This window comes from Staurois parvus, unplaced genomic scaffold (assembly GCF_062004578.1).
Source record: "Staurois parvus isolate SC_StPar_1 unplaced genomic scaffold, SC_StPar_1.0 ptg000405l, whole genome shotgun sequence".
Taxonomy (NCBI): Eukaryota; Metazoa; Chordata; class Amphibia; order Anura; family Ranidae; genus Staurois; species Staurois parvus.
This window is the reverse complement of record NW_028318201.1, coordinates 405,879-477,967: the sequence shown is the minus strand read 5'-3', so window position 1 is coordinate 477,967 and position 72,089 is coordinate 405,879.

The window sequence follows — 72,089 nt, the reverse complement described above, 5'->3', positions numbered from 1 at the left end:
CGGGTTGTTGACATTAATAGGGATGTTAAAATCTCCCCGAGAATGATAGTGGGTAGTTCAGAGGAGAGAGAGTAGGGTAGCCAGGCAGAGAAATCATCAAGAAAGTGGGACACCAGTCCTGGAGGCCGATAGATCACTGCAATCCTCAGAGAAATGGGAGAAAACAGACGGATGCAGTGAGTCTCAAAAGAAGAGAAGGATAGAGAGGGAGGGTTAGGGAGGACTTGATAGGTGCTCAGTGGGGATAGAAGCAAACCAACTCCACCACCTTTTCGACCACTGGGTCTGGGTGAGTGGGTGCAGAGGAGGCCTCCATAGGAAAGTGCTGCGGGAGAAGCAGAATCTGCTGCTTGAAGCCAGGTTTCTGTAATAGAAAAAAAAATTAAAAAAAATAATAAATGTCGCCTTCCCACATCTGTGTTAATTATACAATAACTGTGTACCAACTCTAATTTAAATAATATCAATTAATGCATAATTAATGTGAATCATTTAAAACAAAAATCCAAAAATTGCCACACTCTAAATAATTTAAATAATGATAATATCTCCTGTTTATTGATAATCAAACAGTGATCTCATAATAAATTAATTATGCTAAATATCAAAATTAATTATAATCCAATGCATATAATCAACATAACAAACAGATTAATCTTCTGTGTTGTATACCATAAATAAAATTGTGAAAAAAAATTCATAAAGTGCTAATATGTCTAATATGAGCAATACACAAAAAAAACTGTGTGAATAAATATAAAAGTGATAGTCCCAAAAAAATGTGATATTGTGCTCCAAAAAATATATTGTGCTCCAAAAAGTAAATGGTGAATTTCTGTGACTCATTAAGATTTTTCTATAATTTTATGGTATTAGTTATTTTTTAGGCAAATATTATTTTAATTGGGATTATGTGCGACCGTTCGGCGTCGTGGCCGGCGTGAAGGGGTTAAGGATACCAAGCATGTCATAAACTTAACGCAAGTTCTTAAAGTAAATGGTAATACAAAACTAAGTACAGCAGATGTTTCATCGCTGTATATAATTATAGATCATGAGGGAGCCTTAGAAGCGGTAAACTGGGCCTTAAAGAAATACTCTACTCTTCCCAATATACAATAAAAGTACTTACTTAACCACTAGCCTACAGGGCACTTATACCCCCTTCCTGCCCAGGCCAATTTCCAGCTTTCAGCGCTGTCACACTTTGAATGACAATTGCGCAGTCATGCAACACTGTGCCCATATTAAAATTTTTATACCTTTTTTTGAGACAGATAGAGCTTTCTTTTGGTGGTATTTAATCACCTCTGGGATTTTTATTTTTTCTTAAACAAACCAAAAACCACTGAAAATTTTGAAAAAAAAAATTTTTTTCTTAGTTTTTATTATACAATTTTGTAAATAAGTGATTTTTCTCCTTCACTGATGTGCTCTAATGAGGTTGCAGTGATGGGCACTGATAGGCTGCACTGATGGACAGTGATGAGGAGGCACTGGTAGGTTGCACTGATGGGCATTGACAGGCATCACTGATGGGCACTGAAAGACAGCACTGATACATGGCACTGATAGGCGGCACTGATAGGCAGCACTGACGCACTGATAGGCGGCACTGACTGGCACGGATAGGCGGCACTGATGTGCACTGATAGGCGACACTGACTGGCACTGATAGGTGGCACTGATTGGCATTGATAGGTGGCACTGACCGGCACTGATGGGTGACATTGAAAGGCAGCTCAGATGGGCACTGATATGTGGCATTGATGTGCACTAGTATGCACTGGCACGTGGCACTGATGAGCACTGACTGCAGGCACTGATGGACACTGACAGGTGGCACTTCTAGGGCCACACTGATCATCAGGGCACACTGATCATCAGTGCCCTGATGATCAGTGTACATGTCCCCTCCGCGGAAAGCCGATTACCGGCTCTCCTCTCCTCTTGAGCTGTCAGCCTGACAGCTCGAGAGGAGAGAAATGCCGATAACCGGCATTTCCGTGTTTACATGTGATCAGCTGGGATTGGACACAGCTGATCACATGACCGAGCCGACATCTTTCCGTGATCCGCTGTGTCCAAGGGACACAGCGCACCGGCGATCGCCGCGCTGCACGCTCCCTGAGCCGCGCATGTGCGGTGAGAATGGAAGGGCGTCATATGACGTCCTATCAGAACGAGAGAACCACCTTGCACCCGTCATTGTACTATATGGCGGGCGGAAGGTGGTTAACCACTTGCACTCCTGAGGATTTACCCCCCTTAATGACCAGGCCTCTTTTTGCTACTCGGTGCTGCACTAATTCAACTGATAATTGCGCGGTCATGCAATGCTGCACCCAAACGAAATTTACGTCCTTTTTTTCACACAAATAGAGCTTTCTTTCGGTGGTATTTGATCACCTGTGCGCTTTTTATTTTTCACGCTATAAACAAAAAAAGACCGCAAATTTTGAAGAAAAACAATATTTTTTACTTTCAGCTATAAAAAAATATATAGTAAACTCAAAGTTAGTTATCAATTTAGGCCAAAATGTATTCTTCTACATGTTTTTGGTAAAAATAATCCCAATAAGTGTATATTGATTGCTTTGTGTGAAAGTTATAGCGTCTAAAAACTATGGTATAGATACTGCAATTTACGCCATTTTTTTTCTATACAGCGCTGTGCTAGTTTAACGGACAATTGCGTGGTCATGTAATGAAATTTAATAATTTATGTCCTTTTTTCACACAAATAGAGCTTTATTTTGGTGGTATTTGATCACCTGTGCACTTTTTATTTTTGGCGCTATAAACAAAAACATTTTTGAAGAAAAAAAATTTTTGGAAAAAAACAATATTTTCTCATTTCGGTCATAAAAAATATCCAAAAAAACTAAAATTTCGTCATAAATTTAGGCCAAAATGTATTCTGCTACATGTTTTTGGTTAAAAAAATCCCAGTAAGTGTATATTTAGTGCTTTGTGTGAAAGTTATAGCATCTACAAACTATGGTATAGATAATGAAATTTACACAGCTTTTACTTTCTGACTGCTCATCACATTTCTTGAGGTGGTAAAATACCAGGATAGTACAAACACCCTCAAATGACCCCTTTTTGGAAGGTAGACACCCGAAGCTATCTGCTGAGAGGCATATTGAGTCTATGTAAGATTTATTTTTTTCCACAAGTTTCTGGAAAATGACAAAAACATTATTTATTTATTTTTTTCTACACAAAGTTGTCATTTAAATGATTTATTTCTCGCACAATCCATGAGTATATGTGGAATTACACCCCAAAATACATTCTGCTACTTCTACCGAGTATGGGGATACCACATGTGTGAGACTTTTTGGGAGCCTAGCCACATACAGGAGCCTGAAATCCAATGACCACTTTGAAAGCCTGAAGGTCCGGAACTTCCTCATTTCACTTCCTCAATACCTATCACAGTTTTGAAGGCCCTGACATGCCAGGATAGCACCAAACCCCCCCAAACGACCCCTTTCTGGAAAGTAGACACCCCAAGGAATTTAAAAAGAGGCATGGTGAGTATTTTGCAGATCTCATTTTTTCTCACAAGGTTTTGAAATATAAAAAAAAATATGTTTTTGCTTTTTTTCTTCATTTTCAAAAAACTTGTGGCAACAAATGAGATCTGCAAAATACTTACCATGCTTCTTATCAAATTCTTTGGGGTGTCTACTTTCCACAAAGGGGTCATTTGGGGGGGGGGGGGTTAGGTGCTATCCTGGCATTTCAGGGCCTCCAAAACTGTGATATGTAGTCTGGAAGTGTAATGAGGAAATAAAGCCCTTTAAAAGCCTGAAGGTGCTTATTGGATTTTGAGGTCCTGTACTTGGCTAGACTGCCAAAACATCTCTCACATATGGTACCCTCATACTCGGGAGAAGTGGCAGAATGCATTTTGGGGAGTAATTCCACATATACCAATGGCATGTGTGAGCAGTAAATAATTTATGTGACAATTTTGTGTAAAAAAAAAATTAAATTTTTGTCATTTTCCAAAAACGTGTGGAAAAAATAAATGCTTCTACTGTATTGATTCAACATGCCTCTCAGCAAATAGTTTGGGATGTCTACTTTCCAAAAAGGGGTCGTTTTGGGGGGTGGGGGCAGTTTATGCCCAGCATTAGCATTAGAATTTTATGCCACACATCAGTCACTCTTCTAACCACCTTTTCTGACACTTTTTGTTCACATGAAAGAAATCAGTATTTTTTGCTAGGAAATTAATTTAAACCCCAAAACATTATATATTTTTTAAAGCAGACACCCTAGTAAATAAAATGGTGGGAACTACAATTTTTTACGGCACATGTACTTGCGCAGCGATTTTTCAACAGCAATTTTTTTAAAAAAAATACACTTTTTTTACTTTTAACCACTTGCCGCCCTGCCACTGTAGAAATACGGCGGCAGGGCGGCACGGGCAGGCAAAACCACGTTTTAAAACGTGTGTCTTGTAAACAGGTAGGGGGCGCATGCGAGGCGCGCCGCCGCCCTGCCTGTCCCGCCGATCACAGTCGCGGATGTCAGTCGCCGGGTCACAGCCGGTCCTTATCGGCTATCTCCCGGCGATCGGCGGCAATCAGTGACAGAGAGCACAGCTGCAATAGCTGTGCTTTCTGTCACTTCCCAGACAGCTCGAGGACAAGCTGATCGGGACAGAAGAGTTTCACTCTCCCGATCAGCCGTGTCCCCTGCAGTACACACCCCCACCCCCTAGTGAAACACTCCCCCTCACACAGATAACCCTTCCCTGCAAAATAAACTTAACCCCTTCCTCCCCAGTGCCATTAGTACAGTGTCAGTGTTTTTTTTTTTTGCACTGATCACTGTATTGGTGTCACTGGGGATGTCAGTGACCCCAAGTCAGTACCCCCCCAAGTGTCAGAATGTCCGCCGCAGTCCCGCCATAAGTCGCTGATCGCCGTCATAAGTCCCTGATTGCCGCCATAAGTCGCTGATCGCCGCCATTATTAGTATAAAAAAAAAAATCCTAATATCTTTCCCGCCATTTGTAAACGCTATAACTTTCACGTAAACCAATTAATTTACACGTATTGGGTTTTTTTTAGCAAAGACATGTCGCAGAATGCATTTTGGCAGAAATTTATGACTAAATTTGATTTTTTAATTTTTTTTTTACTGGACATGTTTTATAGCAAAAAGTCCAAAATATTGTTTTTTTTCCTCATTTTTAATATCCATAGGCAACGCTTTAAAAGCCTTTAAAAGCTACCATTTTAGATTTACAGAGGAGGTCTAGTGTTAGAATTACTGCCCTTGATCTGACGTTCACGGCAATACCTCACATGTATGGGTGACACCGCTGTTTACATACCGGCACAGGGTCAACGCTTGTGCACACAGGTGTGCGTGCATGGGAGGGGCGAGTTTTTTATTTTAAGTTATTTTGATTTTTTTTATATTTTTACACTGTACCTTTCATTTTTTTTTTTATCACTTTTAATGCTATCACAGGGATTGTAAATATCTCCTATAACTTCAATGGGCATTGTCATATATTAGTTTTTGAGAAATCTGGGGTCTATCAGGTTCTAGATATCTCCTCTGCCCTTACATTATCTAATGAAACCAAAATCGTTGTGATCAGATGCTTTCCCAATTTACAAATGGCGCTGTTTATATCCTGTGAAACTGAAGTGATGAAATGCTCGTAGCTTCCGAATTCTTAGACTATAGAGATGATTGGCACCACTCTGGTCTCCAATCAGCTCTATGGTCAGCTGGCAGAAACACCGGCTGCATTCTCAGGTTCCTCCGATGGCACGGGACTGCCCGAGAAGGCCGTGGAAGGCAGCGAGGGAGGGGGGCATCAAATCCTGCTGCTTGTAAAAGCAATCCTGCAGCTAATTAGCCACTAGGATTGCTTTTACATGAAAGCCGATCTCCGGCTGAAAAAAACGATACCAGGATGATGCCTGCAGCTGTAGGCATCATCCTGGTATAACCATTCAAAGTCCAGTGATGTACCAGTACGTCGCTGTAGCTTGTTGGGTGTATATGCTATGTTCTTTTTTTTTGTATGCAGCCTGTGGACTGAATGAAAAAAAGAAGAAATCTCTGCCAGAAAAAGTGTGTGGTATGCCCACCATTACAATATACCGCCCTGCATCCATCCACTTCTAATGGTGGGCACACATTAGGTCACACTTTGCCACATGCGCCAGTTCCAAGATTGTACAAATGTCTAAATAGTGGCACGCTTGAATAAAAATTGTCCACGTATAAGTGGTACCCCATATGGAAAAAGGATGACACCAAGTCCCAAACTATCTTGTCACTGCTCCCCATGTAGTCTGGGCATCCGGGGGCTCCACGTGACTATCTTTTCCCTCGTAAATACGAAACTTATAAGTATAGCCTGTTGCCCTCTCACAGGTCTTATACAACTTGACCCCATATCTGGCATGCTTGCTGGGGAGAAATTGTTTGAATGCAAGGCAGCCAGAAAAATTAATCAGGGACTCATCAACGCAGAAGTTTTGCTGGGGAGTATAGACATCAGCACATTTTTGATTAAGGCGATTTGCGAGGGGCTGAATTTTGTGGAGCCAATCAAATTCAGGGTCACCCCGAGGATGAGAGAGTGTATTGTCATTGAAATGCATAAAACACATTATACTCTCATATCTATGCCTGGCCATGGCAGCAGAGAACACGGCATATGATGAATCGGGTCTGCGGACCAATGCAACCGCAATTCATTTCTTTTAGTAATGCCCATGTTGAGGGTTAGGCCCAAAAAAAATGTAAAGTCGGAAACCGTAATGAGTTTCCATGCTACTTGTCTGGCAAGGTTTGAATTTCGGTTGGCGGCGATACATTGTTGTGCATATAAATTGCTTTGATCCATAATCAACGCATACAGATATTTTGTCAAAAACAGCTCCAAAAATCAAGGACGTATGTGAAAGACCAAGATGTACTAGACTGCTGGTACTTGCCAGTTCACCAAAAGGTAGCGCGGCAGTAGTACTGGCACTCTGCTGCATATGAGAGTCATCAAAATTTACCGTAAAGTTCTAACAGAGATCAGGCCTGATTCTGCAAAATCACAAGTGTAATAAAAGCGCCACACCCTTAATACTTTAAAGCAGCAATTCCACCTCAAAGAAACCAAATAAATTTCTTAGTGCTATAACTTAAATAAAGGAATGCGCTAAAACCACAAACTATTCCTAATTTAGTGTAGAAACATTAGTGCAAAAGATATATATATATCTATTCTCAATTAATATCAAAAAATATCAAAATGATGTGCAAAACTATTTTTTAGTGCATAAGTAATTTAAATAATTAAATTTGTGAATATAAAAAAATGTCCAATTCTGAATTTCTTCAAATGACCAAATAAATCCTTTTCAAATTCAGGTGCTCTCAAAGAAATTGTGCCAAAATCCACCACCAAAAGTAAAGTTGGGTAACTCACCAGAGCTCCATGCTGATCAATCTCTAGATCAGCAAAAAACGCTTTTTGCTCTGGGAGCAGATGCAATGAATCAACTTCTCAGGTGTGATGATCAATAGCTACACAATCATCCATAAGGTAGGTATCCACCACTCAATATAATGGTTCCAGGAGCATTATATCACTCTCTCTTTTTATATCTCTCCACCGAGGTCATGTTTGGGAATGAAAGAGAAAATCATGGTGCAGCCAGTTTTTTTATAAAAGTATCCAACAATTTAATAAAGATTTACACTCACAAAAAGGGTGTCTTCACCGACACCAGTATAACAGCATAAAACAGCAAATGGTATAACAGTCTCCTGTTCCCCGTACACTCACTACAGCGCTCGTGACTTAATTTTCTCCACAAACGTCAGCATCCAGCAAGCCCTACTAGTTTCTTCATGAATGACGTCTTCAAGGGGAAGACCGCCCCTTGAAGACGTCATTCATGACGCCCTTTGCCTATTTTGCAAACTTAAAATGTGATTTTGCGCAGCTGTGCTGCCCTGTAGCCATTTTTCTACAGTGGCTGGTCGGCAAGTGGTTAGGTGTATTAAATTCTGTCTAAACCATAATTACTTCTGGTACCAAAATAGGTATTACTTACAAGTAAGAGGCGTGGCCATGGGCGCCAGATTCGCCCCTAGCATTGCGAATTTATATATGGCTAAATGGGAAGAGGAAGTAATATTTAATAACATCAAAAGTGAAATAATTATGTATAACAGATTCATAGATGATATAATACTAATTAGGGACGGTGATGAAACATCTTTAATTAAGTTTTATGAGAGCCTCAATAGAAACAACAAGAACATTACATTGAGTTGGAGCATAAATAACAAAGAAATTAATTTTTTGGATATATGGCTGATAAATATGGGTACACATTTATATACTAAGAATCATTTAAAAAAACAGAAATTCTTACATACCAGTTGATAGTTATCATTATAGACCGTGGATAAAGAATATACCCAGAGGACAATTTCTTCATTTAGGAAGAAATTGCACAGATGTAAAGGATTATAGGGAACAGAGTAAAATATTTATTCAGAGATTTACAGATAAAGGATACAAGAAAGAATTAATAGAAAAAGAAAATAAAAAAATAGAATTGTTAGATAGAAATATTTTTTTAGAGAAAATCTCAACCAAATAAAGAAATTACTGATGTATCTATAGTGCTACCATTCACAAAAAGGTCATGGACAGAGGTGAGCTCATTACAGACAGAGCGGGTATTCCATAGCGCACATGAAAAAGGGAGGGTGGTTTTTGGGAGCACGGGGACTGATATTAAATTGAGGGGATTGCGGCTATTCCTGGAAGAAAGAGGATGCCTGGTGTGGGGGTGAGATAGTGGATGACCAGGGTTTGGGGAGATATCCCCAGAGGTAAGGAGAAGAAGGGTGAGAAAAGTAACATGGGACCGGGATGTACACGAGTGTACATGCCTTCCAGTCCTGGTGTTTGGGTCAGCAGGAGAGTGAAGTATCAGCAGGAGGTGATGAGAGCAGTAGTAGAGAGATGGTAGCACTGAGGGTGAGATGTACAAGTTTTGGGGTGCAGCAGAAGGGTAAAGAAGTGAGATTTTGGGAACGTAAGATAGTAATATGAAAAGGAGCAGTGGAGGGGACATATTACAAAGGTACACGGAGTGAGACTCAGACTTGTAAGAGATGTTTCCCAGGGTGTTTGTTTGCAGTCTGTCCAGCATCCAATTACCCAAATCGGTAAATCGGTAATTTAGATGGCATCCAAACTGCAAGTTTTATGCATTTTTGTGCACACACTTCTTTAGAGTGATATTTGTTGGATCACTTATATATGCATGCCCATTTATGTAATATATTTTTTTTTTCTCACATTTTGTGGATTGCGTATTAATCACATTCACTTTGGTACTCACAGTTGGGGGTTATATCACTGTTATGGTTCGTTATTATGTTTTTTTAGATGATATTGTATTATAGAGATTTTTATTTTTCACATTTATGATATAACACATAAGTATTTGTAGAAGCGCCACATCATTTCTCACTTTTTATATGCCGTTTGGAGTCCCTGAAACCATAGAGAGTGACCGTGGAACATATTTCACCGGACAGATCATGCAAATCATATGCAAGGACTTGGGAATTGAACAGGCCTTTCATGTTCCATATCATCCTGAGAGTTAAAGGAAAGTAGAAAGATATAATGGAGTCATTAAGAATAGGTTAGCTAAACTAATGCAGGAAAAGGGGGAAGGATCAATAAAGAAGCAGTGGCCAGAACTGTTGCCTGTGGTTCTTTACAGCATCAGGACCACACCTACCTATAAGACAGAGAACCTGAGCCCCTATGAGATTTTATTTGGAGGCCCACCCAAGACAGGGTTGTATTTTCCACATCAGACTGCTGTAATGCATAATGACCTTGTTTCTTATGTAATTGCCTTACACAAACAATTAACTGCGACGCACAAGCTTGTTTTTGATTCCATTCCAGATCCAGAACAAGTAACTGGAACACATGACTTACAGCCAGGTGATTGGGTCCTAGTAAAAGAACATGTAAAGGTGCCTGTCAGGGATCCTGTTGCCGTGCAGCCGTGCGACAGATCCCCTCGGGCCGTTGTTATAGAGTTAATATGCAAATACTGTGACCCTACTTGCATATGGTAATATTGCATTGCCTTATACTTCCTGTTTCCTGTTCTGTGCCCGACCTGGATGTAGTTCTGTTGTACAACATGATTCCTCACACCAGCATCTTGTGTTGTCTGCATTCCTGTACATGAAACATGGTGTCAGAAGTGACTTGAATCAGGACTGAGCCTCTTGTTTGGAGCACAGCAGCTTTGTGAAACACAGGTTTGTGAACTACAGCCTGAGACTGAGGATTTTCTGATATTTGATAGCTCAGAGGCTTACTGACATTATGGCTGCCATGAATTGCATACCTCCCCCAGAGGGGATGAGAATGAGTGGGGATTGGAGCAGCAATTGGGAATCTTTCAGAGCTGAATTTGAAGATTATTCTCTGGCTACAGGCTTGAATGAGAAATCTGCAGTAGTGCAGGCAGCAACTCTGAGAAGAGTCATGGGCAGTGAATGCAGGCATGTGTATAAACACAATCTGACCCTCACAACAGATCAGCAAGACAATGTTACAGCCATTCTAAATGCACTGGAAGCTTATTTCAAACCTGCTAAAAATGTCATTTATGAAAGGTATGTGTTTGGATGCTGCAAACAAGAAGAGGGAGAATCTTTTGATAACTTTGTTACACGCTTGAGAGAAAAGGCAGCAACTTGTGAATATGGTACACTCAGAGACGAATTGATAAGGGACAAAATTGTTCTTGGTATTGCTAGCGAGAGCACACGCAGGCGCCTCCTAAGAGAACATGAGTTAACTCTAAACGCAGCCATTGAGTCGTGCCGTACAGCAGAGCTCACTGACAGACGTCTGAAAGTTATAGAACAGGACAGACAGCAGACCGACAGCATAAACATTGCAATGCAGCATCGCAACATAAACAAACTTCAGCAACGCCGCCTGATTAGCACAAATACTGCCAACCCTACAGCTTGCAAATACTGTGGGACTGTGCATCAATGAATTAAAGAGCAGTGTCCAGCTTATGGGAAGTCTTGTATGTCTTGTGGAAGAACAAACCATTTTGCTACCGTTTGTCAAGTAAACAACGGCCATCAATAGGCAAATTACACAATGTGGAGAACACATTCGCATATGAGGAAGAGACACACACCACTGAAGTTATATACAGCAGTGAATTGATTGGCGCTGTGCAATCCAGAGGAAAGAAATGGTTTGTCACTTTACATTTAAATAATAAGCCCCAATCCTGCCAGCTCGATTCAGGAGCAACTTGTAATGTAATGTGCTTAAGAGACAAAATGGTGTTAGCACCAGAAACACGTCTACTGCCAAGTGAGACCAGGTTAAAGTTATACTCAGGTGTGATTATGAAATCTCTAGGGCTCTTCAAGACAGAATGTGCCATACCTGGACTAACACACAAGCTGGAGTTTGAAATTGTGGAAGCCTGCCAAAAGCCACTGTTGTCTGGCTCAACCTGTGAGCGTCTAGGGCTGATACATTTCTCCATCCCTGCAGAGCTTAATGTGATGGACAATTTATCCAAGGGGCCCTTGACAAAATAACTGCTGCTAAAGGAATTTAGTAATGTGTTCACTGGGCCAGTGGAATCTGTACCAGGGGAAGTTCATTTCGACCTTGATGTGAGTGTCCCTCCAGTCCAATGTGCACCACGCAATGTGCCGGTGGCATTAAAACAAGCAGTTAAGGCACAGCTTGACCAGTATGAGGCCAATGGACACTTGGCACCAGTGACTGACCCAACTGACTGGATAAGTAACATGGTGATTGTAAGGAAGCCGAATAAGCTACAAATATGCATAGATCCCAAATTCTTAAATATGGCACTGAGACGATCTCACTACATCATGCCAACTCTCGAGGATGTCTTGTACAAGCTGCCTAAGGCACGTCTGTTCACACTTGTTGATGCCCGGGATGCATTTTTACAGTGTAAGCTGGATGATGCAAGTAGTTACATGACAACCTTCTGGACTCCGTGGGGCAGGAAAAGATGGCTCAAACTGCCTTTTGGAGTATCAGTTGCACCAGAGGTATATCAACGTAAACAACATGAACTGGACTCGGTGGTATTGAACCAATAGCTGATGACGTCCTTGTGGTTGGCTGTGGGGACACAGATGAGGAAGCAGAGCAAGATCATGATGGCAAACTGCTGGAACTGATGAATCGTTGTAGGCAGGTAAAATTGAGACTTAGCATGAAAAAACTGCAATTCAAGGTCAAAGAGGTCCGCTTTCATGGACACATTCTAACCTGGGAGGGTTTGAAGGCTGACCCAGAAAAAATCAGAGCCATACTGGATATGCCGCAGCCAGCAAATGTGAAATCCCTGCAACGCTTCATTGGATTTGTTACCTACCTAGCAAAATTCCTTCCACACCTCTCAGAGGTCTGCGAGCCATTGAGAAGGCTTCTGGACAAGGATGTTGTTTGGCATTGGCTTCCTAAGCATGATAATGCAGTGCAGGACATCAAACGCTTGGTCACGGACACACCTGTCCTGAAGTACTATGACGTTACAAAACCTGTCACTATTCAAAGTGATGCAAGCAAAACTGGACTTGGGTGTTGCCTATTGCAAGCTGGCCAGCCTATCGCTTTTGCTTCAAGGGCACTGACTCTTACCGAACAAAACTACGCACAAATAGAAAAGGAGTGTCTGAGTAGTGTGTTTGCCTGTCAGCACTTTCATCACTACCTCTATGGGCGCGACGAGATCACGGCAGAAACTGACCATAAACCTCTGATTTCTATTTTCAAGAAACCCCTTTTGTGTGCACCCAAACGTCTACAGAGCATGTTGCTCACGTTACAAAACTATTGCCTAAATGTTGTCTATAAACCTGGTCCTGAAATGTACACTAGTGACACTCTTAGCAGAGCTACAGCAGCAGGTGGTACACCTGAGTATGCACAACACACAGTTTGCAATGTTCAACGGGACCTGGATGTCCTGTCACAGATTAATCATTCAGACTATTTAAACGTCACGGACCAACGATTGCTTCAGATAAAACAGCACACTGAAACTGATGAGAGTTTGCAGGCTCTTAAATATGTTGTTCTGAATGGTTGGCCTGATTCCAAGTTGGAAGTGCCATTACTTGTGAGAGAATATTGGACTTTCAGAGATGAAATCGCCATTCAGGATGGTATACTGTACAAGGGGCCAAGGGTCATCATTCCTAAATCTTTAAGATCAGAGATGCTGACTCGTATTCATGCCAGTCACATTGGCGGAGAAGCATGCTATAGGCAAGCAGGTGATACCCTATACTGGCCCAACATGCAGAATGAGATTAGAGACTTTGTTAGCTGTTGCTCGGGATGCAATGAATATGCGCAGGCACAACAGAAAGAACCTATGATCTCGCATGTGCTGCCCACCCGGCCTTGGCAAATTGTAAGCATGGACTTGCTGAATTATGCTGGCCAGGATTTTCTACTAATTGTTGATCACTATTCTGACTTTTGGGAGATTGAGCTACTTCCTGACCTGTCTGCTGATACTACCATCAAGCGTTGTAAAGCACAGTTTGCACGTTATGGCCAGCCGGATAGAGTAATCTCGGATAATGGACCTCAATTTGCATGTGAGCAATTCAGACGGTTCTCTAAAGATTGGGGATTCGAGCATGTTACCTCATCCCCGAGGCATCCACAAGCAAATGGCAAAGTGGAATCGGCTGTCAAGATAGTGAAGAATCTTTGTAAGAAGGCCAAGTTTGATGGTACTGATCCGTGGAAGGCCATTCTACATTGGAGGAACACCCCATCTGAAGGCATGGACAGTAGTCCTGCACAGCGCTTGATGTCTAGGAGACTGAAGACTTCATTGCCTGTGGCCAACACATTACTTGATCCTTGTGTGGTTACAGGTGTCCCGGCGAAACTGCAGCGGAGGAAACAGATTGCCAAGCTGTCATACGATGTGTCTGCTAAAGACTTACCTGAACTAAGCATTGGAGAGCCAATCCGTATGAAGCCACTTCCAGGTGACAGGACCGGTCGCTGGAGACTGGGTTCCTGTGTTCAGAGAGTTGCTCCTCGATCATATCTTGTGGATGTAGAAGGCAGTCTTTAGCGCCACAATCGAGTGGACCTGCGAAAGGCAGAACGATTCACCACACAAGCCTATGAGCATCCTGCACGTGATCCTCCTGAGGTGCTCAATGCCCCGAGTCCTACTGGACCATATACTCAAAGCAGAGAGAACTCTGCTGTCATATCGGGATACAATGAGGATGACAAAATGCAGTCATATATCCCGTCAAGTTCTTCTTTGCCAAACACACCAGCCAGGAAAGAGGGTAGCTCCTTATCAACACCTTCTGGAGCTGAACGGATTTCCCCAGGCAAAATCCCTGTGGTCTTGCGTAGTGGTCGAGTTTCAAGACCACCAGATAGACTCAATCTGTAGTGTATCTACCAGTAACACAGTATGCCATGTTCAAGACTGTTCAGGATCTGTTTTAGTTTAATTGTTTATAAGGTTTGAATTGAATGTAAAAAAGGGAGATGTTATAGAGTTATTATGCAAATACCGTGACCCTACTTGCATATGGTAATATTGCATTGCCTTATACTTCCTGTTTCCTGTTCTGTGCCTGACCTGGATGTAGTTCTGTTGTACAACATGATTCCTCACACCAGCATCTTGTGTTGTCTGCATTCCTGTACATGAAACAGCCGTGGCGCTGTGAGTGCGCATGCGCAGAAGCGCAGAAGTGAGCGTATGCGCTGTAGCGTACACATCACCGCAAGGCAGGCTATTTAAACCTGCAATACAGTGAAATCAATGCCTTCTGGTCTATAACGTCCCTGCACTCTATGACCTGATTCTGTTGCCTGTATCCTGATCTGACCTGACTAAGAAAAAACTCTGAACCAGCAAACACAAATGCTCCTTCGCTTAGGGTAGGACTCGATGCAGGCTGAAACCACATTAAGAATGTCCTGGAACATGCACACCTTGCTGCCCTCAAATAGACCGGGGGAATCCAAATATACTGAATGAGGAAAGAACAAAGAGAGGGCGCACAGGCCTAGTGCATTACCATAAAAAATGTTTAATAAGAAATAAAATAGGTGTTGTACTCACAAACGAGATTAAAGTCAAGGCACATCATAAAAGAACAGCTGGGTCAACACCGCGCTGAGTAACAGTCCGCAAAGGGGAGTGTAGACATCCAATAGGCTGATGCGTTTCGAGGACTTGCCTCTTCCTCAGAGCCCTCAGCCTATTGGATGTCTACACTCCCCATTGCGGACTGTTACTCAGCGCGGTGTTGACCCAGCTGTTCTTTTTTGATGTGCCTTAACTTTATTCTCGTTTGTGAGTACAACACCTATTTTATTTCTTATTACACATTTTTTATGGTAATGCACTAGGCCTGTGTGCCCTCTCTTTGTTCTTTCCTCATTAAGAAAGAACTCTGCCTGCACTGACCCCGGCTATTCCTGACTATCCGCTTGCCTGCTCCCTTGTACTTGATCTGCTCGTTTGATACTGACCCGCTTGTCTGACTCTGCTGCACCTACTTACCTGTACCTGCATTTGGCTTGCATCCTGACGTCTGCCATACTTACCTGCTGCTGCACCCATGGTCCTGCACCTGGCCTGCATCCTGGTCACCGCCATACTTGCCTGCTGCTGTACCCACGGTCCTGCACCCGGCCTGCATCCTGGTCACTGCCATACCTGCCTGCTGCCGCATCCACGCTCCTGTGTCCAGTCCCAGTCTGTATCATGATTGCTGCCATACCTGCCTGCTGCTGCACCCACGTTCCTGCATCTACACCTGGCCTGAATTCGGATCTTCTGGGTCTTCATCTGCCAGCTACCAGCTCCAAACCTCAATCCAAATATTAACAATAGTGCTGCGCTCCCGTGCTATTAATAGTGTTTACCCATAATATAATGTGATAACAAAATTAATACTTAAAACAAACTTATATTCATCTGTGACTTATGTTTGTGATCAAATTATAAACCTGATTATTAACAAAAACAAAACCAAAAAATATATAAAATATGATGACCAAAACAAAATTATAAAATGTCCTCAATGGAATCCAATAAACCAAATAAACAATTACAACCACAAAAAAAAAAAATGTCCGTATTAAGTGAACAGTCCTCCTAATACATGGAAAAAACTTGTGACATCCAATGGGTGAAAAAAACCACTGAGTATTGCTATATTATGCGCTCACCTCCTTTTTAGCCCAATAAAATTTAGGCTAAAATCGCTTTTTGTCCTGAAATGACAGATGCAACTATTCCTGCTCCAAAATCCTTCTCAGATGGTTCCACATTGCAATATATTGATAATCCACCTGGTGGTTCTCCAAAATTATGCTCCCCGATGTCAGTCCAGCTGAGGAGAAGGTGAGAATTCCATCCATTTCTGTTGATGATGAATCATCTGTTGGGATGGTTGGATGAGTGGGAGATCCCTTCTTGCAGCGTTGATGTTTCCGACCTCACCTGTGGCTGGATCTCTGCTGCTTCCTTGATTTTTATGGACAAAACAAGGCCGGTGTTGTCCCTCTATAGATCCTAATAAAGTGGCTCCATCAGAGGAGGGAAGTGATGGGTCAGAGGCTGTAAAAGAAGCTCTAGTGAGCAGTCTCGATGGACGAGGTGAGTCTTGTGTAGGTGGTGCTCCAAGAGTATGCCTGATTAGTAGATGTTTAGATGTTGGACTCCTTCAGCTGCTCGGCTGACAATGCAGACTGCAGTGTAGACTTCACCAGCTCCAGATCTACCCGCGCCCTATGTTCCCACTATCAGGGGCTCCGAGCGGGAGTTGTAAGAGGACGCCTCCTCTCCACTTCAGGCTCCCTAACCAGGTACGTGACAGTGCCCTTGGGACTAAAGTTTGAAGGACCCCACCAAATACTCCTGAAAACTGTCACAGCTGTAAAATTAGAAGGAAAGCAGACGTGGATACATGCCAGCCATTGCAAGAAAATACAGCCAATCTCAAAAGATGAGTAAACTGTTGTTATGCCTTTGCTTGATTACAGTGGTCAAGGTTATAGAGGGCAAGTCATGTGACCCATGTATCAAGACTACTAGAATAGTATCCATAATCACTAGAATGTTACTATGGCATTCTCATTATCAATGTGAAGGCACAGTAACTGACACTTTTGTATATAATGAAACAACTTATTCAATGTGAATATAAATATGCTAATACCAATATTCCCAAAAGTATATATCACACAAATATATTAAAAGAAAAAAAGACTTCAAAATGTAACAGTCCAAAAATATGATTAAGTCAGGTGACGAAACATGTCAAGGGAAGTGATGTCAGACGCATAGAGGAACTGGAAGTGATCGGGCGGCCATTTTAGAATCTGGTAAAACCTCATAGAAGTCCATGTGGAGGAACCAGTGAACTCTGAGAGGTTTGGATATTCTGATAAAGGCTATTTTAAAGAGGAATCATGATGTAAGCATATTCAATAAAGTATTTTAAATTGTATATGCGGGTTTACACTATGATTTTGTCAGGGATCCCCTCGATCCCTGCCGTGATGGTCCCGGCGCAGGCGCACTGCACCGCCCTGTGCAGGGACACGGGCACTAGGTCCGGGCCGGCTGCGGCGTTCGAGTTCGCGCATGCGCAGTAGAAGCCGCGGCCGCCCGCTGGGCACCAATGGCAGCGCAGGGCGGGATATTTAAATGTCCCTGAGCTGTCATTTCGTTGACTTCTGGTCTTACCTGCTTCCTGTGATTCTGAACCTGTGCCTTGTAAGTTATTTGACCCGGATTGTTCTTGACCTGCTGATTTCTCCTGCCCAGACCCTTGCTTTGCCTGACCTCTCTCCCTGGGTGCCCCTCATTAGATCTGACCTACTGTTGCTGACCTGGCGTGTGACCCGACGATTCTCTGCCCGCTCCCTTGTACTTTACCGTCCTCTACGTTACCAACTCGGCCTGTCTGACTTCGCACTTGCTCAGCCATCCATCCATCCCATCGGGGTCACCCGACCTCCTCACATCTGGCTCTCCCTGGTTGGAGCCCCTGGCGAACACCCCTACCACTGACAGGTGTGCTCAGTAGTGGCGACCTGGTCCCGGGGTACTACAAGTCCATCCCCACCATCAGGGGCCCTGGTGAACAAGTACCCTGGGGCTTAGACTCCGCGCTCTGGGCATGCCTGACCAGTGGAGTGCTAGTGGTGCCGCTCGGCGGTCCCTCACAGATTTATTCTATATATGGTGGGCATCGGTGGATTGGTGGAGATTCATGGTTATACTTGAAAGCTGCTATATCTGGATGACATCTTGATCTGATCCATGAGGCTGTGATGATCCTTTGGTTGAAGCAGAATTTGTGATAATACCCTCACCGGGAGGTGTAAAGGCATATAATTTACATATTTTTGGTAAGGGTATTCACTCCTTACACTATAGAAGTGGACACAGTGTTTCACATGTTGTTTTTGGATGCATATTTTTCACTCGATTGATTCACTGGCACTATTTTGACACTTTTTGTGATCACGCATGGTTGTTTGCGTTTATCACATCTGTTTCATTTATATTTTGTTTAAGATAATGCACTATGTGATTTTTCTTTTTATGTTGAGGTTTCTTTAAGCCATTGAAAGACTGAATATGAAGATTGAGTAAACCTTTGTCACAAAGATATAAGCAATAGAAATGAGTCCACTGTGGTGTAATAATATGGATTCCTCAGTCCACAATGAGATTTCTGACACTGTAGGTATAATCCAATTTTCTGTTGTGGCGATACGAATAGATTGCCTACTCACCAGAAACACAATGTTAATGCGCATATCTGGATCACCTGCATCCTGGGGTCCCGGATGAAGACAACCCGATATTAGGATCCTCTGGTAGTCCCTCAGTGGTGTATAAGAAGGATACCGATCTGGTCTCAGAGAGTGCTTGCTCCTCAGGTCTGCAATAATGCCTGAAATACTGGGGCTGAGGTGTGGAGGCTCAGTGCCAGGTATGGAGAATAAAGGTGCTTATAGTGTAGTATTATAAACAATGAATTTATTGCGTAAAAATATAACCAATGTCATACATACATAAATGACTGCATAAAGTAAAAGACTGCAGTGAGCAATAGTAAAAAGCTGCTGTGAGCAATAGTAAAAAGCACCCAGAAAGCACTGACCAGTACAGAAATACAAATGTTGGACGCCGGACCTCCTGATCCGGTGGCATGACATCAAGGCGTGCAAGGGCTCCTCCTAGACACGTTTCGTGTAAACACACATCTGCAGTAGGGGTGATGCCATGCACGCTGGACGTCATGTTAGCCCTATATATAGGGAAGGGAATGCACCTAATCGCGCCAGCGAGATTTTGCCGAAGACCGGCGTACTGCGCGGGCGCCATTTTCCCGGCGATTTTCCAGAATCCTAAGATGGCCACCGCACGTCCCACCGCGCATGCGCCGGTGTGTCGGCCTCCATTTTATTGGTTGGAAACTCCTATACGACCGCATCAAAGTGCGCATGCGTGGCCGTACGGCCGCCATTTTACTGAAGGCAACAGCTAGGAAGTAAGGAAACAACTCAGTTTCCTGTAAGGGAATAAGCAAAAGCCCAATCTGATATTAAAATTGCCCTTGGATGGATGTGACAGTAATATCCTATGGATATATTTCTTGTGTGAAATATACTTGTGAGCCACTGAAGGATACAAATATCTGTGTATATATAAACAATATGTCGCAGGCGTCCTTGCTCACCCTCACGTGGTGTGCGTCCGTAAGATAGCAAAAAATGTGTTGGGTGCCGCGCTCTATTTATTGTTTTAAAATTAAAAAATTATTATTTAAACCAATGTGTGTTAATCTCTCTTAATTATCAGCATGAATAAACATTTGTGCACCTTGTGCCAATAAAATATATAAAAAAAATAATAATAATTCTAAATAAAAATGATAAAAATAATAATGATAATAATAGTGATTACAAAATTTTTTTTTAAAAAAAACCAAACTATAATTTGAGGATGAATAGTCCCATATGCACTGAGATGATATCAAATTCCTTATAAGTTCAGCAGAAGAATGAATGCAGTATACTCTCCTTTTTACTGGCATATACTGTATAGCTGCAACGGTTAACAATAGAAGCTGCACTGTAAATCACTGTGGTAAACGAGGTCTCTCCTTCCCCAGCACTCTCTTTAATCCAGTTCTCCTCCCATGGATCATAAGGGGAACAAAAAGAGGTACATAGTGTCTTATCCGGGGTAAAAAGCTTTAATGTGCGCTAGTAACACACTCACAAGAAATTAAAATGGAATGCGCTTTTCATATATATAACCGCGGGTAGCGGTGAGACCAGCCTTGTTGGTGTGCCTGCGCACACTGTCAATACTTGCCGTGTCTGAATGCGGATGCGTGGTGACGTCACTGCCCCTCCCCTACGCGTTACGCTACAGGGACTCGTAGCTTCCTCTGGGGGATGTAGTTTTACACATCACCTTGCCTGAGCTCTTTATATATCATTACGGCGCAATTTTGTTGTGGTCCTCGTGGATGCTTCCATCTTTATGGGGTCTAAATCTAATACAAAACACCTGTTGTTGATATTAAATGTTACTCTTTATTATATATAGTTGCAATTTATGTCCCAGCATCCTACGGCTTGACTGTCAGTGTGTACACCGCACACCCCCAGGATTACCCTTTGTTAATAAATATTTTCAACAGAATGTCACTTTGTTGTTGATAGTCTGTAATGTTTGTGCAATTTCGTCTCAGTCGCATAAACTGTCCTCTAGGTATATTTCTAATCCATGATTTATGGTGGCAACTATGGGTGGGTATATATGCATTTCTATCTGTATTTTTGAAATAATTTTTTGTATATATCTGTGATCCCTTTTTGATTAGCCATATATCTAAGAAATTAATCTCTATATTGCTTATATTCCAACTTAATGTTATATTTTGATTGTTAATATTTAAGTTCTTATAAAAATAGATTAATGAATTGTCATTTCCTTCCCAAATTAATACTATGTCATCTATGAATCTATGGTACAGTACCAATTCTTGCTTTTGATTGTGAAAAACTCTTTCTTCCCGTCATTGTGCCATATAGAGATTAGCTATACTGGGGACAAAATGTGCCCCCATGGCTACTCCCCTTATCTGTAGATAATATATGTTCTGATACCAAAAATAGTTATGGTTGAGACAGAATGTGAGACATTTAATAAGAAATTTTTGCTGTTTCTTGTGCAGCTTTGAATATTTCTTTAGGGCCCATTTTGCCACTTTAATTGCTCCTTCATGACCTATATTTGTATACAGTGAGGTCACATCCGCTGTACTAAGTATAATATTGTCATTGAGTTGTAAATTCTGCGTTAATTGGATGATATGCCTAGTGTCCTTTAAATATGCTGTGGTTTGCACCACTAATGGTTGGAGATATTGGTCAATGTATTCTCCCATCCTTGCTGTCAATGAATCAATACCATTAATTATGGGTCTAATTAGTGGATTTAATGGGTCCTTATGAATTTTAGGCACTGAGTAGATTATTGGTAATTTACATGTCGAGGGTACTAGATATTTAGTTTCTTTATCATTTAATATCTGTTTCTTATTCCCATAATTTACTAATTGCATTAATTCTTTTTTATATATTTTAGTTGGATTACTTTTTAACACTTGATATGTATTTTTATCACTTAACATCTCTTCTATGGATTTTTCATAGAATGTTTTGGACAATACTACTATCCCCCCCCTATCAGCAGGTCGAATCACTATATTTTTCCTATCATTAAGACTTTTAATACCTTTCTTCAGTGTGTGATCTTCTTTATAATTGTAGGTTTTAAGCATACTTAAGTCTTTCGTGACTAATTTTTTAAAGGTGTTTTTTATAAGTACTGTCAATGATTTTAGGATTAAACGTAGATTTATTTCTAAGGTTACTACAATGAAAATTGGGTGATTTAGTAGCAAAATTTGGTTCAATGGCGTTCTGAGCATAATATTTTTTAATGTTCAATTTTCTAATGAGTTTTTGTAGACTAATATAAGTTTCAAATTTATTCAGTCCTTTATTAGGGGAAAATTTAAGGCCTTGGTCTAATGCATGGATTTCCTCCTGTTTTAGAGGAGTTCCACTTAGATTAAAGATCCCTTCTCCTTTTAATTTCTCCTTCTTTTTTTGTTTGTGTTTTCTTCCTCCTCTGTTTCCCCTCTTTCTCCATTGTTTTGATTCTCTATTGATGAATTTTGATTCAATTCTAAAAAAGGATTCGGTAATGGCATGTATGATTCTTCTCATTCCAAAGGTGAGTACCTATGCGTAAATTAGAACATATTCTGAAAGAATACAAGGAGAAAGTGGAAACATATAAAGAACACCCAGATTTCAATAAATATATGACTGAACTGAATAAAAATGTGAAGAATAAAGATTCAGAGCTTAAAAACAAAAAGAGGAAAAAACTACAATTATAAAGAAGATCACACACTGAAGAAAGGTATTAAAAGTCTTAATGATAGGAAAAATATAGTGATTCGACCTGCCGATAAGGGGGGGGGAAATAGTAGTATTGTCCAAAACATTCTATGAAAAATCCATGGAAGAGATGTTAAGTGATAAAAATACATATCAAGTGTTAAAAAGTAATCCAAATAAATATATAAAAAAGAATTAATGCAATTAGTAAATTATGGGAATAGGAAACAGATATTAAATGATAAAGAAACTAAATATCTAGTACCCTCGACATGTAAATTACCAATAATCTACTCAGTGCCTAAAATTCATAAGGACCCATTAAATCCCCCAATTAGACCCATAATTAATGGTATTGATTCATCGACAGCAAGGATGGGAGAATACATTGACCAATATCTCCAACCATTAGTGGTGCAAACCACAGCATATTTAAAGGACACTAGGCATATCATCCAATTAACGCAGAATTTACAACTCAATGACAATATTATACTTAGTACAGCGGTTGTGACCTCATTGTATACAAATATAGGTCATGAAGGAGCAATTAAAGCGGCAAAATGGGCCCTAAAGAAATATTCAAAGCTGCACAAGAAACAGCAAAAATTTCTTATTAAATGTCTCACATTCTGTCTCAACCATAACTATTTTTGGTATCAGAACATATATTATCTACAGATAAGGGGAGTAGCCATGGGGGCACGTTTTGTCCCCAGTATAGCTAATCTCTATATGGCACAATGACGGGAAGAAAGAGTTTTTCACAATCAAAAGCAAGAATTGGTACTGTACCATAGATTCATAGATGACATAGTATTAATTTGGGAAGGAAATGACAATTCATTAATCTATTTTTATAAGAACTTAAATATTAACAATCAAAATATAACATTAAGTTGGAATATAAGCAATATAGAGATTAATTTCTTAGATATATGGCTAATCAAAAAGGGATCACAGATATATACAAAAAATTATTTAAAAAATACAGATAGAAATGCATATATACCCACCCATAGTTGCCACCATAAATCATGGATTAGAAATATACCTAGAGGACAGTTTATGCGACTGAGACGAAATTGCACAAACATTACAGACTATCAAGAACAAAGTGACATTCTGTTGAAAATATTTATTAACAAAGGGTACAAGAGAGAAAAAGTAGAGGAAGAAAGAAAGCATGTTGAGGCACTAGATAGAACTAATTTACTGATAAATGCACCAATAAAGAATAATACTCTAAACAATGATATAGCTATTGTAATGCCATACAATAAGCAATATAAAGATGTACAACAGATAATTAACAAACACTGGGATGTATTGAAATAAGATAAGGATCTGAAGAATATAATTTCGGAAAAACCTAGATATATCTATATAAAAGCCCCTAATATCCGTGATAAAATTGTCAAGAATATACTGAATCCACCAGCAATAAATAAAAATTACACTTTCTTCCAAGGAATAGGATTCTACAAATGTGGCAGATGTTACAGCTGCATAAGAGCAAAAAATAACCCCAAACACAGGTTGGAATTCACTAACCCCACAAATGGAAATATATACAGAATTAAACAATTTATATCCTGTGAAACGAAGGGGGTAGTATATGCATTAAAATGCCCCTGTAATTAAATCTATATTGGGAGAACTAAAAGACCATTAAAAGAACGTATAAAAGAGCATGTTAGAAATATCATAAAAGGATACAGATACCATAATGTATCATTGCACTTTCGTCATTTTCATGAACAACGGGTAGAAGGTCTGGAATTTTGGGGTGTGGAGAAGCATAATGCACATTGGAGAGGGGATAATCTAATTAGAGAAATTAGCAAAAAAGAATCTCATTGGATTTATGAGATGGATTGTCTGGCCCCTAGGGGGTTAAATAAAGAATTTGACCTTTCATGCTTTCTGAGTGACCATTGAGAGCCATGCAGATAATATACTAATATAGATCCTAAGCAAACATGTGGGAAGAAAATTAAAATAAATGTATATTCTATAGGTAATATCACACTAATGTAGAGTGAATTTACCTATAGGTGTAATACATGGATATAAGACAATTTTGGGCTGATTATGTTAATTATGGTAATTCTAAGATTAATAAAGATTCTGTAAAATTATTATAACATTTCTAGTATGATTCATGAATTAAATAGTGGGTTGAGTACTAATAAATAATAATAAAAAATATAAAATGGGGCTGGAATATATACTAATTTGTTTAACATGCGTTTATGGGGAATGTATATTAACTAGTATTAAATATTTAATTTGTTTATTTATATTTGTGATTTTTTAATATATTCATGATTTTAATTTATGTTATTATTAAAATAATGTTTATAAATTGTTAAGAAATAATTTTAATTCTATTTTTGTTTATATTTAATAGGAATCATAATACTATTATATATTATGTTGCTAAATTACTGTTGAATCAGCCTGGGGGTGTGCGGTGTACACACTGACAGTCAAGCCGTAGGATGCTGGGACATAAATTGCAACTATATAATAAAGAGTAACATTTAATATCAACAACAGGTGTTTTGTATTAGATTTAGACCCCATAAAGATGGAAGCATCCACGAGGACCACAACAAAATGGCGCCGTAATGATATATAAAGAGCTCAGGCAAGGTGATGTGTAAAACTACATCCCCCAGAGGAAGCTACGAGTCCCTGTGGCGTAACGCGTAGGGGAGGGGCAGTGACGTCACCACGCATCCGCATTCAGACACGGCGAGTATTGACAGTGTGCACAGGCACACCAACAAAGCTGGTCTCACCGCTACCCGCGGTTATATATATGAAAAGCGCATTCCATTTTAATTTCATGTGAGTGTGTTACTAGCACACATTAAAGCTTTTTACCCCGGATAAGACACTATGTACCTCTTTTTGTTCCCCTTATGATCCATGGGAGGAGAACTGGATTAAGGAGAGTGCTGGGGAAGGAGAGACCTCGTTTACCACAGTGATTTACAGTGCAGCTTCTATTGTTAACCATTGCAACTATACAGTATATGCCAGTAAAAAGGAGAGTATACTGCATTCATTCTTCTGCTGAACTTATAAGGAATTTGATATCATCTCAGTGCATATGGGGCTATTCATCCTCAAATTATAGTTTGGTTTTTTGAAAAAAAAATTTTGTAATCACTATTATTATCATTATTATTTTTATCATTTTTATTTATAATTATTTATTTATTTATTTTTTATTGGCACAAGGTGCATGAATGTTTATTCATGGTGATAATTAAGAGAGATTAACACACATTGGTTTAAATAAAAAAAATTTAATTTTAAAACAATAAATAGAGCACGGCACCCAACACATTTTTTGCTATCTTATGGATATATATTACTGTGCATAAGTAGGGAATGCGGCCGCCATTTTACTGGAGTTCCTTGCTATTTTTATTACAGGTTCTGGTTTAGTGATCTATTCATTAAAACTAGCACATTTAAATAGACAGTGCATATCTAAAATATTGTGAGATATGTATAAAATATACAAATTTAATATGACAGCCATATAGGTAGCATAATTCTAAATAGCATAAAATAACATAAAATATAATAAAAATGACATAAAATATAATAAAAATTAAACAATGTGCACATCTAGTAAATAATCAAGGGGCTTAAAAAATGTGTGTGGTCAGCTATTATCTATAAAGCAATTAAGGTCCACTTCCACATTCAAGCCTAGCAGGCTAGGAGGAGCCCTTGCATGCCTTGACTTCACGCCGCCGGATCAGGAGGTCCGGCGGCCAACATTTGATGTGTACTGGCCAGTGCTTTCTGGGTGCTTTTTACTATTGCTCACAGCAGCTTTTTACTATTGCTCACAGCAGCCTTTTACTTTATGCAGTCATTTATGTATGTATGACATTGCTTATATTTTTACGCAATAAATTAATTGTTTATAATACTACACTATGAGCACCTTTATTCTCCATACCTGGCACTGAGCCTCCACACCTCAGCCCCAGTATTTCAGGCATTACTGCAGACCTGAGGAGCAAGCACTCTGAGACCAGATCGGTATCCTTCTTATACACCACTGAGGGACTACTAGAGGATCCTAACATCGGGTTGTCTTCATCCGGGACCCCAGGTTGCTGTGTTTCTGGTGAGTAGGCAATCTATTCGTATCGCCACAACAGAAAATCGGATTATACCTACAGTGTCAGAAATTTCATTGTGGACTGAGGAATCCATATTATTACACCACAGTGGACTAATTTCTATTGCTTATATCTTTGTGACAAAGGTTTACTCGGTCTAATATTTCATGTAGCGCTGCACTCCTTGTTTTATGATTTTATTAGAAAGGTTTTGTGGTTCCTTTTAGTGCACTGGTCGCTTTTCAGATTGCGCTCACTAACTTGCTGATAAACAGTACCCTGATAACTAACCTTAATGCTACAGCGAGCCTGATCTTTGATGTATGCTCTGCTATTAACCTAAATTATTTCCCCAGAAGAAGCTGCGGGGTTTAGAGTGGGAAAAGGAATACTTAACTAACGACAAATACATTTGCTCAGGGAAGCTAGGAAGTGGCTGTAATAATGAAGCATGGAATTACTGTTATCGGTGGGGTTGTATAGCATGGGGAACATGGGGAGAGAAAAACCATGATGCTATCCTTCAATCCTTGTCTAGCATATCCAGCTTTTCGATAGGAGGCTGCACCCCTGTAAACATCACCATATATAATATCGCTCGTGTTTTTGACACGATGGGGTAATAAGTTGGGAGTAAACATATATGGAAGGGGATCAGATCCAGGAACAATTGTGTATATATCTGTAGAAACAGAAGGAACCAAGAGTGCCATACATCAATTGTTCCACTCTCTCTATGAAGAACTTGCTGCTGGTAAAGAGGCACTGTGATGGGAGTCACTTTGGGTGCAGGGCCCATGGAACACAGCCCCCTTTGGAGGGGTGGGTGACCCCTGTCTTAGCTCCCCATATCCCTATTATGTGTAAGTCACCCTATGCCTATTAGGGGTACAAGGTGAAATGTTCTAATATTGGGGTGGGGGGTTGTTCATTGTTTACTGCCATGTGGTTGCAGCCCATTGTTCTATTGTGTGTCTTGCTTAGGAGCAAACTATTATGGGATGTATGTGTTTGTGTATTGGCTTGGTGGGGGGTGTTTCCAGCAGCCCTCCTGATGGGACTGTCTGCTGGTGTGTGTCTCTTGTTGCTGAGTATAGATTGCCCCGACCTGTGTCATTATGCAGGGAGGAGGGATTTGTCCCCTGAGTGTATAAAAAGACAGTTACAGTTTCAAATAAAGAGTTCCATGTTTATACAGACTGGTGTCGTCTAGTCTTGTTTGGTCAGCGGTGGTGTCCGTGGATCTGTGTTCAGACAGGGAAGCGAGAGTCTTACGGAAATACCCTAGTGCAGTCAGGGTCCGGTTCCGTTACAGGCACCCCCTAGTACCAAGAACCTGTTCATAGAACTGGTGGAGAGAGTAGCTGACAACTTGAAGGTATCTAATTGCTACGTGTGTGGAGGGACCAACATGGGGGACCAGTGGCTCTGGGAAACCCAGGAGATAGATTACAACATGCCATTTGATGTTATCACTGAAAAACCCTCTGAGCAAACAAAATCAGAATGGCACCTAAAAACATCAATAATTGGGAAGTACTGTATAGCCAGGTCAGGTCCAATGTATAAAACCCACCTAGGGAAAATGGCCTGCCTAGGGCAACAGTTTTACAATGACACCTCTAAAAATACCTCCTGGTGGAATAATATAGAAGTGCCTATGCCTGACCCACATCCCTTTACAAACTTCACAAATTTATTAGGGATGTGGAAGGATCTCACAAAAGAGTCTGACTGGAAAGCACCAGAGAGCCTGTACTGGATTTGTGGGAACACAGCTTATTCAGAGCTCCCCCAAGACTGGTCAGGAACCAGTGTCTTAGGAACACTGAAACCCTCATTCTTCCTCCTCCCCATAAGGAGCAGAGAGCAGCTAGGGGGTCCCTGTGTATGACAAGTTACAGAGAAAAAGAACGGCATCTGGCCTAGAGATAGGGGTTTGGAAAGAAAATTAATGGCTCCCCAAACATATTATCCAGTATTATGGTCCTGCCAACTGGGAGGAGGACATATCATATTGCTACCGTACCCCTATCTATATGCTTAATCGGATTATAAGGCTAAAAGCTGTTGTAGAAATTATTACCAATGAGCCTGTAAATGCTTTTAATTTACTTGCCAAATAAGAAACTAAGTTGTGCACTAGTATTTATCAGAACAGACTTGCTTTAGACTATCTATTAGTGGCCGAGGGAGGGGTGTGTGGAAAGTTCAATTTAAGTAATTGCTGTCTGGAAATAGATGATCATGGCAAGGTGATAGAAGAAATCGCCAATAAAATAAGAAAAGTTGCTCTTGTTCCAGTGCAAACACAGGATGAATTTAATGTGGGCAGCTGGTTTGGAGATTGGTTCCCAAACACTAGTGGGTTGGAGACCTTACTGGGTGTGGTATTGGTGATATTATTGGCCTGTATGATACTCCCTTGTCTGATACCCCTTGGGACAAGGATGATCCGCAGTTTCATTGAAGCCACTGTAGAGAGGAGGGCTGCAACTCATGTAATGGCCATGTGGGAGTACAAACCATTAGTCCCTCCCATGCCCTAAGGGTTCCCCTGGGCTCAGTGATCTATAATGAAGCTATGCTAACTGATGATTTGTTCTGTTTAATAAAAAAAAAATGTTGTTACGGAGAACTTGCTGAGTTTTGTTGTCCCCCACTGCACTTCCTATATTTAATTTCACAAGTGACACATACAGACTCAACTCCCCCCTCCCTGTCTTAAAACCTTGTGCTTCCTATCTACTTAAGCTAGAGAAAAAAACAGAAGTATGAAACTGCAAACGTTACTTGCTAGCAGCTCAAAGATGATAAGTTTAACAGTACTAAAGAAATTAATATATTTAGTCTGTTGTGCATTTAATTCTGCTAAGATTTTTTTTCGCTAATGAATAAAAGTCTTGTTGCTCATAGGAACCACAGTTCTAGGATTGCTTGCCTATTAATTTATTTTTTTCCAGGTTTATTAGGGGGGAATACAAAAGATTACTACGATCACAGTTAAACTAAGGAAGATGACCCCTAGGAGAGAAATAGAGTGTTAACCTAGTAAATGTAATATTTATTTATTACAGGTACTTATATAGTGCTGTCAATTTACACATATATATATTGAACATTCACATTAGTCCCCAACCCTCAAGGGGTGTACATACTAAGGTCCCTAACTCACATACACATATTAGGGCCAATTTAGACAGGATCCAAGTAACCTACCAGCACATTTTTGGAGTGTGGGAGGAAACCGGAGCACCCAGATGAAACCCACGCAAGCACAGGGAGAACATGCAAACTCCATGCAGGAGGCGCCATAGTTGGGAATTGAACCCATGACCCATTTATTGCAAGGCAGATGTGCTAACCACTAAGCCACTGTGCCTCCAAATAAGTGTTGTGAATGGGTAAAGCTTATAGTATCCACATACATCCTCAGAAGCAATTTTACCCCACTTAGTAGTGAAGTAGTACTGTGGACTTTCTGGTGTCATATTAGGTAGGGAACATAGTGGTGACCCCCAACCGGGGGGGTCAAGAGGAGGGAATTGAGTAGAAATATAGGGGTCTGATAATGAATGTTCTAATATATACAAGGAGATATATTGCGCATGCGTGCAGGAATGCGTGATCATGCGCACGCACACTCACGTGCACACGCACGGCGAAGATTGGCACCAGATGGCCTATTTAAGGAGTGCCTCTGCTCATGTTCAGTGCTGACTGGTCTTCAGCTCCCCCGTGCCCTGCTTGTTCCTGTATGATTCCTTTGTTGCTGACCCGGCTTGTTCCTCACCTGACTCTGATTGCTCTCCTGATACTGGTTCCTGACTTCGGCTCTGCTCCTGACCTTGGCTTTTCCTTCTGATTCTGTACCATGCTGCCCGACTGTTGACGACCCCGGCTATTCCATGACATTGCTCCTGTCTCTTGTCCTCACTACCTGCCTTGCTCTGGTGCACGCCTGGTAATCTGCAAAACCTGCGCTGCCTACTACTACTGTGCCAAAATCAGAGGATCATCAGCCTTCCAAGGTCTTCATCTGCAAGAGCTGCAAACAACAACTACTGGCACTCTTGTTCCCCTGGGTCTTAGACTCCTTCTGTGCCAACTCCAGCGGGGTCAGGGCTGGTGACACAAGTGAGGCTGACCTCGTCATTTCAGTCTCCCATCAGGTACGTGACATGGAGAGGAACAAAAAGAGAGCTGTTTCCCAACAAGAATCAAAATGGATATTTGAGCTTGATACCTTATATCCAAGAGGACTCAATATAGAGTTCGATATCAACTTCTTTATAGATAACAGCTAACATCACTATATATATTTTCAGTCCGGCATTTTTAGTATCATCTTTTTTTAGTATCATCCTTTTTAATATGTTGGTTTTATACACCTTTATTAAACCTTTTGATTGTATGTCTATTCTATTCTATTTTTAGTCATCTGATTCTATTTCAGTCATTTGGTTTTATTAGGTTTTTTATGTGAAATATGTACTAGTACTTTGTTTATTGACATTTTTATGCTTGATCATCGCAATCCTATTAGTTCACTATATAGTTTTATATCTCAATGATGTTATTATTATTATATTGAGTATGTATCATTTTATTAGGCATGATTTTAGATTTGAGATTATTTTTATATACATTTTCTTATGCTATTTATCTTGTAATATGCTGTATACATAATTTTGTTCTTACTTATATTAATATATGTTTCTTCTGACCAAAGTTTTATATGATTAACTATCATTCATTTTATGACATTGCTATAGATCACTACTTTATTCACAACCCCCCTTTAATTTACACCCTGTTCCAAATTATTATGCAAATTCTATTTAAGTGTCACAAAGATTAATTATTTTGTTTTTCAGTTTAACTCATGGATGGCATTGTGTCTCAGGGCTCTTTTGATCAATGAAAACAATCTCGGACACCTGTGATAATTAGATTGGCAGGTGAACCCAATTTAAGGAAAAACTACTAAAGGAGGGTGTTCCACATTATTAAGCAGAGCACCATTTTCAAGCAATATGGGGAAGTAAAAAGATCTCTCTGCTGCCGAAGAGTGAAATAGTTCAATTCCTTGGACGAGGTATGAAAACATTAGATATTTCACGAAAACGTAAGCGTGATCATTGTACTATTAAGAGATTTGTGGCTGATTCAGAGCACAGACGGGTTTGTGCAGATAAAGGCACATTGAGGAAGATTTCTGCCAGATCCATGCATCGGATCAAGAGAGCAGCTGCTAAAATATCATTACATAGCAGCAAACAGATTTTTTAAGCTGCTGGTGCCTCTGGAGTCCCACAGACATCAAGGTGTAGAGTCCTCCAGAGTCTTGCAACTGTGTATAAACCTTCTATTCGGCCACCACTAACCAATGCTCACAAGCAGAAATGGCTGCATTGGGCAGAAAAATACATGAAGACTAATTTTCAAACAGTCCTGTTCACTGATGAGTGCCGTGCAACCCTGGATGGTCCAGATGGATGGAGCAGTGGATGGTTGGTGGACGGCCACCCTGTTCCAACAAGGCTGCGATGTCAGCAAGGCGGTGAAGGAGTCATGTTTTGGGCCAGAATCATGGGAACAGAGCTGGTCGGCCCCTTTAGGGTCCCCGAAGGTGTAAAGATGACCTCTGCAAAGTATTTGGAGTTTATGACTGACCACTTTCTTCCCTGGTACAGAAGGAAGAACTATGCTTTCCGTAATAAAATCATCTTCATGCATGACAATGCACCATCTCATGCTGCAAAGAATACCTCTGCATCAATGGCTGCTATGGGGATAAAAGGAGAGAAAGTCATGGTGTGGCCTCCATCCTCCCCTGACCTCAATCCTATTGAGAACCTTTGGAGCATCCTCAAGCAAAAGATCTATGAGGGTGGGAGGCAGTTTATCCAAACAGCAGCTCTGGGAGGCTATTCTGACATCTTGCAAACAAATTCAAGCAGAAACTGTCCAAAAACTCACAAGTTCAATGAATGCAAGACTTGTGAAGCTGCTATCAAATAAGGGGTCCTATGTTAAAATGGAACGTGACCTGTTAAAATGTTTAAAAAATTAAAATGTTGTTAAAAGCTTGATTGAAATAGCTTTTGATTTCAGTAAATATGCTGCAAACACAACAAATGACAAATTTCAGTTCTTTACAACCTATAAAGTGTTTTGAAACTTACTGTGCGTAATAATTTAGAACAGTGCATTGTAAGTTTTTTATGTTTAAAAAAAAATACTGTTATCATTAGGAGGTTTGTTCAATAAAATTTGAATTGTACTCTTAATAGTTATCTTAATCAATTATTTAGGTAAATGAGAAAAATATAATTTGCATAATAATTTGGAACAGGGTGTAGAACATAAAACCATATCATAATGATTTGAACCTGACATATGGTATTGCTATATACCTCTCCTTTCAATTTGGTTAAGCATGTATTTAAATTACTGAATACTGCAGATACGCAGGAATTTTCACCAAAGGCTGGTTTATATTAATTTAAATTATTGTGAATTATTCCTTTTTATCTAGCAACCCATGTTGATTATTTATAGAAAGATGCGCAATATATTCACTATTTCAATATATGGTTTGTTCCCTGGTGATCAAACGGCAATGTGCATAATAAGAATTGGCTATGGCCGCTTATTGCGTGCGCATCTGCCATTACCATATGTGTAAATGGGGACTACAACAAAATGGTGCTGATGTGGAGTGCATGCACGAAAAAGCAAACGATTTGGCGCTGGTCTTATCGCGCATGCGCGGAATAGTCGGCAAGATGGCGGACGCGAACACACTTGTGCCATTGCTGGCTATAAATTGAACATACAAGATGTCTGACGCTTGCAGGCACACTCCCTATGAATACGTGCTTGAGCACGAAATGCATAAGGGAAGAGCTGCAGCGTCCAGATGTCAAGCCGCCAGGGCCCATGCTGGTCCAGCGGCCATCTTGATTCAACTCATGGTCAGTCTGTTTTATACTGTTTGTCTATTCCTGTTATGGATCAATAAATATCCCCTCTTGAAACGATATCACACCATTTTGGCATCCTTTCTTGGGGCTCCTGTTGAGCCTACCACCCACAGAGCCCAGTTAGAGAGGAGCTGAGAGGTGCGGCATCCCATTGAACCAAAGGGAAGTCCTTACCAGGATAGAGGAGTCCATAGGAGGACCCAGCTGACCCACTGAGATGTGATATTTTCTCAAATGCATGATGGAATTATGCATCTGGTGAGTGTGTAATTCACATATTTGATCACCAGAAGATGCACAGTGGATCACTCGAATAAGAGCTTCACATTATATATAGACTATGTCACTTTATCACTAGTAGTCACCATGGATGTGCGTTTGCACTTTTGTCACTTTATTTTCATGATATTGGAAATATTGTAACTTCTTGTTATACATCCTTTTGAGAGTTTTGGTTGCTATCACTAGCAATTTTATTGATATTTAATTATTTATTATTTTTTATGTGGTTTTTAGAGCTGCACCTTTATTTATCAAACAAGGCACTTGCCTAGGGTGGCATCTTTTAGGGGGGCAGCACCTCCCCCCAGAAGAAGGAATGAAAGAAGGGACCCACGCGCCATGGGAACCAGGTGGGATCTGAGAGAGGCTGACGGCTGCTTCATGGTGTATGTAGAGCCTGACTCTCATTCCCGGGGATGTCCGGAGCTGTGAATATGAGAGTCTCTCTATCGCCAGGGGGGGGGGGGTAGTGGAAGGCTCCTCTCCCGGGTGGGGGGGGGGGGCAGGAGTGTTGTTGATCAAAGTCAGGCTCTCTCCGCAGGAGGGGAAAGGGATGTTGTGTTGTCCATGGGGGCAGACAATTTTTGTGTTGCCTATGGCAGCACGTAACCTTAATACACCACTGCTCGCATTCATTTGTGGAAAGTAGATATTTTGTGGCACCTGCATGAAATACCCTGGCATGGTGGTTTGGAAGTAGCAGAGCAACTTTTCCATCCCTCTTCTCTATGCTGCTGGTGGGGGTGCATAATTGCTTCTCGTTTCTGAAAGAACTTGCAATGGATATTGGAGGCCCCATATTTTCCAAATGTGGTTGAGCCGTGTGCTGGTGAAGAGGGGAGGTTTTTTTGGGGGGTGTTCAAGCAATTGTGAACTTGCATACTCCCTTGAAATCTTTGTCTTCATATCACTCCCTGTATTTGTGTCTAATAAAGACAATTTTTTTCCAAAAAAAAGTGTCATGTCACCACTTTATTCTATTTCCTAGACTTAAGATGGCCATATACTATGCAATCTGATTGTTCAATGCCCTGTGCAATTTCCTCAACATGTAGCTAAACTCTGTAATAGGAGGACCTGCCTGAACAATGCATTAATTTAGAATGGGCAAGGCCCCCACAGTACCTAATTTAGGTTTGATATGAAGGAAAATTCACCTTTGGATACCTGAGCTCATTTGTATTGTGTAAAGATAATTTTGCCCACTGCAACGAATTGACTAATGCAGCTCAACCATAAATAAAATTGTACCTTGTCCATAGAATAGCCAATCTGATTGTCCTATCTGGGCACAAAGATCTGGACACTGCATAGTTGGGTACATTCATAAAATGAGAATTAGTGATGCTTTATAATACTACACTTACAGTGCCTCGGCAATTTACTCACATATTTTGGGCATTCACAACAGTCTGTAACCTCAAGAAGCTTACCAGCTAAGGTCACAAACAGACATTCATACATATACCAGGGCCAATTAACCTACCAGCATGTCTTTGGAGCATTGGCAGAAACCCACAGATGCACAGAGAAAGTATGCAAAATTCAGTCAGGTGGTGCCATGGCTGGGATTAGAAGCCATGACCCAAGTACTGCAAGGCAGGAGTGCTAACCACTAAGCCACTATAATGATTAGAGCCTTAGCTGGAATGTATAAGAGTACCATGATGAAAGAATGAAGATATGTAATTATAATTTACATTTCTAATTAGACATTAAAATTATTTGGTATAGAATTTGAAGATTTTTGACATTAGAAAATAGTATGTAACAATCTTTAGGAAATGCATTAGTTTGCAGATCATATTTTTTTAAAAAAAGAGAAGATGATTAATAGAGGCAATACTAATAGCAGCAAAATATACCCTCCCCCAAAAGAAATAAATACAAAAGAGCACACCTGCAAAACTTTTATTCTTGCATTCAAATAAACGTGATCGTGAATAAAGCGTGTGCTTGTGCGCCACCTGGGAACTATGTCAGGCACTGCTTATGCAACCGTGACCATTCTGATCTGTCATTTACTAATAGAACTTCGCCTAGGAGATGCTGCTTTTCTGTTCGCCACTGCAAGGATTTAATTGTTTTAATTGGGTGAGGTTGAATGTTTAGCGTCTGTGTAACTTCACATTGGGGTGTCTCCAAGCGAGACTTTTTAGATGAGATGCCGAGTCTCAATTGATAAAGAAAGGTGCATTTATTACACTGCAGTGGAGATAATATAGCATACAAAAGTTCACCTCATGTGAGATGAACTAAGGTAATACAAAATATATATCTGTCTCTTAAGCTTAGACTATTACATATAAAGACATACATTTTAGGCGTGATTGTTCAGAGGTTCAGGAGTAGTCATATGGTTTTAATCCAATCAAATCTTCATACGTTTAACAGCAAACTCAGAGTTAAGTGCAGGCTACTAGCACATGTTCAGTCCAAAATAGACGGTTGCTAGTTCAAACTGAAAGAGAAGTTAACGTATTTGCAGCCGGCTGGGTTTGCGTCTTCAGACATACTTCAAATCACATTTCCTGAGAAGGAGAAAAGGAACTGCAATAAACAGGCTTCCCAGGGTAAGTGCCATGCCTTACACCCAAGATGTTAATTGACTGAAAAAAAACAAAACACATTTAGATACATAGCAGAGGCTATTTTTCTACCTAAATATACAGGTGGCACAGACAACAACAAAAACTGGTGTTATTGGCCTAGCCAACTTGTTGTTATGTTAACTACACACTGGATAGAAGGTCAACCACACCTGTCAGATCTTTTAATAACATCTGTGTCCATGTGGGGGGGGGGAGCCCTCAATTTTGCCATTTAGTACTGTTGGAAGGCAATGATGTTCTTCAGACATTTATGGATTTTTACTGTCTGATTATCAATGAGCCATCTGGCCTGGATCTTGGAACACCAAGCGAATCAGTTTACACAGCAGAGTGTTTGTTACAAGGGGTCGCAAATGGGAAGTAATCTCCCGAAGGATGTTCTCGCATAGGCCACCCGGTGTAATTTGTGGTAGAGGAGTATGGGCCCAGATCTCCTAGTGGTGTGAAAATTCAAAGTGGCTGAAATCCTGACTTCTAACAACATCAAAAGCGGGCAGATGTGGGCTGTGATGCTGACCTTGGTCAAAAAGTTTCATGGCAATATAATGGTGCCCTCTGGTGAAGACAATGACATACTTCCTGGATGGTTCAGGGTAGCACATTACTTCCTGGGGGTTGGAAATGAAGCCCCTTTATAATTTACAGATGGTAGCTCATTGGACAGAGAACAATATGGGCCGGGTTAAGAGCATTGAATGGGTATTGCTTTTGAGTGGCATAAATGTAATTGCCAGCCATGGCCCCTTCCCCTTTTCTTTCCAGAGACCAGTCAGATGCTCAGCTTAGAGGATAAACTTACATAACGTATTGCTCTATTATTTCTATATGCTCTGTAATATTTGTTGAGATTTCTCTGTTAGTGTTTTACTTTCTTTGTAAATAAATAAGACCTTGATTCATTGAGCATTGTGTTTACTATTATAGCTAATATTGTAGTATCTTACCACCATCAATATTGTCAGAGCTCAGATATACTAGGGACCAACAAGATAGTACATATTTTAATATAAGTAGGGGGAAACCCCAAAACAGCCCCTTTTTATTTCTTTTCAAATCTTTTTTTTATTAGAGTTTTATAAAAAAATACACAAATACAAGGTTCAGGTTAGAAAGGGGTACACATATCTCTTGCTCAACATCACATCTCTAATACAGTCTTAAGAAAGCTATATATCAGACCTACAACGGCCAAAGGGCAATGAATAAAATATACATCAACTTTAAGTAGCAATAGGTGGAGAATACATATCCAAACCAAATGCCTACACATATAGCATACTGTACTGGCATAGAATTTTACTAATATTAGACATATTTAACCTGGATATACGGGCCCATCCAAAACAGACCTCTTGAGAAGAATACGTTTAACAAACAAGGAGGAAATGAGAACAAACAATGCAGATACCAGAGAGTAAAGGAAAAAGAAGGGAAGAAAGTATGAACCAAAGTAACCCTAAGGGGAAGGAGGTAACAGAGCTCACATGAGATTATTTAGGACCATCTCTCATTCAACTCTAAACATTGCTGTTGATTGACAAAAAGAGTTTGTTCCATCGGGACCACTTCTTTTCAAATTTCCCCGTAGACTGATGGGTAACTGCTAAGGCCCTCTCACATACATAGTGTATCTGTACTCTGTGGGTCACTTCTCGAATAGAAGGAATATTGGATGATTTCCATTTATTGGTGATGGCTAACCTAGCGGCAATAAAAATATGACCTATTATGGTTCTATATTCACCTGGACAAAGGTTCAGATTGATATTAAGTAAGGCTAAACTAGGTGACGGAGTGGACACTATTCCCGACACTTTTGAAATGAGAGTAAAAGCCTCTTGCCAAAACGCCTGTAAGCGGGGGCACCTCCCAATAATATGAAGGATGTTCCCTTCTCCACCACAATTTCTCCAACACAATGGAGAAACATTGGGATACATTTTAGATAGTTTGTATGGGGTAAAGTAGCTTCTATGCAATAATTTCAGGGAACATTCCCAGTGATTGGTACATTTAGTAATGCTCAAGTTGCTACCCAGGGCATTCTCCCATTCATCTCGTGTGAAGGATTTTTGAAGATCCTGTTCCCACTTCCCCATACCAGTTAGGGTGGATAGGTCATTATCGTAATGTAGAAATTTATAGAACCAGGAGTTTCCCTTTTTCAGCCTAATGGGATTAGTAATAGTATGCCACAGTTTAGAGTCTATCTCCAACCATGTCTTCAGTCCGGTACTAAGATATCCCTTAATCTGCCGAAAAGGGAGTAATCCTTTATTTGGGACATAATTTCCTATATCGGCAAAAGTGTTGTAGCCTAGATCTCTTAGGGGTTTAGTATTAAGATTTGGGATAAGGTATTCGTATGCTAAGAGTGGGATATTGACTTGAATTTTGGGGGAAGAGTTAGATGATTTATTTATACCTATTATCCAAGCTTCTAATGTTGCAGTGATAGACGGTAAGGAAGTGAGTAAAATCTTGGAAGTAACCAATCTAGCCATAAAAAGTGCCCGTAGGTCTTTATTGGGGACCACATTCTGCTCTATTTGTACCCATAGTTTGTCTGAGGGGGCAAACCAGGCTGGAAGTTGGTCCAGAATTGTTGCATAATAATACATAGAGATTTCTGGAAGGCCTATTCCTCCTTTGGATTTATGTTTGGTGAGAGACAAAAACAGAATGCGCAGCTTCTTCCCTTTCCAGATAAATCTTTTTATGGCCACCTCTAGTTTTTTATTATTATTATTATAATACAGTATTTATAAAGCGCCAATGGTTCGCTCAGCGCTGTACATTACAAAGGGGGACAGAACATGTGACAGAACAATACCAATACATGCAAAACATGAGGGGATCGAGGGCCCTGCTCTTTCGAGCTTACAATCTAGGAGGGAGGGGATGGTGGCACAGGAGGAGATAGCTGTGGGGGATGGGGTGGTAGGAAGAGTGGAGGAGGTCGGCAAGTTAGCAGGGGTTGGGGTAGGCTTACCTGAAGAGATGGGTTTTCAGGGTGCGCCTAAAGGAGAGGAGAGTAGGTGATAATCTGATGGGTTGGGGCAGGGAGTTCCAGAGGATGGGTGACACCCTGGAGAAGTCCTGGAGGCGGGCATGGGAGGAGGAGACCAGGGAACAAGAGAGAAGGAGGTCTTGTGAGGAGCGGAGTGTGCGTGCTGGGCGGTACTTGGATATTAGGTCAGTGATGGGGCAGTATGGTGGACATCTTTGTACGTCAGTGTTAGGATTTTGAATTTGATCCGTTGCGCAATCGGAAGCCAGTGGAGGGATTGACAGAGGGGGGTGGCGGAAATGGAGCGGTTGGAAAGGTGAATGAGTCTGGCAGCCGTATTCAGTTTGTAAAAATATTTCCGAGGAATAAGAATCGGTATAGTTCTAAAATAATATAATATTTTGGGAAAAATCAACATCTTGAATGCTGCTATTCTGCCAACCCACGAAATTTCAAATTTATCGATTCTTTGCATTTCCAAGATAGTGGACTGGTACAATTTTTCAAAATTATTTTTAAAGGTATGTGAGGATGGGGCTGAAATACAGATACCCAGATAGTCTAATTTCTTATTAGTCCAATGGTAGGGAAATTTGTCTTTAAGGGAACTTAAAGGACTTTTTCGAATAGCAATTGGAAGAGCACAAGATTTTGTAATATTAAGTTTATAATAAGATACCTCACTAAAAGACTGCAGGGAAGTGGAGATTGCTGTAAGGGAATTCACTGGGTCTGTGACAGTTAGAATGACATCGTCCGCGAATAGACCAATTTTATGTGAAGCGGATGCTACCTGGATGCCCGAGATCCGTGGATTAATTATAATTTCAGTCGCTAAGGGTTCCATCACCAACAAAAAGATGATAGGGGATAGAGGACACCCCTGTCTTGTGCCATTTGTGATATAAAAGGGGGTGGACAGGGCATTGGATGTAAATATTTGAGCCGAGGGAACTGTATATAACGCCATAATGGCAGATTTTATGAAGCCTTTAATACCAAATTTGGTTAAAGTAGCATCTAAATATTGCCAGTGGACTCTGTATAACACCTTCGCGGCATCTAGTGCCAAGAACACCACCTGATGCCCTCTTGATTCAACCAAATGCATCAAATTAAGAATCCTACGGGTCCCATCTGCAGCCTGTTGACCTTTTACAAAACCTACTTGGTCAGCCTGAATGAGAAGAGGGGTAACATTTAGTAAACGGTATGCTAAAATTTTAGCGTAGATTTTAAGGTCTGTATTTAGTAGAGAGATTGGTCTGAAGTTTTGAGGGCAAACAGGCACCTTTCCTGGCCTGGGTAGAGTAACGATAACAGCCCTCAGCATCTCAGATTTAAATGTGGATGTAGCCACTGCTTCGTCATAAGTTCTTTTAAGGTGGGGTACTAAAATTGAATGGAATTCTTTATAGTATTCTGCAGTAAAGCCGTCCGCCCCCGGGGATTTCCCTTTAGGCAAAGCTTTAATAGCTACACTGATATCGCTTTCCATAATGGGTTGGTTGAGCTCTTCCAATTTTTGTTGTGATAATTCAGGTAATGGTAGATTATGTAGAAATTTATGTATCAGCTCTGGAGTAGGCTGAGGAGTGGAAGGGTCCTCTTTAAGATTATATAGTTGGGAATAGTAAGAACAGAACGCTGCCGCTATTATATTGGGATGATAGGTAGTTTTGTTCGACACAGGGTCTACGATTGATGCTAACTTAAATATATATTGCCTAGTAGCGAGATATCTCGCAAGCATTTTACCCACCTTATTCCCTTGTGTATAAAAGGTCGTCTTGGATTTTTTTAGATTTAGAGCATGTCGCCATGCCATAACGGTCCTGAGCTCAAATCTTGCTTTTTGAAGTTCCTGCAAAGCAGAAGGGGATAAGGATTGTTTATGGAGTTCTAATCTGGATATCCTATCCATCAAATCCACAAATTTTTTGTTCCTGTCTCGTCTCGCTTGGGAGGCCAATTTCAAGAGTAGACCCCGACAAAATGCTTTATGGGTGCACCACGTACTAAATACATTTATCTCAGGAGAAGAGTTAATGTCAAAATATTATTGTAAGGCTGTAGTAAGGAAAGAACGAAAAGCAGGGTTATAATACATAGATATATAATTTCGCCATAAAAACACTGGAGAAAATTTTAAAGACTCCTCAATGCTAATTGAGATAGGTGCATGATCCGACCACGTCATAGGATGGATGTCAGGGACCCCAGTGGTTGCCGCGATCGCGTGCGGGTCTGCGCATGCGCGGTGTGCCCGGCCGCACTAGTGTGCAAGCATTGGGACCAGGGCATCCGCGATTGCAGCGGCACTCGCGCATGCGTGGGCGCGAGCCTGGCACCAATCAGGGTGCAGGGCACCCTATTTAAAACAGGATTAGACTGCAGTGATTTGCCGTATGGTCTTACCTGTTTCCTGAAGTTCCTGATTAGTAGATTGCTTTGTTGCCGACCCTGCCTGACCCTGATTTGCTGTCTGTCTCCTGCTCTGATTCCTGGCTTGTCTGACCATTCTCCTGCTTAAATATGTAGAAAAGAAAAAACCTCAGCGCCCAGGACTCTCTTATTACACACACAATTCCCCGTGAGATGCTGCTGTACACAGGTGCAAAAACCAAAAAAACTTATATCAATAAATACCAGCGCAAACCCACAAAATAAATTGCATCACCCAACCCATTAAATTAATAATTAATAAATAACAAACTTAAAAAACTGTGACACAAAACCACTTTTGTGTTAATGAAATAATAATTAAAAATAAATAAATAAATAATTATAATTAATAAGTCCAGTGACAAAAAATCCCAAAGTAGCCTAGTTCCTATTTTTATTTTTATTTATTTTTTATTTATTTTTATTTTTATTTTGTTCATTTATTTATATATATTTACTTATTTTTATATTGATATTTTTAATGTATCGTAATTCCTTGTCTCTATCTTTATGTCTAGGGGTAGAAGACATAAGGTTATGGATAAAAGTATGGTTTTTAATACAAATGCATTTGTCTTTGTTGTAAGGGGACCCCACATGGGTATACAGAGGGATGGCGGTGATGGATAGTTTTGTGTCCAGAGTAATTAGTGGGAGGGATCTCCCACTGCTTTATAAACGGCTTGGCAGAGGAAAAGAGCGTCTTGATAACGCCCTGTGGGTGGGGCAAAACGCGTTGACGCACTTCCGGTTTCCTGTTCCGGCGTCTGACGTCATTTCCGGTGAGTGGAACGCACGCCGAGCGGTGCGTTCCAAGGGGCCATCTTTGCATAGTGGATGAGTCTGCATCTGAGGTCTGCCATCCTGCTGTATACTAGGCTGTGGGGTCTTTATACAAAGTCGCTGTACATGAAAAATGGATCGTTTTTAAGGAAAAGATCGTTTTTGTTTCAATAAAATGCGGGTTATATCCTGCTAAAATGTGAGTGGTCTGGAGAGATTCTTTTGATGAGAAACCACTACGGTATCACGCTATGGTTTTTTCTTCTTCCTGATTTTCCTTGGGGGATTCGGTGAGAGGAGTAACCAGAAGAGGTATCCATATCCGAGAGGAGGCATTATTTGGAGGTCTTATATAAAGTAAAGGGGGTCCAGGAGCCCTTAATATCCCTGAAAGGCTTTTGACTCACCATTATCTGGTGAGTGCGGTTAATGTTGGTTTTGCACTGGTGGATGGTGAAGGGATCAAAGGCACGGAAGAATCCAATGAAAATTACAATATAATTACAATATAATTAATTTTGTCACGGGACTGCTACTTTGGGATTTTTTGTCACTGGACTTATTAATTATAATTATTTATTTATTTATTTTTTATTATTATTTCATTAACACAAAAGTGGTTTTGTGTCACAGTTTTTTAAGTTTGTTATTTATTAATTATTAATTTAATGGGTTGGGTGATGCAATTTATTTTGTGGGTTTGCGCTGGTATTCTCCTGCTTAACCCTGCACGTTCTGATCTCCTGTTAACGAACCCGGATTGTGACCTGTTTATCCCTCTGCCTGCTGATTTTGTACTACACCGCCACCACTGTTACCGACCCGGCCTGCCCGACGCTGCTCTTGTTACCTCCTCACATCAGACTCTCACCTGCTATACACCTCCAACGGTGCTTCTACCACAGCTGGGTGAACCCAGGGGCCGCGACCTGGTCTCGGCCTGCTCCAAGTCCATCCCCACCATCAGGGGCCCTGGTGAACAAGCAGGTCGGAGCTTAGATTCCGCGCCTCGGGGGAGTCCGGTCTGTGGAGTGCTAGAGGCTACCGCGGTAGGATCCCTGACAATGGATTTCAGCACTGGAGACATTTTGTAGTAATTGGATATCCGTCAAGAAAAGATCTATTCTCGAGTAAGATTTATGAGGTGCAGAGTAATGCGTATAATCTCTTTCAGATGCATGTAGACATCTCCAAGGATCATACAAATTGGCTTCAGATAATGTATTGGCTAAAGAGTGTCTCAGACTGCGGGTGGGATGGGAAACATCTAATGAGCTATTTATTATAGCGTTAAAGTCTCCACAGAAAAATAAAAAGCCCTTATTTTAGCTACTTTTTTTCGTAAAAGAATTTGAAAAAGTGGATCTGGTGCACATTAGGAGCATAGAGGTTGACTATGGTGTAAGTGATATTATTAATTTCACACACAATAATTAGGTATCTACCTTTGTTATCTGAAATTTTGGACAACAGCGAGAAAGCAACGGAATTGCAAACAGCTATAAGAACTCCACATTTTTTTATCAGGACCATTAGACATAAAAATATGTGGATACATATGATGTGAGCAATGTGGAGTCTTAGTGGATGCAAAATGAGTTTCCTGAACACAGACATCTCCAGCCAGTCTTTGTGCTTCTTTCCACATAGAATGTCATTTGAACGGGCTGTTAAGGCCATGAGCATTCATAGATAATACTTTCAAGACCATGGTGGTTTCAAGAAAATTGATGAAAGGTTGCTCTCATGTGGTGCAGGAGTACACTGAATGGTAGCGTAGACAATCCAAATAGATATACTTACATGACCCAATGTGATCCGGCGGAGAGAGAGAGGTATCATCCAAATAGGGTGAGAAGAGTTTGAGATATATATATATACCATATCTTACGAATCAGTATGCTCTGGGGAAGGAGGGTTGGAAAAAAGAAGAGGAAAAATTTTAACAAAACAAAAAATACAGAGAACGTGAAACTTTGTGTGAATTCAATCACTTCAGTGAGTGGGGGGTTCAGAGCCTAGAAACGCAGCTCACTAAATTGCAGTCCAATAGCACAACAGGTACACAACAATTAAGTAGGAGGTGTGGAGAAGTAGCAATCCGGAGCATCATCCTGCTACTTGTTCCCAGTCAGGAGTAATTTTCCTGGGTGAAGCTTTACTAGGCGCTGGCGTTTCATCATTTGGGAGGAGGCCCCATTTTTTGGCTAACTGGAATCCTTCCTCTTCAGAATTAACCGTGATCACACGATTATCTTTAGTGATAATTAATTTAGTAGGGAAGCCCCACTGATATTTGATGTCGTTATTGCATAGCAATTTCGTGAAGGAAAGCAATTTTTTGCGTGCTAAAATGTTGTGAAAGATCGGTGAATAATGTAATCCCAGCATAGGGGGCAGGAAGTATTTTTCAAAGCAAATAGCATTAACTCTTCCTTGACGTGATAAAAGTGAATTCTTGCTATCACGTCTCTGGGAATGTGATCCGGAAGAAATTAGGGCTTTGGCAGTCTATGGGCCCTATCTACCACTACTTCTCTATTCGGAGTGTGCGGTAGCAGAGTCAAGATCATTTGCTGGATATATTTGCGGAGTTCCGCAGCAGGTATATTTTCACCAATGCGCCTGAATTTCACATTATTCCTGCGAGAGCGGTCCTCCAGGTCCGCTAACTTCACCTTTAAAGCTTTCACATCTTCTTCGGTCTCGTTATATGCGTCAACTAGTTTGTTATGTGCTGTAGCAAATTCGCCCATTTTGGTTTCCGCATGTGAGACACGCTCCCCTAGACTTTCAACATCCTTATTAACTTGCGCCACAAATCCCATCATATCCCTATGCAGGGATCCTTTAAGTGTAATTAACATATCTTTCATCGCTGACGCTGTAAGAGGTAAGGACTCTGCGGGATAATCTTCCAAATGCTCAATAAATTCACTGGTGGTATTTTGGGAGAGTGAATTTGTATGTATTTGGTCACATATGGAGTGCACATCTGCAGAGCAGCGTTGCCTGTGTTTCTGTGGGCTGCTGGATGGGGATGAATTAACAGAGCCTGCCGTCAAGCCTACCCCACCCCCTGCTAACTTGCCAACCTCCTTCACTCTTCCTACCACCCCATCCTCCACAGCTATCTCCTCCTGTGCCACCATCCCCTCCCTCCTAGATTGTAAGCTCGAAAGAGCAGGGCCCTCGATCCCCTCATGTTTTTTATTGTATTGTTGTTCTGTCACATGTTCTGTCCCCCTTTGTAATGTACAGCGCTGAGCGAACTATTGGCGCTTTATGAATACTGTATAATAATAATAATAATTGCTGGGCTGGATTCATGCAGAGGAGGGCTGTGACCCTCCCCTGACATCTGACTCCCTTTCCTCAGTCAGCTCCCAGGAATCATTCCTCACCATACAGATATTATGTAGGATGCAACAAGCAAGGATGATACTGGAAGACTTCAGAGGCCCACCCCCAGGCCTGGCAAAGCATAGAAATCGTGACTTGAGAAGCTCAATTGTGGCCTCCACAATGCTCCGGATTCTCTTCAAGGCCTTGTTGTACGAGCGTTCGCCCTGGTTCTGGGGGTACCTGATTGGAGCCATTAGCCACATTCGCTGTGGATAACTGGCATCCCCTGGGAAAAAAAAAAATGGGTCAAATAATTTTACTAATCTGCCTATATGTGTGTCTAGTTGAGGCCCTAAACCAAGCCATGCATTATCCAATTTTCATCTGTGACACCAGGGTTTCAAGAAGCAAAAATTGTCTCATTCTTGCATCACCCAACTCAGTGCAGACAGGGGAATAACATCTTAAGTATTATTATGTACTGCTGGTGTGGAGGGTGGAAAGCCTTTACAGCTTGCTGTACACCATACTTGTTGCTGGCTATAGTCAGAATCTCCAGTTTTTGTGGAAAAAGCTGACAGGCTGAGTGCACACAAGCTGATTGATATATTGGCTTGTTGCTAACCAGGGTGCACATACATTGGTTCACAAACTGTGGCTTCCTGCTCAGTCAAACAGTGAAACCTCCCACATCTCTTCTCCCCCCCCCCCCGCAAAGCTAGTCACTGGGAAGATCATTGTAATACATTTTCTCTCTCCTCTTTTGCACCTGAGAACAGAGGGAATGTGATCACATATAGAAAATCGAACCTACATTTATTTCTAATGCTTGTTTCTATCTAGACACAACTGATTTCCTTTTCCTTTTATATTTTACACTGAACAGCTTTTGTTCAGTGTGAATTTAAAAGCACTTTAGAACATTAAGTCAGTGTTGGAATAGCGGGACCCTAGTTGTCTCTTTTCACCATTTTCTGCTGATGTGTTGCATATATGCATCCTCTTGTTTCTGTTTTAGGGCCTAGAGTCCGCATATAAGTGGCCTTATGTAAACATTTGGCTGTGCTGAGAGGGTGCTACCAGCATAGTCCCCAGTGGGGCACGGAAAGCGATGCATGTATGTGTGCTAGTGGGAGCTTTATGATCGTGTGTTTGCTGTGGCAGCCAAGCACAATGGACCCCAGGGCCTGAGAATCTGTCAAATTTTGTAACATGCATGCAACATTATAGTTCATGTTGTGCCACAAACACAATACTTTACTAATAAGACAACCGGATGGCATTTGGCCACTCTCAAACTTGTCGTATAGGCCCGACAGCTGGAGAATGAAGACATCATGGCACGACCCTGGAAAACCCATCCGAACACTCATACACTGTCTGGCATCACATACAACTTAGAGGTTGAGGGAGTGGTACTGCTTGCGGTAATGATCAAGGGGGGGTTGTGTTGTGTTGTCCATGGGGTCAGTTTAATCTCTCCTCAGGGCCCTGATTGCCATGTGAGTGCAATGAATGGCCCCCAGGACTTGTGGCATTTGTCCACGCAGGTAGAAAGTCACCTTCATGTCATTTCACTCGTCTTCATTTTATGGCCAGTAGACAAATTCTAGCACCAGGTCAAGAATGGCATCTATGACCTGCATAAACACCCTGGACACAGTTGGTTGACTTATACCAACAATAATGCCAGAGGTGGTTTGGAAGCTGCCCCAACCCAAGATATACAGTACAGGGTCATCAGCAACTTTACCATCCCAGGTATGGCATGACTGCGGCCTGTGGTGGGAGCAATTTTTGCCTCTGTGAGCTCATAGAGGTGCATAATTGTTGCTCTTCTTAAATTAAACCTGCTACAGACATCACAGTCCATCATATTTTCCAAGTATACATGTGGTGCTAAAAGCCGTGGTTGGCGAAAGCAGGCAACAGGAGCAGCAGCAGCAGCGGCAGTAGCTTGCTGATATGCTACCTCTTCCTGCTCTGCTGCTTCACAAAATGCCTGAGACCCAAAAAGAGTGCTTCCTCCTCGTCAGCCATGTTTTCCAAAAGTGCTGAGGGCACAGAAGCGCATATATATATGAACGTATATATATGAACACTCGCAATCACGCACGCATGGACGCCAATTTAAATATAAATAGCATGCATACGGCAATCTATCTTTCTCTCCCTCTAGAGCTCCTGTTACCTGCTTTCTTTCCTGAGGTAAGCTTACAGTGTTATGTGACAGATGTCTCTCATTCTTACATAAAAACAAAATATAAGGTGAAATTCAATACTCTTACCTGTAGACAAATTTATCCTTCTCTACTTAATTGGCCTATCCTGTCTCTTGTGTGTGTGAGTGTTTAATTTAGCTAATTTTCAGCTGCCTACAGCAGCTATAGTGTGTCAGTAGCCCAAGCCATTTACTTATGTTCTTATGTCTTGTTGGCCTTGCCAGATGTAGTATTTCTTCCTCTAGACCTGTTAATGTTCCACCTCCCCCGTTTGGTGTTTCAGCATTTTTGACTTGGCCAAAGTGTCTCCCTCCATCAGGTCCTGGGCTTTCTGTTTAGCCCATAGAACTGACCTTTGTTCTCATATCCTTTTTATCTTGGTAGATTGCTGATTTCTTTCACCTCCCCCCCCAACCCGGACAAAAAGGCAATTGCTTTTCTCTTATTTTGGGAAGTGTTCCCCTCCACTAGGGCTTGTGCTTTCTGTTTAGCCCATAGAACTGACCTATGTTCTTATGTCCTTTTCACCTTGGCAGACTGCTGATTTCTTCCCCCCCACAACCAGGCAAAGAGGCAGTTGCCTTTCTTTTATTTTGGTTAGTGTCCTCCTCCACCAGGGCCTTTCTGTTTAGCCCATATAACTGACCTTTGTTCTTATGTCCCTTTTGCCTTTGCAGATTTTGCTGCCCTTTTCCTTTCCCCAGCAAACACATCCTGCCTGCTGCTGCAGCCAGCACTCAGCCAGACTCCCTGCTCACCTTGTCCTCCCATGGCACCCCCAAGGGGTAGGGGGGAAGGGGAAGCAGGGGAGGAAGGGTGGCCACTGGGTTCAGGGGGCCATTAGGGCCAGGGGGGCATGGTGGGCTGGTTGTCTGGCTGTGGTGTGAGGGGGTCTCCAGCTGTTGGTGGAAGGGGGCATGCTTCCTCCAGAGAAGAGGCGGAAGCTGAGGTGTGGACGTCACCTGGGCCCGCTGCCTCCCCTTCCAGCCCTGGAGATGAGACATGAAGAGGAGGCAGAAGACTGGGTACCAAGTTTCTGCCCCTCTCCCGTGCAGAGACCTAGGCCCTGGTGACATCTCATATCCAAAGATATGACCATATTTTAGGCCCAGGTCCTCCCGTAGTGGCCAGGCAGAAAAGGACCGTCTGTGGGAGGAAATCGCCGGGGCCGTGAATGCAGTAGGGAGCAGGGTGCACCAGAGCCTCGACAATCTCAAGAAGCGTATGCGTGATATGAAGAGGCTGCTAAAGAGCAAGATGGCTCTGCGCTAGGCAGGGGCATGTGCCCAGGCGAGGGGTAGAGCCCGCCTATCTGTCGCTCCTGACTGAAGACCAATGGGCACTTCTGCCAATCATCAGCCTGAACATGATTTTAGGAGTTACACCTTGTGAGATACTGATGATTGACAGAGTGGTAAGTACACAACACATGTCCAGATTTTGTCTTCAAGGATTGTTTCTAAATTTGTTTAAGAAAAATGTGTGAAATAGTGTTGCTTTACATTTGTTAATGATTTTGTCTTGTGTTGTAGCCCGTCTAGAGGCTCACAGGAAGAAGAGCCAGCCAATCACGCATACGCTGAGGAACAAGAGATGTTCTCTCCTGGTAAACACTCATTGGGAATGCACCCTGCAATGTTGTACATGCTGACAGAACAGCAAACATCACCTCACATGTCAATGTCCTATTCACAGCGCTACATCAGCAGGAGGAGGAGAGGCTCTCTCCACTGCAGCCAGGCCTGGAGGAAGCTCTTGGAATGTATTATTAATGCGCTTGTCTAGACAAATCATAATCACTCAGGATGAGCCAATGAGCATCCTTTTAAGAATAAAGAATGAGCCAATGAGCATCCTTTTAGGAATACTGAACAAACCAATGCTAAACTCTGGATGAACACAAATATAGCTCAAAAACACGTTTTATGTCTTTGGTGCTCCTCACTGTATTGCATTCAATAACCAAGAGAAATCACTAGTAAAAACTGTCGCAACACATAAATGTGTATATTCCAAACCAAATGTGCCAAAAAAAGTATCACACGACAAACAAAAAGCATGTAACTACATCAAACAGAATCTGAGAATTTACTGATGATATGAATAAGGTACAAGTAATCACAAACTAGCTTGCATATCCCGAGCGTTCAAAATCAGAATCCCCCTCGAAACTTCATAACTACTCCAGGACAATAAACCATTCAACACATGTAAAAACATACACATACAACTAATATGAACAACAGCAAAATGCTCAACTCTGATAAAGTCCCAGAATATCCAATGTGTGTGGTGTTCAGTGACATGCATTTATCATGCGTGCTCAATATAAAAGAACTGATGTGCTCCGCTACAGTGAACCATCACCTTCCAATTGTGCCACTAGCCTCAGGGTTTGAGTCACACAAAGGTAAGGTTAAACACACTTTGCCAACACTATGGGTGTCAGAACTGACATTTTCATTTTGTCTTGTGTTGTAGCCCGTCCAGAGGGAGCTGCAGCTACTGCCAGCCCACAGGAAAACACAGCCAGCCCCTCCTGGTAAGCACTCAATGGAACTGCAACCAGTAATGTTGAACATGTTGATATAACATCAACCATCACCTCACATGTCAATGTCATATTCACAGTGCTACATCAGCAGAAGGAGAGGGCCCACCCACTGCAGCAACGGCTGGAAGAAGCTCTTGTTATGTATGTGCTGTTCTTGACAAATCCTAATCACTCAGGATGAACCAATGAGCATCCTTTTCTGAATCCAAACCAAAGCAATGGAAACCTCTGCGCTAACCCAAATATATCTCAAAAATCCGATGTATTAGTTTGCCGTTCCTCACTGTATTTCGTTCAAACACCAATAGAAATCCATTTGAAAAAGTGTAGCAACACAAAAATGTGTATATTCCAATCTAATTTTGCCAAAAATACTTTTACCCAAAAAAAAAGCATGTAACTACATCAAACACAATTTGTGGATAACAGATTATATGAATAGATAAAGTGCAATTAATCCCAACCTTACATATACAGAGTTTAATAGTTCATAATCCCCCTATAAACTTCATAAATACTCCAAGAAAAAAACAAAATCAATGCATGTAAACGCATATACATTAAACTAATATGAACAAATGCAAAATACTCAATTCCGATAAAGTCCCAGAATATCCAATGTGTTTTGTGTTTAGTGACATGTATACAGTTGCAAGAAAAAGTATGTGAACCCCTTGGGATTACGTGGAGTTTTGCATGAATTGGGCATAAAATGTACTCTGAACGTCATCTAAGTCACAACAATAGAAGAACATAGTCTGCTGAACATAATACTACACAAACATTAGATGTTGCCATGGTTTAATTGCACATAACATGTAAACATTCACAGTGCAGGGAGGAAAAAGTATGTGAACCTTTGGACTTAATAACTGGTTGACCCTCCTTTGGCAGCAATAACCTCAACCAAACGTTTCCTGTAGTTGCAGATCAGACCTGCACAACGATCTGGAGTAATTTTGGACCACTCCTCTTCACAAAACTGTTTCAGTGTAGCAATATTCTTGGGATGTCTGGTGTGAATCGCTCTCTTAAGGTCATGCCACAGCATTTCAATCGGGTTGAGGTCAGGACTCTGACTGGGCCACTCCAGAAGGCGTATTCTGTGCTGTTGCAGCCATTGTTTTGTTGAATTACTTGTATGCTTTGGGTCATTGTCCTGTTGCCTCACCCATCCTCTGCAGAGCTTCAGTTGGCGGACAGATGGTCGTACGTTTTCCTGCAAAATGTCTTGATAAACTCTGGAATTCATTTTCCCATCAATGACAACAATCCATCCAGGCCCTGAGGCAGCAAAGCAGCCCCAAACCATGATGCTCCCTCCGCCATGTTTTACAGTGGGGATGAGGTTTTGATGTTGGTGTGCTGTGCCTTTTTTTCTCCACACATAGTGTTGTGTGTTCTTCCCAAACAACTCAATCTTGGTTTCATCTGTCCACAGTATATTTTGCCAGTAGTGCTGTGGAACATCCAGGTGCTCTTTTGCATACTTCAAACGTACTGCAATATTCTTTTTGGACAGCAATGGCTTCCTCCGTGGTGTCCTCCCATGTACTCCATTCTTGTTTAATGTTTTCCTTATTGTAGATGTGTCAACAAAAATGTTAGTATGTGCCAGAGATTTCTGTAGGTCTTTAGCTGACACTCTGGGATTCTTCTTTACCTCATGCAGCATTCTGCGCTGTGCTCTTGTAGTCATTTTTACAGGACGACCACGCCTAGGGAGAGTAGCAACAGTGCTAAACTTTCTCCATTTGTAGACAGTCTGTCTTACCGTGGACACATGAACATCAAGGCTTTTGGAGATACTTTTGTAACCCTTTCCAGCTTCATGCAAGTCAACAATTCTTGATCGTAGGTCTTCTGATAGCTCTTTTCTGCGAGGCATGGTTCACATCAGACAGTGCTTCTTGAAACCAGTAAACCCAAGACAGGTGTGTGTTTTTTAAGGGCAGGACAGCTGTCAGCAACACATCCAATATCATCACACTGATTGGAGTCAAAGTTGGCTCACTCCTGGCTCCAATTATCTCTGGGAGAAGTCATTAAGCTAGGGCTTCACATACTTTTTCCTCCCTGCACTGTGAATGTTTACATGTTATGTGCAATTAAACCATGGCAACATCTAATATTTGTGTAGTATTATGTTCAGCAGACTGTGTTCTTCTATTGTTGTGACTTAGATGCCGTTCAGAGCACATTTTATGCCCAATTCATGCAAAACTCCACGTAATCCCAAGGGGTTCACATACTTTTTCTTGCAACTGTATATCATGCGTGCTCAATATAAAATTATTGATGTGCTCCACTGCAGTGAACTATCACCTTCCAATCGTGCCACTCACCTCAAAGTTTTATCTACACAAAGGTAAGGTCAAACACGCTTTGCCAACACTCTGGGTGTCGGAACTGGTTATATTCCTCCAATTCACTTGTAATAGGCAAGTATCACTTTAAGACCACAGGTCTCCAGCAAAATCAGTGTGAAAAATAAAACAGTAAATAACTCATGGTGTAGTCTAAGGGTAACTTGATATTATTTATTAAAAGAATATTCTAAACACTCACAAGTACGGTGCACTTGTAACATGCAGGGCACTAGATTGATCACTTGTTTTTTTTTCCATTCCAATAGTATATTTCCCCCTTAATGCAGGCCATAGACGGGTCGTTTATCGGCGGAACTTTCGTCTGCACGCCGTTAGTGGGGCCAGCCCGTCGGACGTTTTTCATGGATCTTCGCGTTTACTTTTATTGGTCATGCTGGAAAATCCACGAAAAACGCCCATTGTTCGTGGACATTAGTGGCAGCATAGCTGCCAGCAAAGACCCGTCTATGGCCAGCCTAAGGATGCATATTCCTAGAGTAGTGTTTAAAATAGCTGCACTGACACAGCTGGCCGTAATGATTTCTAGTGGGCCCCCTCTCCTGACTTGTTTCCACACATGATCAGTGACTTAATCATAGGAAAAGCTCTTGCCAACATCAAGATACTCACCCAATTGTCAATTTCAAAGTGATGGCACCCATTTTGCCTAGGCTTAAGATGTAGAGGCCAAACCAAATACATACAAACACCAAGCATTTTCAGAAGTCCAAAAACTATTATAGATCCCAAACCCCCCCCCCCCAAAAAAAGATCACAAGTAAAAAAAAAAAAACCCACAAAAAGGAATACCCACGGGCAAATCATTTAAAAGTGACCCAATGAAAAATGTTAATAACTAATAATGATTAATATAAAAATGTAGCCCAGCATTACACTGCTCAAGTTCAGCACATCACATGACTATCATGAATTTCCATCCTTTAATATACATACCCACATATCTCTGTATTTAATCAGCATAAAGCAAAAAACTGCATAATAAAGAATAAAATATTTGCCATTGAAAAATACACTATATTGCCAAAAGTATTGGGATGCCTGCCATTACACGCACATCAACTTTAATGGTACCCCAGTCTTAGTCTGTAGGTTTAAATATTAAGTTGGCCCACCCTTTGCCGCTATAACAGCTTCAAACCTTCTGTGAAGGCTTCTGTGAAGGCTGTCCACAAGGTTTAGTAGTGTGTCTATGGGAATGTTTGACCATTCTTCCAGAAGCGCACTTGTGAGGTCAGGCACGGATGCCTGGCTCGAAGTCTGCTCTAATTCATCCCAAAGGTGTTCTACTGGGTTGAAGTCAGGACTTTTGGTTTTTGTGATAACGTTTTGGTGATAATTGCTTGCGAAATCAAAAAAAAAAAAAAAAACCGACTTGTGTTTTTAAACTTCTTTTAAGAAACAAGATCAAGTTACTCTGAGACTGTACCATGAGTTGTTTATTGTATTATTATTCACATTGATTTTGCTGGAGACCTGCAGTCTTTAAGTGATACTTAAACTTATGTATAAAAAATCGAGCGCACTGCATAAAATATGGTAGCTGCTAGCAACAAAAAAGGCACCTTGGGAACCTCCACAGTAAATGTTAAAAGAATAAAAGTGCAGCGCTACATGAATGGTGACTCAATACATAAAAATATGATAAACACAAATGACTTGGTGTCTGTGGATTAATAGAATGCCGGCGAGAGTTCATCAAAAGTGCTGTGGTGAAGTGTGCATACAGTCTCTGATATGCCAAAGACATAAGTAGTGACTTTTCGTGGTGAAAAAAGTAGTCAAATTATGCACTAACCAGATTCTGTCCCTTTACAACTACCTTCTCGATGCAATATAAAGAAGTTGCCAAAATTATTAGGAAAAACTGGAACATCCTCAGGAGTGACCCAGTAATGTGTAAATCTTTACCGGAACATCCAGAAATCATTTATAGAAAGGCACCTTCACTAAGAAATAGACTAGCCCCCAACATTGTCAATCCCCCTAAACAACTTACTTTTGATTTTCTAAACAGAAAAGGGTTCTTTCCATGCAACAGGTGCATGATATGCACTTGCAATGGTATTCATAAGAACCCGATAAAAAGTTTTCGTTCAAATTCAACTGGCAGATCTTTTAACATTAAATCTACGATTACATGCTACAGCACCCATGTTGTCTACCTTTTGGAGTGCAGTTGTGGCAAACAATATGTAGGTAGAACTACTAGGAGACTACGAGACAGACTGAGGGAACATCTAGTCAACATTAAGAAAGGTTATAAGGAGCACGACTTGTCAATGCACTACCGCCTACGACACAATAAGAATCCTCATTCTCTGCGATATATGGGTATTGAATGGCCGTATTTACGGTTCTATCGACATTACATAGATTATATTGTACTGCTATGGGATGGCGATGAGTCCTCATTACAGAGCTTTTTCATCACTTTGAATCATAACAATCTGAACATTAAGCTCACTTTTGAATATAGCTACAGTAGTATCAATTTCCTGGACCTCACTCTCATTAATGATGGAACTAAGATTACCACCAAAACCTTTTTTAAAAGCACGGACAGAAATGGGTATATCCCAAAAGACAGTTGCCACTTACCGAGGTGGCTAGATAACATACCCAGGGGGCAATTCCTCCGGATACGGCGGAACTGTGTTAATATGCAGGATTACATTGCACAGTCCAACATACTCAGAACTAGATTCATAGAAAAAGGCTATGATGGCCAACTTTTAGATTTGGAGATTGACCGAGTGGCTAGATAGGACAGGACTGATCTGTTGACTACACAACACAAGACCCGAAAAGAGATATTCTGTCCCTTTACAACAACCTTCTCGATGCAATATAAAGAAGTTGCCAAACTTATTAGGAAAAACTGGAACATCCTCAGGAGTGACCCAGTAATGTGTAAATCTTTACCGGAACATCCAGAAATCATTTATAGAAAGGCACCTTCACTGAGAAATAGACTAGCCCCCAACATTGTCAATCCCCCTAAACAACTTACTTTTGATTTTCTAAACAGAAAAGGGTTCTTTCCATGCAACAGGTGCATGATATGATATCTACGATTACATGCTACAGCACCCATGTTGTCTACCTTTTGGAGTGCAGTTGTGGCAAACAATATGTAGGTAGAACTACTAGGAGACTATGAGACAGACTGAGGGAACATCTAGTCAACATTAAGAAAGGTTATAAGGAGCACTCCTTGTCAATGCACTACCGCCTACGACGCAATAAGAATCCTCATTCTCTGCGATATATGGGTATTGGTGTCATCAAAAGTAATTGGAGAGGCACACACAAAATACGAGCGGTTTCTATGCTCGAGACTAAATGGATATATCTCCTGCAGTCTCAATCTCCTCAGGGATTAAATATAGATTTGGACATCAATTGTTTTATTGATACTAGTTGATAGACCACTCATGATCTGAAGTACATTGGTTTAGAATTTAAATATATTAATTTATGTCATATTTATGATGAATTTTAATTACATTGTTTTTTAATCATATTGATTTTATGCGTTTGACGTAATTTATGTATTATTATTTGCCTTTATCTGTATTCCCGTTATTTATATTACCATTAGTGATTCAATGTAACCTATCTCACCATATGAGGAGTAGTTTATATTGATATACGGGATTTTTTCCTTTAACAATGAAATAAGCAATTTATTATGATGCAACTTTTTATTCTATTTTATTTTATTTAACAATGAAATAAGCAATTTTTTATGATACAATTTTTTATGATGCAATTTTATATGATTTTATTACTTGCATCGATTATGTTCCATGTGTAATCATAGCAGTAATTATTGGTTCCTTTAATGTGGGATCTTGTTTCTGATATGATTGCTGCAATTTCAATAAGACTGCTGTTCCCAGTATGATTATTGTCTAGCCTGCACTTTGTATGTCCATGGGGTAAGACCATATGTAACAATGTGTTTTGGACTTCTAATAGATGGCCGTCATCGGCACTAATGCGCATGCACGCACGTCTATTGGTCGTCCTGTTTTGCAGTGTCCATGTGGTCAGATCATATGGAGCAACATATCTTTTTGGGCTTCTTAAAAATGGCCGTCGTCGGCACTAATGCGCATGCGCGCACGTCAGATGGCTGCCACGATTGCTAATGCGCATGCGCAAACCGGAATAACGGCGCTGCCGCATTGCGGTGCGCATTTGTCACTCTTTTGGCTATTTAAACTCCTCACCTACCATTGGCACATCCCCTCTGATGATGTGTTTTCACATGATACGCGTTAGGGAAGTGCCAATCTCTCTTGTACATGTACCTCTGGTTTAGCCATTCATCAGCAGCTATACCTTTACTGTAAGTGTATTTCTGATTGCTTATACTTTATTAAACGTTATCACACTATTTGAGGCCTTTTCTCCACGGGCTCTTTATTTCTGGGGAGCCTGTAACTTTGAAGGTCCTGTAGCAGAGGGCCGTGCACATTAAGATAACATCTGCAAGTGACATCTCTGGATCTATGAGACATCTTCTCCATGGACGGATGACATCTAGTGGTCGCCCTATAGATGACACCCACTTACTCCATTAATTCAGTGGCTGGATACATCTTCTGCATGGACAGATGACATCTAGTGGTGGCCCTACAGATGACACCTCTCTGTTCCAGTGACACAGCGGCCCAGTACCAGGGGCAGGTCTTAAGTGCCCCATGCGCTATCTATGCGCTATCTGGTTAGTGCATAATTTGACTACTTTTTTCACCATGAAAAGTCACTACTTATGTCTTTGGCATATCAGAGACTGCATGCACACTTCACCACAGCACTTTTGATGAACTCTCGCCAGCATTCTATTAATCCACAGACACCAAGTCATTTGTGTTTATCATATTTTTATGTATTGAGTCACCATTCATGTAGCGCTGTTCTTTAAGTGATGCTTGCCTATTACAAATAATTTGGAGCAATATTTCTAGTTAGCACACCCTGAGTGTTGGTAAAGTGTGTTTGACCTTACTTTTGTGTGTGTCAAACTTTGAGGTGAGCGGCATGATTGGACGGTGATGATTTACTGTACACAGAGCACATCAGTAAGTTTATATTGAGCACGCATGATATATGCATGTCACGCAACACAATATTTTGAATGAAATTTCTTACTGGATAATCTTGGACTTTTTATGAATTTTGATTTTGGTTATATTATTTGAATGTGTATGCGTTTCCATGCGTTTTTTTTAATTGTTTTTAAACTTTTAAACTTTAAACTTTTTTATATTTATGAAGTTCATAGGGAGATTATGATTTTTTAAGCTCTGTGTATACAAAGGAGGTTGAGATTCATTGCACGTTATCTATTCATATCATCGATTATATCACAAATTGTTTTTGATGCATTTACATGCGTTTGTCTTTTGTTTTAAATATTTTTTGGCACATTTATATTGGATTATACACTTTTTTTTGCGGTACACGTTTTCCATATTGAATCCTTTTCTGAATGTTGCTATAACTCAGACAAAAATTATATATTTTGCTTTTATGTTGGAAGCCCCTGGTCAAAATGGCTTCAGTAGCTTATGGGCATAATGTAGCCATACTAACACATCTGCCTCCTTGTTGGCTAGGAAAGGTGGCCACTAATTCAGGGGAAAAAGCATGGGAAGTGCCAATTCCAGAACTTTCCACTCCTGAGCAGACCCCTCAAGATATCCCTCAGGAAGACCAGTATTCCTCCTTCTCTGTGGATCCTTCTCCTGCCCTTTCCTTACACTCTGCTTTGCTCCTTGACCACACCCCTACTTTCACATCCTCTAACCCTGTTTCTACACGCCCCTCCTCTCATTCCCGTTTCCACCCTTACCTTCCATGTTCTATTCAACCCCTCCACCAGCCCTCTCTCCCCAGCATTCTTTACCAGCCCCTCCCCGCATTCTCCCTGTCTTTGTGCATGCCTTTCTTTCACAATCTGTTCAACCCCTCCACCAGCCCTCTATCCCCACCACTCTTTCCAAGCCCCTCCACACACTGTACCTCTCCACTCTACCCAACCCTCATTCCCCCCCCCCCCCCCCCCCCACAGCAGCAGCCTCCTCCCCATTCATTTTTGTATTTTTGCTTTTGTTATGTGATTTTTTTAGTAAACTGTATTTCCAAAGTCTATGAACGTGTGTTTGGAATTGGCAGTAATGCGTTTGGGGTAATAGTGGTGGTTTGGTCATGTAGGGAATCAAACACAGGTGCTTTTCTGAGTGTTGCTAACAATTTTTTTAACATTTTCAAAGACTAAAAATCGCCACTTCAGAAACCAAAACTATAGGTGACCCTTCAAAAGGCACTGACAGCCCAAGGACACATTTGTAATATAGCAGACTAATAGTGGTGGTTGTACTCTCTTCTTTTGCCTTTTTGCTGTTTTCACCTTGTGATCTGTCATGCAAATAGTTTTAGTTGGTCCCCATCAAACAAGTTCTCTAGCACATATAGCAGTTGGCCATTATATGCTAACCATTTGGCTGTCCCAAGGTAGCTTAGAATTGTCATGAGACTTTGGGGGCAAAGCTAACTTTCTAAAATAAAGAGCACAATGGTGCAGCTGGGTTTCTGAGTGTTATCTAGCTTTTGTCTTTTTGGAGTCTTTGTTTTTGAAAAGACTTCTGCCAATGCTGTCTAAATATGTCCCCTGTACTACATCATTGACACACATTCTAAAAGGAAGTGTGTAAATAGCCAGGGCACCAGGTGCTAAACCATGCCCCAAATTAAAATCAGTAAGCCTGCAAAGGGATGCTACAAACACATCAAAGTTTGGAGAATTAAAAAATGCCTTATATTGTTTGGACTATAATTGTGCTTGAATAACTTGCAAACACTGAGTTTGGTTAGGCACATGTTGTCTCTAGATTTCCTTTGGAGCATAGGATATTTAGCTGCATGATTCTGTCCAGGTGTGCCATATGGAATTTATGTCCACAGTGGACACTTGTTCCTCCCTGCATTCCATTCCACACTCCCTCCCCAACTCCTTTTGCCATAACACTGACCTGAGCATGATCAACAAGTGTGATACAAGTGGTATATGTGGAGCAGATAGACTAATTGCCCATTAGGTCTCCTTCTTTTGGTTTGGACATTGCATGTAACTGGTCTCATCCCTAACTGATAGTCCTTCCAACAGCAGCTTTTCTGACAGACTCCATGGCAGCATACGTATGGGTTAGTCCCGCCCTCTCTTCTCCTATAGGACCCCACTCCCATAAATCTTTGCTCCTCGCCAGAGGTCATGTTCCTTTTTTATCCTCCTCCTATGGACCTAGTGCAAGTCTTACCTGGTTCCCCACATACAAGATGCTCTGCGACTAAGGCCTGGCGAGCCTCTCCAGGAGATGCGAGGTGACACGCTACATGTCAGTTCAACGGATTCCCAGCTAAAGGCGGGGTATTGGACACGGTGGATAGATGCGGTGCCGGGAGTAACAACAGGCCTCCCCTCATCAATTCCAGCATTCCCCAGTCAATAGCGGGGTGTCAGGAATGGACTCAGCACTGGTGGTGGGACTCATCTGCCGTGTGGGTTGCAGTACCAGAGCTGACCAGCGGTTGCTCTCAGCAGCCAGAAGCTCACACGTGCAATCAGCCAAACCTGGGGCTGATTGCAGAAAGGTGCATTTAAGGCATGACCAGGCCTGTGGTCTGGGCCTTGGTGTATGTTTTCCCATGAGCCTCTGTACCTGGTATCTTGTGTTCCTGCTTCGTTGCTGACCCGGCTTGATCCTGACCTCTGCTGACCGTCTCCTGTTAAACCCCTGGCTTGCCTGACCATCCTTCTACCTGATCCCCTGTACCGCGCTGCCCGTGAGTTACTGAACCCGGCTTGTGACCTTGACCATCCTCTGCCTGCTCCTTTGGTACCTTGCTGCCCGCACGTTGCTGACTTGGCCCGTCTGACCACGCTAACTACTCTGCCATCCATCCATCCTGCACGGATCCAGCCGTACCTGCACATACCTCTGGCGGATCCCTCTACCACTAGCAGGTGTACTCAGGGGCCGCGACCTGGTTCCTGTCTGCTCCAAGTCCATCCCCACCATCAGGGGGCCTGGTGAATAAGCAGACTGGGACTTAGACTCCGCGCCCTGGGGAATCCTGTCCAATGATGCGCTCCAGGCTGTCGCTTCCTGGTCTGGAGAAGTCTCTGGCATACTGCGCATGCACCAGTCGACCTCGTGCAGGTGTCCCGGGTTCTGGCGCATGAGCAGTACTGCAACGATGACGTCACAGCTTTGGCGGCAAATTTAAACAGTTGTCAGAGCTGTTTTTCTTTGGGAAATCCTGTGGACTGAATGTGGCAGCTTCCCCAAGGTCAGTACCTGCTCCCTCCTGCCCCCCTTGGTGGTCTGCTGGGATTTTGCATGTCATTTTTTTTTTTTTTACAGTTTGGATGTCTTCGCAGCTGACCTGGTATGGATGTGTCACCACCTCCTTGTGGCCAGCCCCTGTGCAGTAGGTACGGACGGATGGTTTTAACCACTTGATCCCCCACTGGCACTTTTCTGTGGCTTTTAACTATCCCCCCGTTCTGTGTCTTTTTTTTTTTTTTCTCCCTCTCGGCCTTTCTAGGTCTGATCGGCGCTATACAGCACACGATGACGGAAGTGTGTCCAGGTCTCAGCGCCATCATTCGCCCTCTAAATCCAGACACCAAAGGTCTCCTTCCAGCTCCAGGTGTTATCGGAGAAGCTCTCGCTCCTCCTCCAGGCATTGCGTTACGGGGCACTCCAGCCGCTCCAATAGGAAAACATGCTGGGGGTGAAAATCTCAGGTTCCTGATGACAGGTCATTATGTGACTCCTGTTTTGCATGGGCAACCGGCGAGAGAGAAAGTTCCAACCAACAGGTAGAAGCTTTGGTCAGACGGGTCGTTGAAGAGTCCCTGAAAGAAATTGGGTGTAGTCACGCCCGCAGCCCATTGGTCTGGAGCTCCCCTCCCATAGATCCCCAAGAGGGATTGGAGCCTTCACAACCTAGCCACCTGTCAGATGGAGCCTCAGATAGTGAGGCAGAGAGTGAAGATCCGTGTGTGGGCTTCGATTTCGCCTTGGTCTCGCCCTTAGTCAAAGCAGTCAAATAGGCTCTGAAGTGGAAAGAAGCCATGGAGTCTCCCCCTAAACACAGGAAATTCTTCAAACATCTAAGGAAGAATCGTCCAAACTTTCAGTTCCTGGAGGAACTCTGGGACATTTTCGATAAGAGGGCCTCCTTGCTGAATAAAGCAGCCAAGCTTTATCCGTTCAAATCAGAGGACATCAAACATCTAGAATCGGTCCCTCTGGTGGATGCGGCCTTGATGAGGCTAGCCAGGTATGTAACCCTCCTTCTCAAAGATTCAATGTCCTTCAAGGACAGCCTAGAAAGGAGAATTGATTCTAATCTCAAGCGAATCTACACTACAGCTGGGATGGCTTGCAAGCAGGCACTTGTCTTAGCGGCCTTGTCTAAAGTGGTCGGATAACGTGGATGCTGTCCTCAGAGGAGTTCTGGAAGAGGTGGCCAGGAATTCAGGTATACGGGAGCTGAGGTTGGCATCTGCCTTTCTGGGGGAAGGCTTCGATTGACCTTACCCATCTGCTGGCTCAGGTTATGCTGTCCTCGGTGACAGCCAAGTGTGTATTGTGGCTTCGGCCCTGGTTGGCTGATCCAGCCTCTAAACAGGCATGGTTCAAGATCTCCTTTGAGGGTTCCTTCCTGTTTGGGAACAAACTGGACAGCGCTACAGGCGGGAGGTCTGGTTTCCTGCCCCAGGATCGATGTCTACTAGGCCAGAAGAGGGCTCAGTCAAGGTTCAGAATGAGCTAGGGACACGCACCTCTACAAGCCAGGCTGCAAATTCAAGAGAAGCTGGAGGAGAAGCCGATCATCTTTTCAGAAATCCTCCAAGGGCTTAACCTCTGGAGGTCGTGAAGCCACAAAGTTCTTTTGAGATTGGGCCCACTCAGGCAGGCCAGGTGGGGGCACGCCTTCACCACTTTCGGCTTGTCTGGGCAGCTTCAATCCAGGATGCCTGGGCCATCAACAAGGTATCTTTAGGGCATGCTTGGGCACTCAAGAGCTCTCCTCATCTCAGGTTCACCCCTATGGCCCTTCCACATTCCGAAGAAAGGAGGGAAATCCTGCTATCCTACGTGGACTCTCTGCTAGCGCAGGGTGCTATTGTGCCGCTTCCAGAGGGCAAAGAATTTCAGGACATGTACTCTTCCCTCTTTTTGGTCCAGAAAAGAAACGGGGCCTGGAGTCTGGTCATAGATCTCCACATCTAAATTCATTTATCAGGAAGTCAAAATTCAAGATGGAAATGCTGTTCACAATTCAACAAGCAATTCAGCCAGGTGACTGGCTCTTGTCTATAGATCTGGAGGACACTTACTTTCTTGTGCTCATTGCAAGAGATTTTCAGAGATTTCTCGGGTTTGCTGTGGACCGTCGGCATCTCCAGTTCGTGTGTCTCCCCTTTGGGCTCTCGACGTCGCCTTCTGTGTTTTCAGAAGTCTTGTTGGCAGTCGTGGCCTTGATCAGAATCAGAGGCATTCGCTTGCACCACTACCAAGACGACCTGCTCCTACTATCGCAGGACAGAGTACAGCTACTACAGCACAGGGCCCATGTAATCTCAGCCCTTCTTGAGTTTGGGTGATTGCTGAATACGGAGAAGAGACAGTTGGGGATTTATTTACTAAAGCTGGAGAGTCCAAAATCAGACTCCCTTCTGCATAGAAACCAATCAGCTTCTAACCTCAGCTTGTTCAATGAAGTTTTGGCAATGAAACCTGGAAGCTGATTGGTTTCTATGCAGGAGTCTGATTTTGGACTCTCCAGCTTTAGTAAATAAACCCCTTGGAGTCTTCACAGTCTCTAATATTCCTTGGGGCTCATTTTGACACTATCAGCGCCACCATCTCCCTACCTGTGGAGAAGATTCTGGTGATCCGGATCTGAATACTACCTACACTGTCTTCCTCACACCTTCAGGCTTTCCAATCCAGAGAAATCTGCAAAAGCTGTTTTCTCCACTCAAAAATAACACTTAACAGTTCTACATTCAGCAAATGTGCAAACCTTGTGTCTTTTTCCTGATCATTTCTACCTATTAATATAGGTAGTTAATACCCTGTGACATGGCCTTACACTGTTACAATCTGTATCAACTCGTGAAAGTAACTTGCAGAACCCAGTATGTACTGTACGTGTTGCCATCAGAACTTGTATAGTCCTTTTCCCTAGCATAAAGGTCTCCAAAGATCAGCACTTGTCCTAAGGATTGGAAGTAGATGGCCTCACTTTGTAAGACCTCATAGGTGTCTGGTCTAAAATATGGGGACTCTGGTTGGGCAGTATATGCTCCATACAGGTAGATGTCGACCAAGAGGTAAGGATGGAGCTGCTTATTCTTATGCAGATGTGTCTCTCCTCTTTTTTGATTGCATTGATGTAACTCCTCCTTATAACAGACTAGTATTCCTCCTAAGCACTGACCCTGTTTGATGTTGCTATCTTTCTGTGTGGGAACAGAGAATTTCCTATAGCCAGTAGGTACCAGTGGTTCATCCTATGCCCAGGTCCATGTTTCCAAGAAGATTTGTATTTGCCATGTGAATGGAAAGCTTTGACCTTGTTTTGTCTGCCAGCTCTGTGTTGAATTGCTGGACAATATTGTTTGATGTGTCCTTCCTTGGAAGAAGGAAGAAGGGAGGATAGTATTACTTTGGACTGTGGAAATTTTAGTTACGCAGTCTCTGTTAGTTGTAGTAGTTTGTCCGCGATAACTCCCTGTCCTTGGATAATGTTTGTGCCTGTGTGTATAAAGATATGTTTGGGGTTAGTGAAAATACAGATCATTGGTGACTCCTGTTGCTCATTCAGTTGTGGAAAAGTTAATTTTTGTGACTTCTTATTGGAGTTGTCTTGGCTATTGCTGGTCTTTGTCTTATTCAGTTTTGGGAGTTGATCAGTCTCAGTAGTTTGTTGTTGGCTAATGGGTACTTTGTACAAATCAACCCCTTTGATTCTCTTTCCTTTTGAGCTTCATCTGTGATTTTAGTGCTATTATCTCTTCACTTAGTAGAGTGTTTTCTTGTAGTTTTTGCATTGTAGATTGAATTTCTTCTAGGACAGTCTCGTGTTCAGATTTGAGTGTGTTCAGCTGTTCCCTTAGCTGGTCATTTACATTTTTGTCACTTGTGGCTTGCGTAATGGAGTCTGTGTTTGAGGTATTTGCTTTGTTCTGGTTCATTTTTAAGTACAGGGATGTGCTTTAAAATAATTTTCTATATAGTTGTCTCTTTACTGTTGGTGTTTCAGCAGGATAGTCCTACCTTGTGTTACCTTCTTTTCCTCCTTCTTTGCCTTCTGTCTTCTTTGCCTCCCAATTTCTTTCCCTCCATTCTTCTTTCCCTACTTCTTTCTTTCCCTCCTTCTTTCTTTTCCTCCTTCCTTCTTTCCAACTGTCCATCTCTTCCCTCTTTTGTTCAATCCCTCCTGCTTCTTTCTTTCCTTTTCCTTCATTCCTTTTTCCCTCTTTCCTTCCTTCTTTCCCTGCCTCTTTCCTTCCCTTCTTTGTTGCCTCCTTCTTTCTTTCCCTCCTTCCTTAATTCCTTTCCACCATCCTCCTCTCTCCTCCTTCCTTCTTTTCCTCCTTTTTTCTTTCCCTCTCTCCCTCCTTCTTTCACCTCTCTCCTTTTTCCCTGCTTCCTTCCTTCTTTCCAACCATCCTTCTCTTCCCTCTTTCGTTCTTTCCCTCTTGCTTATTTCTTTCCTTCCTTCAAGTTTTCCCTCTTTTCCTCTTTCTTTCCCTCCCTCCTTCTTTAACCTCTCCTTCTTCCCTGCTTCCTTCCATCCTTCTTTCCTTCCTTTCCTCCTTCCTTCTTTCCCTCCTTCCTCCTTCCCTTCTGTCCCTTCTTCCTTCTTTCCTACGTCCTTCTCTCCCCTCCTTCATTCTTTCCCTTCTCTTTCTTTCCCTCCCTTCTTCTTTCCCCTCTTTCCTATTTCCCTTTTTTCTTTCCCTCCTTCATTTCTTTCTTTCCTTTCCTCTTTTCCTTCTTCCTTCCCTCCTTCCTTCATTTCCTCCCTCTTTCTTTTCCCTCCATCTTTCTGTCCTTATTTCCCTGTTTCTCTCCCTCCTTATTTCTTTTCATCCTTCCTTCTTTCCCTCCTTACTTATTTCCCTCTTTCCTAACCTCCTTCCTTCTTTCCCTCTTCCTTTTTTTCCTCCTTCTTTATTCACTCCTTCTTTCCCTCTTTCCTTTTTTCCCTCCTTCATTCTTTCCTGCCTTCCCCCTTCCTTCCTCCTTTCTCTCTTTCCTTCCTTCCTCCCTTTGTTCCTTCCGTCTTTCTCTCATTCCCTTCTTTCTTCTTCCCCTCCTTCCTTCCTTCCTTCCTTCTTTCCTTTGTTCCTTCCATCTTTCTCTCTTTCCCTCCTTTCTTCTTCCCCTCCTTCCTTATTTCCTTCTTTCCCTCTTTTCTTCTTTCCTTCTTTCCCTCCTTTCTACTTTCCCTCTTTTTTCCCCTCTTTCTTTCCTTCCTTCCTACACTCTTTCATTCCCTCATTTGTTCTTTCCCTACATCCTTCTTTCCCTCAAGGAGGGAAAGAATTTTCCCTCCTTCCTTTTTTCCTTCCTTCAATCTTTCCCTCGTTACTTCTTTCCTTCTTTTCCTCCTTCCTTCCTACTTTCTTCCTTCTTTCCTTTGTTCCTTCCTTCTTTCCCTCTTTCCCTCCTTCCTTCCTTCTTTCCTTTGTTCCTTCCTTCTTTCCCTCCTTCCTTTAATCCTACCATCCCTTTTTCACTCCTTCCTTCTTTCCCTCTTTCCTTCTTTCTTTCCCTTCTTATTTATTTCCCCTCCTAATTTCTTTCCTTCTGCCCCCCCTTCCTTCCCCTACTCCCCTCTTTCCCTCCTCCTCCTCCTCCTGCGTTTGTTCCCTCCTTTCTTTCCCTCTTTCCCTCTGTCCTTCCATCCTTCCTTCCTCAATCTGTCCTTCCCTCCATCCTTCCTTCTTTACTTCCTTCCTTATTTCCCTCCTTAGTTCTTTCCTTCTTTTCCTCCTTCCTTCCTTCTTTCCTTTGTTCCTTCATTCTTTCCCTCTTTCTTCTCCTCCTTCCTTATTTCCTTCTTTCCCTCCTTTTCTTCTTTCACTCCTTCCTTCCCTCTCTTTCCCTCCTTCCTTAATATCCTCTTTCCTTCCCTCCTTCCTACTTTCCTTCCTTCCTTATTTCCCTCCTTCTTTGACTCCTTTCTTCTTTCCCTTCTTTTTTCTTCTGTCCTTCATTCCCACCTTCCTTCTTTACCCTCTTCCATCTTTCCCTCCTCCTTCTCTCTTTCCCTCCTTCCTTTTTTCCCTCCTACCTTCCCTGCTTCCTTCATTCTTTCCCTCCTTCTTTCCCTCCTTCCTTCTTTCACTCTTTTTTTCCCTCCTTCCTTCTTTCCCACCTTCTATCTTTCCCTCCTTTCATCTTTCCTCCTTCCTTTTATCCCTCCTTCTTTGCCATATTCATTCTTTCCCCCCTTCTTCCTTATTTCCATCCTTCCTTCTTTCTTTCCTTCCTTCCTTTCTTCTTTCCCACCTTCTTCCTTTCCTTTATTATTTCCCACCATCCTTCTTTCCTCTCTCTCCTTCTTCCTTCCTTCTTTCCCTCCTTCCTTCTTTCCCACCTTCTTTTTTTCCTCCCTTCCTTCTTTCTCTCTTTCCTTCTCTGCCTCCCTCCTTCCTTCTTTCCTCTCTTTCCTTCTTCCCTCCTTTCTCCTTTCCCTCCTTCCTTCCTTCTTTCCCTCTGTAATGCCCATGAAATGTGTTGGCCTTAGACCCTTTGTTTCTTGGGTAATTTTTACAATAAAGCATCATTGCCCAGATGCCAGGAGCATGAGAAGTGACTGATGTCATTTCTCTAGGCCAGGGGTCTGCAACCTTTAAGACATAAAGAGCCACTTGGACCCGTTTCCGAGAGGGAAAAAAAGACTGGGAGCCGCAAAACCATTGCAACATTTAAAACAAATCCGACACTGCATATATTGCAAAAAGCGCTCTGGTCATGAAGGGGGTTTAAGGGCCCAGTAAGCAAAGGGTTAATCAGGGCCACAGTGTATCATCATAATCACAATCATAGCCTTAGGTCAGTGGTGGGCAACCTTTTTTTTCAACTGAGCCAAATCTCGCCAAAACCACGATTAAAATTTATTTTGAGAGCCACATTTTTAAAACTGAAAATACATCCCCCATATAGTAATTCATCCCCCATAGTAATTCATCCCCCCTATAGTAATTCATCCCCCATATAGTAATTCATCCCCCCTATAGTAATTCATCCCCCATATAGTAATTCATCCCCCATATAGTAATTCATCCCCCATATAGTAATTCATCCCCCCTATAGTAATTCATCCCCCCTATAGTAATTCATTCCCATATTGTGTCAATTCACTTACCTGTACTCCGCGCGTTCCTCTTGCCGTGTTCCCGCGCAGTTCTGGTCTTCAGGGCGGACTGTGAGAGGAGAGGAGTTCGTCACGTTGCCCCGCCTACATCCTGACAGCCAATGTTTGCCACGCTCCGCGGGCCGGATTATAAGGTCCGCCGGGCCGTAGTTTGCCCATTGCTAGGCTAGCTGCAGAGTCCTGACTTTTGGGGCGGCCGCCCGAGAGGAGGGAGGGGAGCGGGCGCCCGGCACACAGAAGAGCTGCATTAACCTCCCTGGCGGTATGATTCCTTCCGATTTTTTGTGCTGAAAGCGGTACCATTTTTTCGCATGGAAATAGTTTTTTATTGTAGGCTGTAATTTTTAGGAAAATGTCCCCACAAATCATTATCACTCAATTCTGCAAGTGGTTCTGATTTACTATCGCTGTTCTCTAGCCGGTCTAAAACCGCTTTTGACCTAAAGGGACGCTTTTTGGACGCCATGGACGTTTCTAAGTTTCCAGGCAGAAAGAACAGACAAAATGCAGGCAGGGCACAGGACAAAGCACTAGGGACAATATGTATGTGAAATGGGATGAAACAGCAATGTTTTACTATTGAAAATTGAAAAAAAAAAAAAAGACATTTTTTAAATTTCCCGCCGCCGGCGGCGCCCGTACGTCCCGACGTCACGGGGACCGGAACACAGAAGCCGGATGCCGGCATCGGCCGGAGGAGATGGCCGGGGACGCTGCAGGGGACACATCGCGGGAACGAAGGACAAGGTAAGTGCTGCAGGGACCCCCAGAGCAGCGCCGCATGGTAAGCCTGAGTGTAGCTCGTGGTATAGAAATTCTACCACGAGCTACACTCGGGAAAACCGCCAGGGAGGTTAAAAGAGCCGCGGCTTGCCGACCACTGAGCTACGGCAACCCTATTGCCTGTCACCTGGTGGGCAGTGTGCTCCGGAGCTGCAGCAAAGGTGAAAAAGAGCCGCATGCGGCTCTGGAGCCGCGGGTTGCCGACACCCGCTCTAGGCTAAAGGAACAGAGGCACCATCAGAGTCACAAGATATTCTGCTTAGAGCAAGATAAAAACTCGTTTGTGGGATTGAACATGTTTATGACATCTAGTAATGTCACATTAGAAGAGAAGAACCTGTTTAAGGATGTCTATTTGCTTGAGAAGTTAGAAATCTTTACGTTTAGGGTAGATGAGAAAAAGTTTAGGGTAGACAAGAAGCTGATCTGAAGCAAAAGTGTGATTTTTCAGATAATGATGTTGATTCAATATGGTGGCTGGGCGTGATTCTGTTTTCCTCATGGGACCTTTCTGCTAACTCTTCCTAGACTGGGTGTGGCGCCCACCCACTTATGAAAAGCTGCCAGGAAAATGTTTTAAAAGCTGGGAGTCCAAACGGGATCGATTGGAATCCCCCTAGTTGCCAGGGGACGCTCTGATGCTGGGACTCTTGCCAAGGCTATATGGGCTCATCGATTGGTCATGTTTACAGTTTCCCCATGACCCCCTGTGCAGTATGGTTCCAATGGGATCTTTTTCTTCCCACCTTCACATAGCTTTAGTAATGTATTAATTTTATGCTGTGACGCTGTCAAATGATGTGTCTATTTCATGCTGTAATGCACACATTATTATTGGTGTGTGTTATTATGCAGATAGTGATGACTATAAGATATATCCTCCTGTGTGCCATGTGAGAAAGGTTTTGACAGTGAAAGAATATTGCAGTTGGATTCTGTTATTTCTTAGAGTGCCAGTTGAATGCTATGATGTGCCAGGGCAGGTGTTCATTTGGAAGAAGGTCGTTCACATGTGTAGAATATGTAATGGTGTAAATGCTGATTAAAAGTACCTGTGTATTGTGTGTGTGTACAGTATATGACTTACTTTTAGTTATTTCACCCAGCATTGCTGTTACACCCTCCTTCCTTCTTTCCCTCCTTTTTTTCTTTCTTTTAATTTTTCTTTCTTTGCCTCCTTCTTTGTCTCCTTCCTTTTTTGCCTCCTTTCTTCTTTCCATCTTTCCTTCTTTCCCTCCTTCCTTCCTTCTTTCCCCTCCTTCCTTCCTCTCCTTCTTTCTTTCCCTCTTTCCTTTTTTCCCTCCTTCCTTTCCATCCTTCCTCCTTTCCCTCATTCTTTCCTTCTTCTCTCCTTCCTTGTTTTCTTTTTTCTTTCCCTCCTTCCTTCTTTTGCTTCTATCTTTTATTCCCTCTCTCTTTCATTCCTTATTTCCCTCATTCATTTTTTCTCTCCTTCCTTTTTTCCCTCCTTCTTTCCTTCTTCCCTCCTTCCTTCCAGTTTTTCTTCTTTCCTTCCTTATTTCTTTCCCTCTTTCCCTTTGTTCTTTCTTCCTTCTTTCCTTATTTCAATCATTCCTTTTTTTCCCCTCCTTCCTTCTTTCCCTCCTCCCCTTCTTTCCCTCCTTCCTTTTTTTCCTTCTTCACTTTCTCCTTCCTTTCCCTCCTTCCTTCTTTCTCTCTTTCTTTCCCTCCTTTCTTTGCCTCATTCTTTCTATCGTTCCTTCTTTCCCTCCTTTTTTTTCCTTCCCTCCCTCCTTCCTTCACCCCTTCTTTGCCTCCTTCCTTCTTTCTTTCCCTCCTTCCTTTTTTCCCCTTTTCCTTCTGTTCCTGCTTACTTTTTACACTTCTCCTTTCCCTACTTCTTTCTTTCCCTCCTTCCTTCTTTCCTCCTTCCGTTAATCCCTCCATCCCTCTTTCACTTCTTCTGCCATTTTTGTTCCTTCCTTTTTTTCGATCCTTCTTTCCCTCCACCCTTCCCTCTTTCCCTCCTTCCTTCTGTCTTTCTCTCTCTCTTTCACCATCATTATTTCCCCTCCTTTCTTCTTTCCCTCCTCCTTCTTTACCTACTTTTTCCCCCTCTTTTGTCCTTCCTTCCTTCTTTCCCTCTTCTTTAATCCCTCCATCCCTCTTTCACTCCTTCATTTTTCCCTCTTTCCTTCTGTCTTTTCCTCTTTTTTTCCCGTCTTTTTTGTTTCCCTCCTAATTTCTTTCCTTCTTTCCCCCACTTCCCTCTTTCCCTCCTCCTGCTTTTGTTCCATCCTTCTTTCTTTCCCTCTGTCCTTCCTTCCTTCCTTCCTCATTCTGTCCTTCCTTCCTTATTTCCCTCATTACTTTTTGTACCTCCTTCCTACTTTCCCTCCTAATTTTTTATACCGCCTTCCTTTTTTTCCCTCCTTCCTTTTTCCCTCCTTCATTC